The sequence below is a fragment of the Cherax quadricarinatus genome, chromosome 5, assembly GCF_038502225.1.
Source record: "Cherax quadricarinatus isolate ZL_2023a chromosome 5, ASM3850222v1, whole genome shotgun sequence".
Lineage (NCBI taxonomy): Eukaryota > Metazoa > Arthropoda > Malacostraca > Decapoda > Parastacidae > Cherax > Cherax quadricarinatus.
The window spans coordinates 37,870,975-37,943,063 of NC_091296.1; positions in this window are offsets into that span (position 1 = coordinate 37,870,975).

The window sequence follows — 72,089 nt, forward strand, 5'->3', positions numbered from 1 at the left end:
CACTGTGCTTGTCTATACAGGAACTTCAGTTTGGCATTCGCTTTCTTTACTACACTGTTCCCTATCAATTCTCCTGACATGCATGGGTCAAAGGGGATTCCCAAATATTTTACTGATGAAACCAAAGTGATGGGCTCCCCATTACATTGAACATTAAAATTATTTACCCTTCTCAGTTTATGTTTCGTGCCAAAGAGAATGGCTTCAGTTTTCCCTAGGTGTAATGATAGTTTGTTGTCTACTAACCATTTGCTGCAGGACTCCAGTTCCAGTGTTAAAACATTAGCAATATCTTGTGGGTCTTTACCTGACACTAACAGAGCACTGTCATCTGCATACAGTAGGAGTTTGCACTTGACACTGATAGGCATATCATTGACATAACATAAGAATAATAAGGGACCCAGAATACTACCTTGGGGAACTCCACATGTTATCGGCAGGGGTTCTGATTCTGTTTTGTTGATTTATAGTATAGGCACCTTTAGGCACTCTTCTTGAACTGGTTTATGCTATGACTGGCTTTGACATCCTTTATTGCTGTACAATAAAAGGTGTTTGAAGCCTGGCCACTGACTGTGGGTACTATAAAGTCGTGCTCTCTCCCCCTAGTACTATGATTGGTTCGGTTCCCAACCTTGATATAACTGGCAGCAAGATACTCTGGACACTGTTTGAGAGCAATTTTATAAACTTGATTTAGCTTCAGTTGTTTTACTCTGTCTTCAACATTCAGCATATCCAACTGCTGTAATTCATTTTGTTCTGGGTGATTTGTACTCTATCTTCCATTTTTTTTTTTTTTTTTTTTTTGTCAAGGCATAGTGCCAGAGCAAGCGTAATCCATATGACATTGTATAAGGGCTCAAGACAGAGTCCTGCGAGCCTCAGTAGGTAGACACTGTGCTAGTCTGTAGAGGAACTTTAGTCTGGCATTCGCTTTCTTTACTATGCTGTTCCCTATCAATTTTCCTGACATGTGTGGGTATAAGGGGATTCCTGGAGTTTACCTGGAGTTTACCTGGAGAGAGTTCCGGGGGTCAACGCCCCCGCGGCCCGGTCTGTGACCAGGCCTCCTGGTGGATCAGAGCCTGATCAACCAGGCTGTTGCTGCTGGCTGCACGCAAACCAACGTACGAGCCACAGCCCGGCTGATCCGGAACTGACTTTAGGTGCTTGTCCAGTGCCAGCTTGAAGACTGCCAGGGGTCTGTTGGTAATCCCCCTTATGTGTGCTGGGAGGCAGTTGAACAGTCTCGGGCCCCTGACACTTATTGTATGGTCTCTTAACGTGCTAGTGACACCCCTGCTTTTCATTGGGGGGATGGTGCATCGTCTGCCAAGTCTTTTGCTTTCGTAGTGAGTGATTTTCGTGTGCAAGTTCGGTACTAGTCCCTCTAGGATTTTCCAGGTGTATATAATCATGTATCTCTCCCTCCTACGTTCCAGGGAATACAGGTTTAGGAACCTCAAGCGCTCCCAATAATTGAGGTGTTTTATCTCCGTTATGCGCGCCGTGAAAGTTCTCTGTACATTTTCTAGGTCGGCAATTTCACCTGCCTTGAAAGGTGCTGTTAGTGTGCAGCAATATTCCAGCCTAGATAGAACAAGTGACCTGAAGAGTGTCATCATGGGCTTGGCCTCCCTAGTTTTGAAGGTTCTCATTATCCATCCTGTCATTTTTCTAGCAGATGCGATTGATACAATGTTATGGTCCTTGAAGGTGAGATCCTCCGACATGATCACTCCCAGGTCTTTGACGTTGGTGTTTCGCACTATTTTGTGGCCAGAATTTGTTTTGTACTCTGATGAAAATTTAATTTCCTCATGTTTACCATATCTGAGTAATTGAAATTTCTCATCGTTGAACTTCATATTGTTTTCTGCAGCCCACTGAAATATTTGGTTGATGTCCAGGTAAGGTCCACCCCTTTGAGTTTGGCTTGGAAAGGTATAAATAAAATAACCAGGAAAAAGACTGGCAATGTTGCTCATCCCTTTCCTCTTGAAAAAGCAAATGACCTCATAAATGACTGGTCCAAAACATCCAGGCATGAAAGCCTTCCATCTCATATTAGAAAAAATTTAGAGAGTACTTCTGAAGAAATGTTGAAACTGATTAATTTTATGAGCCAAAATATTGATGAGAGTGATTGCCTCTTTACCGAATATGAATTAGATAATGCATTAACCAAAGGTCGATCAACTGCTCCTGGAGAGGATGGTATAACCTATGATATTCTCAGAATTCTAAGGCACGTGCCTGATAACCCTTTGTTGGCACTGTATAATCTCAGTTACATTGAGGGCGTTCTTCCTACTTCCTGGACCAATAGTCTCATTGTGCCTATCCCTAAGCCCCAACAGCCTGATACATTTAGGCCGATCTCCTTAACTAGTTGTCTTTGTAAAACTTTTGAAAGAATGATGCTTAACAGACTGTACTACAGAATCAGACATCAACTTTCCCCCTACCTCTATGGATTCATGAAAGGTAAAAGTGTGCAGAACTGTATTTCCACCTTTCTCACTGCACACACCTCTACTAGTTTTACCACTTTTCTTGATCTAAAATCTGCATTTGATATTGCGAACAGAACCGTTATACTACATGAACTAGCCAAAATGAATATTGGTGGTAGCTTACTCTGCTGGATAATAGGATACCTGTCAAATAGAGTATCCTCTGTCCTTTACCAAGGCTTCAGAAGTGATTCTAAAGAAATGTCTTTAGGTACACCGCAGGGAGGAGTTCTTAGTCCCATGCTATTTAATATTCTGATTAATGCTCTCCTAAATGCTCTACCTGCCTCACCTAAACATATAGCTATAAGCTATGCTGATGATATCATGATCCATACAACAGGGCATAAGAAGATGAATACCATTCTTAATGAAGTTCAAGCAATTTGTAATCGACTAGGCCTCATAATATCTTCCTCTAAAACTAAGATATTAACAAGCAAACGACATCCCCCACCCATCTATTTCCAGGGTGAAATCATTAGCTACGTTAAAACTTACAGATATCTTGGTGTAGATGTACCCTTTAACAAATCCACTATACCACAACTAAACAAGAAATGTAAAGCTAGGCTAAATGCTCTCAAAGCTGTTGCTGGCTACAATCCCAACTATGGTGCAAATGTGAGAATCGTGAGAATGATGTACATAGCCTATGTTAGGTCCTTAATTGATTATGCTGCTCCCATGTTGATATTAGCTAGAGAAAGTTCTCTCCGACCCTTGGAGTTAATGCAAAATGAAGCTCTCAGGATTATTCTTGGCTGTCCCAGATCTACAAAAGTTCTTAACATGAGGAAGGAGCTTGGTATTTCTAGTATCAGTGATAGGATTGTTGAAATTAACACGGTACTCGGTATTAGAATGTTGAGAAACGAACCAGACACTGTCACAGTGAATCTTACCAAGTGTCTAGAGGTAAATACACACAGATCTAAATGGATTGTGAAAACGTGCAATTGCATTAAGTTTTATAACCTGCATGAACTGTATCACTGTAGGCAACAAGAGCATTTCACCCCTCCATGGAAGATGTGTTCATTTAATATCACATACCTACAAGTTCCTCCCAAGAAGCTCATTGCTAGTAATCCCTTCCTTAAATCTCTTGTTAGAGCAACTGCTCAAGAAGAAATTTCTCACCTAGCTGGTAGTAACAAGTTATCACAAGTTATATACACTGATGGATCTAAACAGGAGTCTTCTGGCAGGGCTGCATCTGCTCTTGTTGCCACCTCCCTAGTTAAGAACGATAATAAATTTGTTGAGTTAGGCATAAGAATTAACAACTGGGCGTCTACACTGCAAACTGAATTGTTTGCAATCCTAATGGCGCTAAAGCTAACCTATGACACTGAGCTTGACTCTATCATCATTACTGATTCTATGTCATCATTGAAGGCTCTTGGCTCATATAATGACTCCAACAACATGCTCATTGGGGAAGCCAGGTATAGATACTCAAAAATTAGGGACAAAGGAATTAATGTACAATTGCTATGGATCCCATCACACACTGGATTACTCCTTCATGATAAAGTTGATATGTTAGCCAAGAAGAGTATCGAGAAGGAGAATGTAGAATATAACTTTGGTATAACTGTGTCTAGCATTAGGAATAATATTAGGAGAGAAGTAAATAATGAAAATGATTGTTATAGGAATGCAGTTAGAAGCCTGAGTAGATCTATAACCCACTATGATAACATGAACGTAGATAAGTATGTTTATGGAGCAACTTGCAATGTGAACAGACTGACTGATGTTGTAGTGGCCAGGCTTAGGCTTGCTTACAAGTACTTCTGGCAGTTTGGGAGACACACAGATGATGATCAAACTAAATGTAAATTATGTGATCAGGCATATGGTCATTCTCTTGAACACTATGTGCTTAATTGTCCACTTATTGAGGAATACAGAGACAGACAGTATAATAACCTATGTGACATGTCAAGATATCTTATTAATGAAAATAAGATACCAGATATACTAAGCAAATTTCCTAAATTTGCTTGTAACAGATAAGTGAACTATAGATATGTAGATATAAATCCATATGTATTCCTGTTAACCCTTTGGGGGCCTAGTTCCTAGGCCTTTTGTGTATCCATATGCTCTCGCGCTACCGTCCACAGGATGGATATGGGGTGCACAATAAACTAGCCACTTCGGTGGCAAAATCTAATCTAAATCTTTGGTTGATGTCCGCCTGGAGCTTTGCAGTGTCTGCAATGGAAGACATTGTCATGCAGATTCGGGTGTCATCTGCAAAGGAAGACACGGTGCTGTGGCTGACATCCTTGTCTATGTCGGATATGAGGATGAGGAACAAGATGGGAGCGAGTACTGTGCCTTGTGGAACAGAGCTTTTCACCGTAGCTGCCTCAGACTTTACTCTGTTGATGACTACTCTCTGTGTTCTGTTAGTGAGGAAATTATAGATCCATCGACCGACTTTTCCTGTTATTCCTTTAGCAAGCATTTTGTGCACTATTACGCCATGGTCACACTTGTGGAAGGCTTTTGCAAAGTCTGTATATATTACATCTGCATTCTTTTTGTCTTCTAGTGCATTTAGGACCTTGTCGTAGTGATCCAATAGTTGAGACAGGCAGGAGCGACCTGTTCTAAACCCATGTTGCCCTGGGTTGTGTAACTGATGGGTTTCTAGATGGGTGGTGATCTTGCTTCTTAGGACCCTTTTAAAGATTTTTATGATATGGGATGTTAGTGCTATTGGTCTGTAGTTCTTTGCTGTTGCTTTACTGCCCCCTTTGTGGAGTGGGGCTATGTCTGTTGTTTTTAGTAACTGTGGGACGACCCCCGTGTCCATGCTCCCTCTCCATAGGATGGAAAAGGCTCGTGATAGGGGCTTCTTGCAGTTCTTGATGAACACAGAGTTCCATGAGTCTGGCCCTGGGGCAGAGTGCATGGGCATGTCATTTATCGCCTGTTCGAAGTCATTTGGCGTCAGGATAACATCGGATAGGCTTGTGTTAATCAAATTTTGTGGCTCTCATAAAAAAATCATTTTGATCTTCGACTCTCAGTCTGGTTAGCGGCTTGCTAAAAACTGAGTCATATTGGGACTTGAGTAGCTCACTCATTTCCTTGCTGTCATCTGTGTAGGACCCATCTTGTTAAAGTAGGAGCCCAATACTGGACGTTGTTCTCGATTTTGATTTGGCATAGGAGAAGAAACACCTTGGGTTTCTTTCGATTTCATTTATGGCTTTTAGTTCTTCCCGCGATTCCTGACTCCTAAAGGATTCTTTTAGCTTAAGTTCGATGCTTGCTATTTCTCTGACCAGTGTCTCCCTACGCATTTCAGATATATTGACCTCTTTTAGCCGCTCTGTTATTCTTTTCCGTCGCCTGTAAAGGGAGCGCCTGTCTCTTTCTGTTTTACATGTACTCCTCCTTTTTCTTAGAGGAATAAGCCTTGTGCATACATCGAGTGCCACCGAGTTAATCTGTTCTAGGCATAAGTTGGGGTCTGTGTTGCTTAGTATATCTTCCCAGCTTATATCGGTTAGGACTTGGTTTACTTGGTCCCACTTTATGTTTTTGTTATTGAAGTTGAATTTGGTGAATGCTCCCTCGTGACTAATCTCATTATGTCGGTCTGGGGCTCCGCGCATACATGACTGAACCTCAATTATGTTGTGATCTGAGTATATTGTTTTTGATATGGTGACATTTCTTATCAGATCATCATTGTTAGTGAAGATGAGGTCTAGTGTATTCTTCAGTCTAGTAGGCTCTATTATTTGCTGGTTTAAATTGAATTTTGTGCAGAGATTTAAAAGCTTGTGTGAGTGTGAGTTTTCATCAGAGCTGCCTCCTGGTGTTATTACTGCAACAATATTATTTGCTATATTCCTCCATTTTAGGTGCCTTAAGTTGAAATCCCCCCAGGAGCAAGATGTTGGGTGCAGGAGCTGGAAGGTTTTCCAGACAGTGGTCAATTTTTAACAGCTGTTCCTGGAATTGCTGGGATGTTGCATCCGGAGGCTTGTAGACTACCACAATGACTAGGTTTTGGTTCTCGACCTTTACTGCTAAAACTTCCACTACATCATTTGAGGCATTTAGCAGTTCTGTGCAAACAAGTGACTCTGCAATGTACAGGCCAACCCCCCCTTTTGCCTGTTCACTCTGTCACATCTGTTTAGGTTGTAACCTGGGACCCATATTTCGTTGTCCAAGTGATCCTTTATGTGGGTCTCAGTGAAAGCCGCGAACACTGCCTTTGCCTCTGCAAGCAGTCCACGGATGAAAGGTATTTTGTTGTTTGTTGCTGGCTTTAGACCCTGTATATTTGCAAAGAAGAATGTTATCGGACTGGTGGTATTGTTGGTACTGGGGGGGGATTTTTTTTCCGGCATAAGTATCTGTATCTGTTGGTTTGGAGTGGAGGCCATCGACTGTGGTTCCACTCCAGGAATGACTGGATTTGGTGTACGATTTCTGCCATTTCCTGCCAGTTTTTTTTCCTTCCTGGCACTAAAAAACCTCTCCCTCTTGAGTGGCTGTGACTACCCAGGTTTTCCCATGGCCTGGATGTTTTGTATCTTTTTGTCCCCTTTAGATGGTATGCCTGGCAATTTAAGTTATAGCACAGTCTTTCCTGTACTGAAGAGGTACACAGTTCAGGGTGAAAAAGCTTACAGGAAGGGAGTTTGCATGTTCCTGTTGTCAGATGGGCATGGCATTTTCTAGGGTGGTCATAGTTGCACGTCCCATCTGTTTTTCCAGATTTCCCATGCCAGCAGAAACCGAGTGCATAGTATGTGCACAGGCTTGGTTTCCGTTTGCCTTGGGTTTCTGTGACTGTATTCCCTGTTGGTGCATGTTTCCCTGTCTTACTTCTATCCTCCCTAGCACCAACAATGGAGCTCCCACCAGTTGTTTTTGGTAATATATCCTCACTATTGCTAGTGGAGTTTTCTTGTTTGCTATTTCCTGCGGTATTTCTAGTTTGCAATATTGGTTTTATCTTATCTTCGACTACACTTGTTTCCCTACTATGGCTCCTGTCCCCTATGAGGTCATTTATATGTATTCCTTCCTGCGTATAATTCCCGACTACCTGGACAAAATCTCCAGCTTCACCATTACTGTCTCCCAGGACAGCATCTCCAGCTTCCCCATTACTGTCTCCCAGGACAGCACCTCCAGCTTCACCATTACTGTCTCCCAGGACAGCACTATCAGCCCCCCATTTTCTGACTACCAGGACCTCATCTCCAGCCTTACAGTTTCTGAGTACATGGCCAGTATCAAGGGCAGTACCATTCATCCCAGACTTTTTATGTTCCCATCTGTTGTAGAAAGCTTCCAGGTTTTCTATGAAAGCAGCTTTGATGTTGACCTCTTTTAATACCCTTGTGATTTTAGTCCACAGATTTATCTCATTTGGGCATACCCAAAAACACTTCCCTGTTTTAATACTGCTTGTAGCTAGTTCTTGGATATCTGCACAAGGGGCGTGACACCAATTTCCACAAAAATGACAATTTATGCATGTGGAGGCCCGTTTGTTTGACTGACCACAGACTACATACAGCTTCATAATGATTTGAATGGTTGATTTACTGCAATTCTACTAGCAACCTCTTGAATATTCTATTAATAACCTGCTAGGTAGTGCACAACGAAACCGTTTGAAACCAGTCCAGGGTTCGGACCAGTCAAGGGTTCGGACCAGTCAAGGGTTCGGACCAGTCAAGGGTTCGGACCAGTCTATCTGATCTGATCAGTGGGTCACTTATTTAAACCATACTGGTCGGTGATTCCCAGATATTTTACTGAGGAAACTGAAGTGATGGTTCCACATTACACCAGATATTAAAATTATTTATCCTTCTTACTTTATGTTTCATGCCATAGAGTATGGCTTCCGTTTTCCCGAGGTGTAACGATAGTTTGTCTACTAACCATTTTCTGCAGGACTCCAGTTCCAGTCTTATTACATCAGCTATATCTTGTGGGTCTTTACCTGACACTAACAGAACACTGTCATCCGCATACAGTAGGAGTTTGCATTTGACACTGATAGACATGTCGTTTATATAGCATAGGAATAATAAGGGACCCAGAATATTACCTTGGGGAACTCCACATGCTATCGGCAGGGGTTTTGATTCTGATTTGTTGATTTTGACAATTTGTGTCCTGTTGCTAAGGTAGGACTTAAACCAGTCTATGGTACCTGTGCCGATAGCTTGAAGTTTCTTACACAACATATTGTGGTTAACAGTATGAGGTTCCCTATCGACATTTCAGTTCCTGTGTAATCCATCAGATTAAATAGGGAGGTGTCGGTTGGATAAGAACCTTGGCCTACCAGATGATCAGCCTGTAACTGATTTCATCAACCATATGAACAACACACTTCTCATACCAACAATAACTAAACCAACCAGGCTGACTGAGACAAATGCAACCATAATTCACCATATATGGACCAATATACTAGCCCCTCTTAAATCAGGAATAGGACCCATTATGTACCTCTGCAATCTTTTGACTACCGCCCACAGGATGGGTATGGGGTGCATAATAAACATATTAAACTTACTAACCTTATATTAGGGATAATCACAGACAGCACCACTAACCATTACCTCACCTTCCTCTTAACAAACATTAGTAAACCACCACTGGAATACAACTAAGTTTCATTTAGACTCCAAGACGAGGCCTCAATAAGTAATTTCACAGCAGAGCTAGAGACTGTTGACGGGCCTACATAATTCTCCAAGGCCAATGGTTTTGACGATTGGACAGACATATTTCTGAATAAATTACTTAGACTATACAACAAACATTGTCCTATAAAAACGAAACAGATTATGAATAAACGGCTCGGTTGCCCTTGGCTAACTAGCAGCATACTGAAATCCATTGATAAGAAACACCAATATGGAAAGCGATATAGACAGGGATTAATACACAAAGATATTCTTAAACATTATTTATCAGTTCTCACCATACTAATAAATGTGAACAGACTGACTGATGTTGTAGTGGCCAGGCTTAGGCTTGGTTACAAGTACTTCTGGCAGTTTGGGAGACACACAGATGATGATCAAACTAAATGTAAATTATGTGATCAGGCATATGGTCACTCTCTTGAACACTATGTGCTTAATTGTCCACTTATTGAGGAATACAGAGACAGACAGTATAATAACCTATGTGACATGTCAAGATATCTTATTAATGAAAATAAGATACCAGATATACTAAGCAAATTTCCTAAATTTGCTTGTAACAGATAAGTGAACTATAGATATGTAGATATAAATCCATATGTATTCCTGTTAACCCTTTGGGGCCTAGTTCCTAGGCCTTTTGTGTATCCATATGCTCTCGCGCTACCGTCCACAGGATGGATATGGGGTGCACAATAAACTAGCCACTTCGGTGGCAATATCTAAAATCTAATAAAAAAAAAGCCAAACAATTGTACTACCCCAGCAGAGTCACTGAAACAAGATGAGATATAAAAAAAGACCTGGAAAACACTCTCTCAGATTCTGGGAACCCACAAACTGAAAATAACTAACGATATTGTCCTAATTAAACCTAACGAAACACCACTGCATCCCATTGATACAGTTAACAAGATAAATGACTTCTTCTCAACCATAGGATCAAATCTCGCCAGTAAAATCCCAGGTACCAATGCCCATGCAAGTGATTACTTAGATGGGAATTTCCTAAACTCCTTGTATCTTGCACCTACTGAGCCCACAGATTATTAAGTGACTTAAAAATAATTCAGGGACTCTGTCTCACGTCCCACCATTATTGTACAAGCGAGCGGCTCATGCCCTTTTACCTATTTCATTACTTTTTAACAAATCCCTAGAAACTAGCACCTTCCCGACACTACTCAAGACAGCAATAGTTACACCAATACACAAAGATGGTGACCCCACAGATGTAAACAACTATAGGCCAATATCAAACTTACCGTTGCTATCCAAAATCTTCGAGAAACTCGTGCACAAGAGACTATATTCGTTTATAACAGCACAAAACATACTCAACCCCTTCCAATTTGGCTTCAGAAAAAATAAAAACACAAACGATGCAATTGTAAAAATGCTAGATCTGCTTTACACAGATCTGGAAAATTAGGACTATCCATTAGGACTTTTTACTGATCCAAGAAAAGCTTTTGACACAGTAAACCACGGCATTGTACTCCACAAACTTGACCATTATGGTATAAGAGGCCATGCATTTACATACTTCAAATCCTACCTTACTAACAGTATCAGTATGTCACCATTAAAGACACAACCTCATCATCAAGACCACTTGATACTGGAGTGCCACAGGGAAGTGTCCTTGGTCCCCTGCTTTTCCTCTTATACATCTATGATAATCCCAATGTATTAATCACAACACCTGAAACCCATTCTCTTTGCTGACGACACGACATATGTCTTGTCCCACCCATATCTTGCCACACTCAACACCATTGTTAACGAGGAGCTACTAAAAGTATCTACTTGGATGACAACCAATAAACTTACACTTGACACTGACAAAACCTTCTATATTATTGAAGATGAATGGTTCAGAGAACCGACACGTTGATAAATTAGACACATGTGCAACTCTTGGGTATCTTTATTGAGGAAACGTTTCGCCACACAGTGGCTTCATCAGTCCATACAAAGGAGAATCTTGAAGAACCGGAGGAGAATGAGGTAATCAGTCCCTCAGCTTTGCGTCGATGTGGTCAGTCCATCAATCTTGAATAGAATACGGCATACGTGCGGAGAAGGAGCTTATAAACCGTAGGCAGGAGAGGTGCAGCAGTCGTAGGTGGTGTCACATTTGTTCAATGTGGAAGTAGGTCGTGCTCAAGGGCACGATGAAGCCACTGTGTGGCGAAACGTTTCCTCAATAAAGATACCCAAGAGTTGCACATGTGTCTAATTTATCAACGTGTCGGTTCTCTGAACCATTGATCTACAATCTTGTCAGACACTGCAACTTCTTGGGATCTTAATACTTGGGAATTCTTCGCTTGCCTAACCCTTGAGCACGACCTACTTCCACATTGGACAAATGTGACACCATCTACCACTGCTGCACCTCTCCTGCCTACGGTTTATAAGCTCCTTCTCCGCACTTATGCGGTATTCTATTCAAGATTGATGGACTGACCACATCGACTCAAGGCTGAGGGACTGATTACCTCATTCTTCTCCGGTTCTTCAAGATTCTCCTTTGTATGGGCTGATGAAGCCACTGTGTGGAGAAACGTTTCCTCAATAAAGATACCCAAGAGTTGCACATGTGTCTAATTTATCACCTTCTATATTATGTTTGGTAACAGAGCTGATGCTGCACAACCTAACATTAAGATCGACAACACTCTCATTGCCAAACATAATGAGGGCAAATTCCTAGGCCTGCACCTCTACAGCAACCTGAATTTCAGCACCCATATCCAACATATAACAAAAAAAAGTATCCAAAATGGTTGGGATCCTCTCCAAGATATGTCACTACATATCCCTTGACTAGTTACAAACGGTTTCGTTGGACAATAAAGCAGACTGTAAACGGATGGGGTTGTAGGAGCCCTTATCAAACACAAACAATAAATATAAATCAGGAACGTACACGGTAAGCTGTCCAATATACAAGTACAGTTAGAAATAGAAATACAAATAGCTAGAGCTTCATTTAAGGAGGTTATTAATAGAGTATTCAAGAGGTTGCTAGTAGAATTACAGTAAATCAACCATTCAAATCATTATGAAGCTCTGTGTAGTCTGCAGTCAATCAAACAAACGGGCTTCCACATGGATAAATTGTCATTTTTGTGGAAATTGGTGTCACGCCCCTTGTGCAGATATCCAAGAACTAGCTACAAGCAGTATTAAAACAGGGAAGTGTTTTTGGGTATGCCCAAATGAGATAAATCTGTGGACTAAAATCACAAGGGTATTAAAAGAGGATAACATAAAAACTGCTTTCATAGACAACCTGGAAGCTTTCTACAACAGATGGGAACATAAAAAGTCTGGGCTGAATGGTACTGCCCTTGATACTGGCCATGTAGTCAGAAACTGTAAGGCTGGAGGTGATGTCCTGGTAGTCAGTAAATGTGGGGCTGATAGTGCTGTCCTGGGAGACAATAATGGTGAAGCTGGAGGTGCTGTCCTGGGAGACAGTAATGGTGAAGCTGGAGGTGCTGTCCTGGGAGACAGTAATGGTGAAGCTGGAGGTGCTGTCCTGGGAGACAGTAATGGTGAAGCTGGAGATTTTGTCCAGGTAGTCGGGAATTATACGCAGGAAGGAATACATATAAATGACCTCATAGGGGACAGGAGCCGTAGTGGGGAAACAAGTGTAGTCAAAGATAAGATAAAACCAATATTGCAAACTAGAAATACCACAGGAAATAGCAAACAAGAGGACTCCACTAGCAATAGTGAGGATATATTACCAAAAACAACTGGTGCGAGCTCCATTGTTGGTGCTAGGGAGGATAGGAATAAGACAGGGAAACATGCACCAACATGGAATACAGTCACAGAAACCCAAGGCAAATGGAAACCAAGCCTGTGCACATACTATGCACTTGGTATCTGCAGACATGGGAAATCTGGAAAAACAGACGGGACGTGCAACTATGACCACCCTAGAAAATGCCATGCCCATATGACAGCAGGAAAATGCAAACTCCCTTCCTGTAAGCTTTTTCACCCTGAAATGTATACCTCTTCAGTACAAGAAAGACTGTGCTATAACTTAAATTGCCAGGCACACCATCTAAAGGGGACAAAAAGATAGGCATAGGAATTAACAACTGGGCGTCTACACTGCAAACTGAATTGTTTGCAATCCTAATGGCGCTAAAGCTAACCTATGACACTGAGCTTGACTCTATCATCATTACTGATTCTATGTCATCATTGAAGGCTCTTGGCTCATATAATAACTCCAACAACATGCTCATTGGGGAAGCCAGGTATAGATACTCAAAAATTAGGGACAAAGGAATTAATGTACAATTGCTATGGATCCCATCACACATTGGATTACTCCTTCATGATAAAGTTGATACGTTAGCCAAGAAGAGTATCCAGAAGGAGAACGTAGAATATAACTTTGGTATAACTGTGTCTAGCATTAGGAATAATATTAGGAGAGAAGTAAATAATGAAAATGATTGTTATAGGAATGCAGTTAGAAGCCTGAGTAGATCTATAACCCACTATGATAACATGAACGTAGATAAGTATGTTTATGGAGCAACTTGCAATGTGAACAGACTGACTGATGTTGTAGTGGCCAGGCTTAGGCTTGGTTACAAGTACTTCTGGCAGTTTGGGAGACACACAGATGATGATCAAACTAAATGTAAATTATGTGATCAGGCATATGGTCACTCTCTTGAACACTATGTGCTTAATTGTCCACTTATTGAGGAATACAGAGACAGACAGTATAATAACCTATGTGACATGTCAAGATATCTTATTAATGAAAATAAGATACCAGATATACTAAGCAAATTTCCTAAATTTGCTTGTAACAGATAAGTGAACTATAGATATGTAGATATAAATCCATATGTATTCCTGTTAACCCTTTGGGGCCTAGTTCCTAGGCCTTTTGTGTATCCATATGCTCTCGCGCTACCGTCCACAGGATGGATATGGGGTGCACAATAAACTAGCCACTTCGGTGGCAAAATCTAAATCTAATCTCATGAGGGAGAGGTTTTTTAGTGCCAGGAAGGAAAAAAAAAACTGGCAGGAAATGGCAGAAATCGTACACCAAATCCAGTCATACCTGGAGTGGAACCACAGTCGATGGCCCCCACTCCAAACCAACAGATACAGATACTAATGCCGGAAAAAAAATCCCCCCCCAGAACAAACAATACCACCAGTCCGATGACATTCTTCTTTGCAAATATACAGGGTCTAAAGCCAGCAACAAACAACAAAATACCTTTCATCCGTGGACTGCTTGCAGAGGCAAAGGCAATGTTCGCGGCTTTCACTGAGACCCACATAAAGGATCACTTGGACAACGAAATATGGATCCCAGGTTACAACCTATACAGATGTGACAGAGTGAACAGGCAAAAGGGGGGGGGGTTGGCCTGTACATTGCAGAGTCACTTGTTTGCACAGAACTGCTAAATGCCTCAAATGATGAAGTGGAAGTTTTAGCAGTAAAGGTCGAGAACCAAAACCTAGTCATTGTGGTAGTCTACAAGCCTCCGGATGCAACATCCCAGCAATTCCAGGAACAGCTGTTAAAAATTGACCACTGTCTGGAAAATCTTCCAGCTCCTGCACCCAACATCTTGCTCCTGGGGGATTTCAACTTAAGGCACCTAAAATGGAGGAATACAGCAAATAATATTGTTGCAGTAATAACACCAGGAGGCAGCTCTGATGAAAACTCACACTCACACGAGCTTTTAAATCTCTGCACAAAATTCAATTTAAACCAGCAAATAATAGAGCCTACTAGACTGGAGAATACACTAGACCTCATCTTCACTAATAATGATGATCTGATAAGAAATGTCACCATATCAAACACAATATACTCAGATCACAACATAATTGAGGTTCAGACATGTATGCGTGGAGCCCCAGACCGACATAATGAGGCTAGTCACGAGGGAGCATTCACCAAATTCAACTTCAATAACAAAAACATAAAGTGGGACCAAGTAAACCAAGTCCTAACCGATATAAGCTGGGAAGATATACTAAGCAACACAGACCCCAACTTATGCCTAGAACAGATTAACTTGGTGGCACTCGATGTATGCACAAGGCTTATTCCTCTAAGAAAAAGGAGGAGTAGATGTAAAATAGAAAGAGACAGGCGCTCCCTTTACAGGCGACGGAAAAGAATAACAGAGCGGCTAAAAGAGGTCAATATATCTGAAATGCGTAGGGAGACACTGGTCAGAGAAATAGCAAGCATCGAACTTAAGCTAAAGGAATCTTATAGGAGTCAGGAATTGCGGGAAGAACTAAAAGCCATAAATGAAATCGAAAGAAACCCAAAGTATTTCTTCTCCTATGCCAAATCAAAGTCAAGAACAACGTCCAGTATTGGGTCCCTACTTAAACAAGGTGGGTCCTACACAGATGACAGCAAGGAAATGAGTGAGCTACTCAAGTCCCAATATGACTCAGTTTTTAGCAAGCCGCTAACCAGACTGAGAGTCGAAGATCAAAATGAATTTTTTATGAGAGAGCCACAAAATTTGGTTAACACAAGCCTATCCGATGTTATCCTGACACCAAATGACTTCGAACAGGCGATAAATGACATGCCCATGCACTCTGCCCCAGGGCCAGACTCATGGAACTCCGTGTTCATCAAGAACTGCAAGAAGCCTCTATCACGAGCCTTTTCCATCCTATGGAGAGGGAGCATGGACACGGGGGTCGTCCCACAGATACTAAAAACAACAGACATAGCTCCACTCCACAAAGGGGGCAGTAAAGCAACAGCAAAGAGCTACAGACCGATAGCACTAACATCCCATATCATAAAAATCTTTGAAAGGGTCCTAAGAAGCATGATCACTCAGGTACTCAAGGTACTCAGATATGGTAAACACGAGGAAATTAAATCTTCATCAGAGTACAAAACAAATTCTGGCCACAAAATAGAGCGAAACACCAACGTCAAAGACCTGGGAGTGATCATGTCGGAGGATCTCACCTTCATGGACCATAACATTGTATCAATCGCATCTGATAGAAAAATGACAGGATGGATAATGAGAACCTTCAAAACTAGGGAGGCCAAGCCCATGATGACACTCTTCAGGTCACTTGTTCTATCTAGGCTGGAATATTGCTGCACACTAACAGCACCTTTCAAGGCAGGTGAAATTGCTGACCCAGAAAATGTACAGAGAACCTTCACAGTGTGCATAACGGAGATAAAACACCTCATTTACTGGGAGCGCTTGAGGTTCCTAAAACTGTATTCCCTGGAATGCAGGCTGGAGAGATACATGATTATATACACCTGGAAAATCCTAGAGGGACTAGTACCGAACTTGCACACGAAAATCACTCACTACGAAAGCAAAAGACTTGGCAGACGATGCAACATCCCCCCAATGAAAAGCAGGGGTGTCACTAGCACGTTAAGAGACCATACAATAAGTGTCAGGGGCCTGAGACTGTTCAACTGCCTCCCAGCATACATAAGGGGGATTACCAACAGACCCCTGGCAGTCTTCAAGCTGGCACTGGACAAGCACCTAAAGTCGGTTCCTGACCAGCCGGGCTGTGGCTCGTACGTTGGTTTGCGTGCTGCCAGCAGCAACAGCCTGGTTGATCAGGCTCTGATCCACCAGGAGGCCTGGTCACAGACCGGGCCGCGGGGGCGTTGACCCCCGGAACTCTCTCCAGGTAAACTTCAGGTTCAGGTCACCACCCATCTAGAAACCCATCAGTTACACAACCCAGGGCAACATGGGTTTAGAACAGGTCGCTCCTGTCTGTCTCAACTATTGGATCACTACGACAAGGTTCTAAATGCACTAGAAGACAAAAAGAATGCAGATGTAATATATACAGACTTTACAAAAGCCTTCGACAAATGTGACCATGGCGTAATAGCGCACAAAATGCGTGCTAAAGGAATAACAAGAAATGTCGGCCGATGGATCTATAATTTCCTCACTAACAGAACACAGAGAGTAGTCGTCGACAGAGTAAAGTCCGAGGCAGCTACGGTGAAAAGCTCTGTTCCACAAGGCACAGTACTCGCTCCCATCTTGTTCCTCATCCTCATATCCGACATAGACAAGGATGTCAGCCACAGCACCGTGTCTTCCTTTGCAGATGACACCCGAATCTGCATGACAGTGTCTTCCATTGCAGACACTGCAAGGCTCCAGGCGGACATCAACCAAATCTTTCAGTGGGCTGCAGAAAACAATATGAAGTTCAACGATGAGAAATTTCAATTACTCAGATATGGTAAACACGAGGAAATTAAATCTTCATCAGAGTACAAAACAAATTCTGGCCACAATATAGAGCGAAACACCAACGTCAAAGACCTGGGAGTGATCATGTCGGAGGATCTCACCTTCAAGGACCATAACATTGTATCAGTCGCATCTGCTAGAAAAATGACAGGATGGATAATGAGAACCTTCAAAACTAGGGAGGCCAAGCCCATGATGACACTCTTCAGGTCACTTGTTCTATCTAGGCTGGAATATTGCTGCACACTAACAGCACCTTTCAAGGCAGGTGAAATTGCTGACCTAGAAAATGTACAGAGAACCTTCACGGCACGCATAACGGAGATAAAACACCTCAATTACTGGGAGCGCTTGAGGTTCCTAAAACTGTATTCCCTGGAACGCAGGCGGGAGAGATACATGATTATATACACCTGGAAAATCCTAGAGGGACTAGTACCGAACTTGCACACGAAAATCACTCACTACGAAAGCAAAAGACTTGGCAGACGATGCAACATCCCCCCAATGAAAAGCAGGGGTGTCACTAGCACGTTAAGAGACCATACAATAAGTGTCAGGGGCCCGAGACTGTTCAACTGCCTCCCAGCATACATAAGGGGGATTACCAACAGACCCCTGGCAGTCTTCAAGCTGGCACTGGACAAGCACCTAAAGTCGGTTCCTGACCAGCCGGGCTGTGGCTCGTACGTTGGTTTGCGTGCAGCCAGCAGCAACAGCCTGGTTGATCAGGCTCTGATTCACCAGGAGGCCTGGTCACAGACCGGGCCGCGGGGGCGTTGACCCCCGGAACTCTCTCTGGGTAAACTCCAGGTAAACATGGCACAATCTGCCCTTCTCACACTATACCATTCACTCATCTATCCCTAACTCACCTACGCTATTAGTGCTTGGGGATCAACAGCAGTAACTCACCTAAAGCCAATAATAACCCAACAAAAAGCCACAGTAAGAATAATCACGCAATCCAATCCTAGGTAACACCCCCCTCCACTTTTCATAGATCTAAAATTACTCACTGTTCAGAATATCCACACTTACTACTGTGCAACCTACATTTACAGAACCTTAAATTCCAGTATTAACCCTGAACTAAAACACTTTCTTTATAGTTGTAACATGACCCACTGGCATAACGCCAGGCACATAAATCTCTATGACATTCCTTGTCTCCAGTTAAACCTATACAAAAAAATCAGTGTACATAAAATGACCTAAAATCTGAAACACCGTATCTGAAAACTCTAGAACTGCAGACACATTCATCACTCTCAAAACTACTGTTAGAAAACATCTTATCTCCCTGACACATTTCACCGTCAGCTAACTACATGAAAGCCACCTCTTCTCTTGTATCATACACACATTAAAAAAACAACCTAGACCTCCCCTCGATATCTGTGATTCCCCACAATTCACACTTACACTCACCCAATTGACTATAAGCATTGAAATACATAATAAATCTATTATCTAATGAATCTTAAACTAGTCATAAGTTTGCCTGTGATACTCCAATATAGGAACTTCAATAGAAACTATGTATTGTACCAAAACAAAGCCATTCACATTGCTAAATTTACGAACTGTAATACAGTTACTTAGCCTTAATATCAACATGCCTCATAATCTGTACCAATATAGACTTTTGAATTAATCTTAGTCTGCCCGAAATGCCTAGTCTTGCTAGGTGTGATAGTGGCCTTCTCTGTAATTAGTATTTTATAATATGTAAACCACAGAGTATCCTATAATATGTAAACCCCGCATTGTAATCTTTATAGAGAATAAACTTTATTGATTGATTGATTGATTGATCTCATAAAGCCTGACTGGTAGCTATGAATTATTATTATTATAATCAGAAAGAAGTGCTAAACCACAAGGATTATACAGCACATCAGGGCAAGGAAGGATGCAGGCATAATGGGTAGTAAGAGGGAAACGGGTGATTATTAGGTTATGAAGTGTTGCAGGGCAGTGGATAGTGCAGGGGTAGGGGGTAGCTAGAGATTAAGGTGGAAAGAGCTGAGAAGAGTGCCAGAGACAGACATCATCATCAGAGTTTGTGTAGTAAATTAGATGCTGTCATAAAGGCAATGAGAGAGTCTGGATTAAAGGAGGGTCCGTCACCAAGAAGGGAAGGTAAGGAAAGGGCAGCAGAGTGGAGACGACGCTGAAGGCAAATTCTGTGTGCTGGTTGATAGAGTGGGCAGTCCAACAGAATGTGGCTAACAGATACTGGAACTTGACAATTCTCACAGAGAAGAACAGGATGCCTCTCCATGAGATACCCGTGAGTAAGATGAGTATGGCCGATGCGAAGACGGGAGAGTAGTCTCCCAACCTCGACACTAATGACAGGAAGACGGCCAGAAACCTACACTCTGCTTAACAGAATGAAGTTTGTTATGGAGCAGATCAGACCAACGTTGTTGCCAACGGGTGCAAAGATGGGTAGCAATTACAGCAAAATAGTCCGTGAATGGAAGACCTCTATATGAAACTAGGAGGTCATGTACTGCTGACCTTGCAGCAGTGTCTGCCTGTTCATTGCCCTGTATGTCAACATGACCAGGGACCCAGCAAAAAAACAATATCTCTATGTTTGCTAGAGATACGTCATGACCGAAGTTGGATATGAAGAACTATGGGGTGAGGTGTATCAAATTTCCGTATAGCCTGTAAAGCACTAAACGACTACAAATGGTGACACAGACATTGATGCAATACGGATAAGTGCTACAATAATGTCATACAATTCAGCCATAAAAATACTAGCCGAGGGTAATAAATGCCCTTGCACAACACTGTTCGGAAACACTGTTGCGAATCCAGCGCCATCAGAAGACTTAGAACCATCGGTGTACACTGCAATAGCATAAGAATGAGAGTGGAAGTGTTCAAGAAAAAGAGAGAAGGAAGCCACCATAGGTATATGGGCTTTCGTGTATAGCAGTGGGAAAGAACAGACACGAACAGCCAGAACTTCCTAAGGGGGCAGGGAAAAGTGTGAGGCTACATGAACATAAAGACGTGGTAACTGAAGAGAAGACAAGAGCGAATATAGGCAAAGAGAGAAGGGACGGAGTAAACAGGGGCGACAAATAAATAAAGAACGTTTACTAACATCAGTGACAATCCTATATTCAGAAGGATTGTAGAGGTCATGGGATCGAACATAATAGATTAGATTTTTTTAGATTTTGCCACCGAAGTGGCTAGTTTATTGTGCACCCCATATCCATCCTGTGGACGGTAGCGCGAGAGCATATGGATACACATAAGGCCTAAGAACTAGGCCCCAAAGGGTTAACAGGAATACATATGGATTTATATCTACATATCTATAGTTCACTTATCTGTTACAAGCAAATTTAGGAAATTTGCTTGTAATAGTGGGTTATAGATCTACTCAGGCTTCTAACTGCATTCCTATAACAATCATTTTCATTATTTACTTCTCTCCTATTATTCCTAATGCTAGACACAGTTATACCAAAGTTATATTCTACATTCTCCTTCTGGGTACTCTTCTTGGTTAACATATCAACTTTATCATGAAGGAGTAATCCAATGTGTGATGGGATCCACACATTGTATATCTGGTATCTTATTTTCATTAATAAGATATCTTGACATTGTATATCTGGTATCTTATTTTCATTAATAAGATATCTTGACATGTCACATAGGTTATTATACTGTCTGTCTCTGTATTCCTCAATAAGTGGACAATTAAGCACATAGTGTTCAAGAGAGTGACCATATGCCTGATCACATAATTTACATTTAGTTTGATCATCATCTGTGTCTCCCAAACTGCCAGAAGTACTTGTAACCAAGCCTAAGCCTGGCCACTACAACATCAGTCAGTCTGTTCACATTGCACGTTGCTCCATAAACATACTTATCTATGTTCATGTTATCATAGTGGGTTATAGATCTACTCAGGCTTCTAACTGCATTCATATAACAATCATTTTCATTATTTACTTCTCTCCTAATATTATTCCTAATGCTAGACACAGTTATACCAAAGTTATATTCTACATTCTCCTTCTGGGTACTCTTCTTGGCTAACATATCAACTTTATCATGAAGGAGTAATCCAATGTGTGATGGGATCCATAGCAATTGTACATTAATTCCTTTGTCCCTAATTTTTGAGTATCTATACCTGGCTTCTCCAATGAGCATGTTGTTGGAGTCATTATATGAGTCAAGAGCCTTCAGTGATGACATAGAATCAGTAATGATGATAGAGTCAAGCTCAGTGTCATAGGTTAGCTTTAGCGCCATTAGGATTGCAAACAATTCAGTTTGCAGTGTAGACGCCCAGTTGTTGTTGAACATAATAGTGAAGGCAATGAGCATCACCTTCCATCAGACAAGGATGGAAAATTCGCCTTTGTAGAGGCTCTCAACAGGGGACGAACGAAAGGCACCAAGGCACAAGCAGAGACCTTGGTGATGAATAGGATCTAACTTAGACAGAGTTGCGGGAGAAGCCGCAGAATAGATCTGGTCACCATAATCTAGCGTGGACATGAACGATGTGCAAGAACCTTAAGGAGGTTTATCCGACCATGGCAGGTTGTCTTTAACAAAGAAATGTGAGGTTTCCACGTCAGCCGGCGGTCAAAGAGCAGGCCCAGAAACCTGACCATATCACATGTCGGAATACGTGAACTGTGTAAGAACAAGAGAGTATCCGGTATAAGCGGACGTATAGTGAAGGTAATGAATCGGGTTTTCGTACTGGAAAATTTTAATGCCATGAGAAGTGGTCCAATGGGAGACTCGGTCTATCACTATCTGGAGGGAGGACACTACCAGTCGACAGTCAGCCGTCGAGTAAGCTATAGCGAAGTCATCAACATAAAGTGATGACCAAATATGCAAAGGAAGAAAGAGAGTAGTACTGAGGACACGACTTTGTGGGACTCCTTCGGCTTGTGCAAAGTCTGAGGAAAGCGAGGCGCCAATACAGACCTGAAAATGTCTATTGGACAAGAAAGCAGTGATGAAGGTTGGTAGATTACCGCAGAGGCCTAAGGAATGGGCTTGGGCTAGAATGTTATACTTCCAAGTGGTGTCGTATGCCTTCTCTAGATTGAAAAAGACCGCTAGGACAGAGTGGTTGTTAACAAAGGCATTTCAAATATATGTATCAAAGTGGAGCAGGGGGTCTAAAGTAGAGCAGCCTTTGCGAAAGCCATATTGGGAATGGGAAAGGCTATTGTGTGTCTCTAAGAACCACATCAGATGTCTATTCACCAATCATTCCATCACCTTGCAGACCACACTGGTCAGGGCAATGGGACGATAGTGAGAGGTGTCAAGCCCTGAGGTGCCAGGTTTGCGAAAAGGTAGTACAATAGCTGATTTCCAGTGTTGTGGGAGAACCTCTCGCTCCCAAATTAGATTAAAAAGACGTGAAAGAACAGGAAGGGAAATAGAATGGAGATGGTGTAGCATACTGATGTGGATATCGTCAAGTCCCGGTACCGACGGCCGGCACATGGAAAGCGTGGATTCCAACTCTAGAAGAGTAAAAGATATATTATACGGCTCCAATCCATTGGTGGAGAAATTTAAGGACAATTGCTCTCTGGTAGGTTTAGACGCAAGAAATGAGGGACAGAAGTGAAGCCCTCGGGAGATATAGACAAGATAGTTCCCAATTTCTATGGCAGCCTCTAAGGGTTCTGCAACATCAACTCCAGCAACCCTCAAAACAGGAGCTGGGTCCAGAGCATACTTACCACACAATTTCTGCACCTTTTTCCAAATTGCGCACATAGGGGAAGACGAGGTGATGGAAGACATAGTCTCGCCAACAAGTGCGTTTAGCATATGACCCAGCGAACAGCTGTCCTTGCCTGCTTTAAATCCATCAGACGCTCCCCAGTATGGTTATATCGATAACGGCCCCATGCAGCACGTTTTAAATGCACTGCGCGGGCGCACGTAGAAGACCACCAAGGTACGCATGTCTGAGAATGCCTACCTGAGGTTTGGGGGATAGAGCAAGTCGCTGCATACAAGACTAAGGTCGAAAATTGGTGCATCAGTTCATCAATAGACAATGAAAGGGGGTCCTCGCAACAGGTGGTAAGACGGGAGTATAATTCCCAATCTGCTCGAGCAAATTGCCAACGAAGGTTACGAAACGGTCGGGTATATGTAGCAGAAGTAAGAAGGATAGGAAAGTGATCACTATCATGTAAACCTGGAAGAACAGACCACATGAAATCAAGTGCAATGGGTGAGGAACAGATGGACAGATCAATGCAGGAGAGAGACTGAGTGCAAGAGTCAAAATGTGTAGAAGCACCTGTATTTAAAATATGAAGAGGGTGAGAAGCCAGAAGAGTCTCCAACTGATCACCACGAGAGTCGCAGTGGGACCCTCCCCACAGGTGATGGTGAGCATTAAAGTCACCCAACAGCAAGCTGGGCGGCGGTAGAGAAGAAATTAAAAACGCAATACCAGGGATACAGAAAGCACGGGAGGGAGAAACATAGAGAGAGCAAACTGTAAGCCATCTGTGTAAATAAATCCGAGCTGCAGTATAATGCAGCGGGGAACGAATAAAAACTTGTTGATACGGTATATCAACACACACAAGAAGCACGCTTTCATTAAGAGATTCGTCAGGTAAAGGATCTGAAGAATATAATAGCATGTAGCCCAAAATAGGGCGAATGACAGCAGAACGAATTTTGGGTTCTTGCAACGTAACACATACTGGGGACAACTGGAAGAGCAACACTTGGAGTTTCCCCGATTGTCCCTAATGCCACGAATATTCCATCGTAAAAAGACATTATGTACAGAAATAAAACTGGCAACAATAAGAAATGATAAGACCTATGGGCTATTAGGATCTGTAAAGTCAACGTGTGGGGGTAACGGTAAGAATGTAAGTAAGGAAGAATGTGAATGTTGCGGAGGAATAGATTCTTCCGAGGGTCGTGAAATAGAAAGGGTAGAGGGAGTCCTGGTGTTCATCGGAAGTGTCTCATCTCTGCAATATAGCTGGAAATAGTGTCTAGCGTCTCAGTCGTTAAGGAAGCCGACGATGCCATGATGTCAGAGACAGGAGAGGCGTTGCAAGGAAAGGTTGGAGGAACTACCGAGGTAACCAAAAAGGTCTGAGGGGGGCAGGAAGTATGTACCTGGAGAGATGTGTCGGCTGGGGTAGAAGAGACCTGCAGTGTAACAGGAGAGGAAGGAGGCTGGAGGGTAACTATGGAGGAAGACAGAGGGGGAACAGGAGAAGAGGGGACTACATGAGGGGGAGGGTGAATCTCTACCTTCGTGTGAGAGCTGGAAAGAGGGTGAGAACGAGGCTCCAAGGTAGGAGATACATTTTGTGCAGGTGATGGACGAGAAGAAAGTGCAGGTCTGCAAGGTTTTCTAGATTGTGTAGAATAAGAAGCAAGCGAGTGAGGTGAAGAAGTAGAAGGAGGAAGTGGTGTGGAGGTAGGAGTATAAGAGGATAAAACTGCAAAAGAATTAGAAACTAGGGCAACCCCGGAAGACACGGACACAGAGGGACTGAGAGGCGGGAGAATTGTCTAGGTTGGAGGCCTTCGGGCTACCTGAGCATATGGGACATGAGAGAGTTTACCTTGAAGGCTGAGTTGAGAGACAGCCATAGTGTAAGTGAGGCCCTCATGCTCCTTAAAATGACGGATCTCTCGTTCATTACGATAAACTTTGCAATGGCGTGAAAAGGAAGGATGAGGCTCCTTGCAATTAAGACAAGATGGGGGAATTCTACATGACACATTGGAATGATCTGCTGCACCGCAGACCGGGCATTTCACTGCAGATCTGCAGTGTTTAGCAGGGTGTCCAAAACACCAGCAATTACGACACTGTTGGAGAGTGGGAACAACTTGATGGACCTCTAAACGATGGCACGCAATAAAGACAGAGGACAGAAGCTCAAGGCAGTCGAAGGTTAAACGAGTGATGTTACTAGGAAAGTGCCTCTGCCCACGAGCAGGCAGGATGTATGTATCTACCTTGAGGACAGGGAGGTTCTGAAAGGCTAATTGTTCTAAAATATCCTTGCCGCAAGGCAAAAAATCACTCTGTACTATGGTAAACGGCAAGATCACAGTACCACTGCAAGAATTAAGACTAGCGTGCTTATGAAGGGTGACTGGTATGTTATCTATGGAAGCGATGCGGGAGAGGGCATGAGCTTGCTCTGAATTCTTCACTGTTACGACACGAGCTCCACGTGCCGTAAAGGAGCTTTATCAATTTTGTGGTCAGAAAGATAATCAGTTTGAGATGTTGTTTGTAAAGAAGAGAATTTTGTCCACTGCATACTCGTTAGTCCGGTATTCAAAGGTAGTGAGTGTTATGTAGGTAGTTTTTGAGCAGTCATTGACAAACTGTCGTCAGTAGGCTGTCGTGGATGCTTAGGAGCAGAACCGCGGGTGGTCTGACCCGAGGGAGGTGGGCAATCCAAGAACCGTCACACCGTATTCGAGGAAGCCGGACGCATCGTGAAAGTCATGCTAGAAGCAGCAGCATGAACCAAGCACAAGTGATTTGAAGAGTCATCATGGGCTTGGCATCCCTAGTTTCGAAGGTTCTCATTATCCATCCTACCATTTTCCTAGCAGATGAGATAGATACTCTGTTGTGGTCTTTGAAAGCGAGGTCCTCTGACATTATCACTCCCAGGTCCTTCACATTACTTTTCTGCTCTATTGTACCTGGAGTTTACCTGGAGAGAGTTCCGGGGGTCAACGCCCCCGCGGCCCGGTCTGTGACCAGGCCTCCTGGTGGATCAGAGCCTGATCAACCAGGCTGTTGCCGCTGGCTGCACGCAAACCAACGTACGAGCCACAGCCCGGCTGGTCAGGAACCGACTTTAGGTGCTTGTCCAGTGCCAGCTTGAAGACTGCCAGGGGTCTGTTGGTAATCCCCCATATGTATGCTGGGAGGCAGACCATACTTACTGTATGGTCTTTTAACGTGCTAGTGACACCCCTGCTTTTCATTGGGGGGATGTTGCATCGTCTGCCAAGTCTTTTGCTTTCGTAGTGAGTGATTTTCGTGTGCAAGTTCGGTACTAGTCCCTCTAGAATTTTCCAGGTGTATATAAAAATGTATCTCTCCCGCCTGCGTTCCAGGGAATACAGTTTTAGGAACCTCAAGCGCTCCCAGTAATTGAGGTGTTTTATCTCCGTTATGCGCACTGTGAAGGTTCTCTGTACATTTTCTAGGTCAGCAATTTCACCTGCCATGAAAGGTGCTGTTAGTGTGCAGCAATATTTCAGCCTAGATAGAACAAGTGACCTGAAGAGTGTCATCATGGGCTTGGCCTCCCTAGTTTTGAAGGTTCTCATTATCCATCCTGTCATTTTTCTAGCAGATGCGATTGATACAATGTTATGGTCCTTGAAGGTGAGATCCTCCGACATGATCACTCCCAGGTCTTTGACGTTGGTGTTTCGCTCTATTTTGTGGCCAGAATTTGTTTTGTACTCTAATGAAGATTTAATTTCCTCGTGTTTACCATGTCTGAGTAATTGAAATTTCTTATCGTTGAACTTCATATTGTTTTCTGCAGCCCACTGAAAGATTTGGTTGATGTCCGCCTGGAGCCTTGCAATGTCTGCATTGGAAGACACTGGCATGCAGATTCGGGTGTCATCTGCAAAGGAAGACACGGTGCTGTGGCTGACATCCTTGTCTATGTCGGATATGAGGATGAGGAACAAGATGGGAGCGAGTACTGTGCCTTGTGGAACAGAGTTTTTCACCGTAGCTGCCTCGGACTTTACTCTGTTGACGACTACTCTCTGTGTTCTGTTAGTGAGGAAATTATAGCTCCATCGACTGACTTTTCCTGTTATTCCTTTAGCAAGCATTTTGTGCGCTATTACGCCATGGTCACATTTGTCGAAGGCTTTTGCAAAGTCTGTATATATTACATCTGCATTCTTTTTGTCTTCTAGTGCATTTAGGATCTTGTCGTAGTGATCCAATAGTTGAGACAGACAGGAGCGACCTGTTCTAAACCCATGTTGCCCTGGGTTGTGTAACTGATGGGTTTCAAGATGGGTTGTGATCTTGCTTCTTAGGACTCTTTCAAAGATTTTTATGATATAGGATGTTAGTGCTATCGGTCTGTAGTTCTTTGCTGTTGCTTTACTGCCCCCTTTGTGGAGTGGGGCTATGTCTGTTGTTTTTAGTAACTGTGGGACGACCCCCGTGTCCATGCTCCCTCTCCATAGGATGGAAAAGGCTCGTGATAGGGGCTTCTTGCAGTTCTTGATGAACACGGAGTTCCATGAGTCTGGCCCTGGGGCAGAGTGCATGGGCATGTCATTTATCGCCTGTTCGAAGTCATTTGGTGTCAGGATAACATCGGATAGGTTTGTGCTAACCAAATTTTGTGGCTCTCTCATAAAAAATTAATTTTGATCTTCGACTTTCAGTCTGGTTAGCGGCTTGCTAAAAACTGAGTCATATTGGTACTTGAGTAGCTCACTCATTTCCTTACTGTCATCTGTGTAGGACCCATCTTGTTTAAGTAGGGGCCCAATACTGGACGTTGTTCTCGATTTTGATTTGGCATAGGAGAAGAAATACTTTGGGTTTCTTTCGATTTCATTTATGGCTTTTAGTTCTTCCCGCGATTCCTGACTCCTAAAGGATTCTTTTAGCTTAAGTTCGATGCTTGCTATTTCTCTGACCTGTGTCTCCCTACGCATTTCAGATATATTGACCTCTTTTAGCCGCTCTGTTATTCTTTTCCGTCGCCTGTAAAGGGAGCGCCTGTCTTTATCTATTTTACATCTACTCCTCCTTTTTCTTAGAGGAATAAGCCTTGTGCATACATCGAGTGCCACCGAGTTAATCTGTTCTAGGCATAAGTTGGGGTCTGTGTTGCTTAGTATATCTTCCCAGCTTATATCGGTTAGGACTTGGTTTACTTGGTCCCACTTTATGTTTTTGTTATTGAAGTTGAATTTGGTGAATGCTCCCTCGTGACTAGTATCATTATGTCGGTCTGGGGCTCCACGCATACATGTCTGAACCTCAATTATGTTGTGATCTGAGTATATTGTTTTTGATATGGTGACATTTCTTATCAGATCATCATTGTTAGTGAAGATGAGGTCTAGTGTATTCTCCAGTCTAGTAGGATCTATTATTTGCTGGTTTAAATTGAATTTTGTGCAGAGATTTAAAAGCTCGTGTGAGTGTGAGTTTTCATCAGAGCTGCCTCCTGGTGTTATTACTGCAACAATATTATTTGCTATATTCCTCCATTTTAGGTGCCTTAAGTTGAAATCCCCCAGGAGCAAGATGTTGGGTGCAGGAGCTGGAAGATTTTCCAGACAGTGGTCAATTTTTAACAGCTGTTCCTGGAATTGCTGGGATGTTGCATCCGGAGGCTTGTAGACTACCACAATGACTAGGTTTTGGTTCTCGACCTTTACTGCTAAAACTTCCACTACATCATTTGAGGCATTAAGCAGTTCTGTGCAAACAAGTGACTCTGCAATGTACAGGCCAACCCCCCCCCCTTTTGCCTGTTCACTCTGTCACATCTGTATAGGTTGTATCCTGGGATCCATATTTCGTTGTCCAAGTGATCCTTTATGTGAGTCTCAGTGAAAGCCGCGAACATTGCCTTTGCCTCTGCAAGCAGTCCACGGATGAAAGGTATTTTGTTGTTTGTTGCTGGCTTTAGACCCTGTATATTTGCAAAGAAGAATGTTATCGGACTGGTGGTATTGTTGGTACTGTTGGGGGGATTTTTTTTCCGGCATTAGTATCTGTATCTGTTGGTTTGGAGTGGAGGCCATCGACTGTGGTTCCACTCCAGGAATGACTGGATTTGGTGTACAATTTCTGCCATTTCCTGCCAGGTTTTTTTTCCTTCCTGGCACTAAAAAACCTCTCCCTCTTGAGTGGCTGTGGCTACCCAGGTTTTCCCATGGCCTGGATGTTTTGTATCTTTTTGTCCCCTTTAGATGGTATGCCTGGCAATTTAAGGTATAGCACAGTCTTTCCTGTACTGAAGAGGTACACAGTTCAGGGTGAAAAAGCTTACAGGAAGGGAGTTTGCATTTTCCTTTTGTCATATGGGCATGGCATTTTCTAGGGTGGTCATAGTTGCACGTCCCATCTGTTTTTTCAGATTTCCCATGCCAGCAGATACCAAGTGCATATTATGTGCACAGGCTTGGTTTCCGTTTGCCTTGGGTTTCTGTGACTGTATTCCCTGTTGGTGCATGTTTCCCTGTCTTACTTCTATCCTCCCTAGCACGAACAATGGAGCTCCCACCAGTTGTTTTTGGTAATATATCCTCACTAATGCTAGTGGAGTCCTCTTGTTTGCTATTTCCTGCCGTATTTCTAGTTTGCAATATTGGTTTTATCTTATCTTTGACTACACTTGTTTCCCTATTATGGCTCCTGTCCCCTATGAAGTCATTTATGTGTATTCCTTTCTGCGTATAATTCCCGACTACCTGGACAGCATCTCCAGCTTCACCATTACTGTCTCCCAGGACAGCACCTCCAGCTTCACCACTACTGTCTCCCAGGACAGCACTATCAGCCCCACATTTACTGACTACCAGGACTTCATCTCCAGCCTTACAGTTTCTGACTACATGGCCAGTATCAAGGGCAGTAAAATTCAGCCCAGACTTTTTATGTTCCCATCTGTTGTAGAAAGCTTCCAGGTTTTCTATGAAAGCAGCTTTGATGTTGTCCTCTTTTAATACCCTTGTGATTTTAGTCCACAGATTTATCTCATTTGGGCATACCCAAAAACACTTCCCTGTTTTAACACTGCTTGTAGCTAGTTCTTGGATATCTGCACAAGGGGCGTGACACCAATTTCCACAAAAATGACAATTTACCCATGTGGAAGCCCGTTTGTTTGACTGACCACAGACTACACACAGCTTCATAATGATTTGAATGGTTGATTTACTGCAATTCTACTAGCAACCTCTTGAATATTCTATTAATAACCTCCTTAAATGAAGCTCTATCTATTTGTATTTCTGTTTCTAACTGTTTTTGAATATTGGACAGCTTACCGTTCACGTTCCTGATTTATATTTAATGTTTGTGTTTATAAGGGCGCCTACAACCCCATCCGTTTACAGTCAGCTTTATTGTCCAACGAAACCGTTTGAAACCAGTCAAGGGTTCGGACCAGTCAAGGGTTCGGACCAGTCGATCTGATCTGATCAGTGGGTCACTTATTTAAAACATACTGGTCGGTGATTTGAGCTAACACATGAAGGATCTACTGGAAATTATCTACCCGAGTAATATGTGATTTGACTGATACAAAAGTATAACTTGCGTGTTGAAGAAACCGGTGACTGCTGGCAACTCCTACAATGACGAACGGTCGACCTCAACCCTTGTTTATCAAACGCTGTATCTAGCTTTTCTATTTTTTGTCCGTCTCCACCACAATAAATGCTATATTATCACTATAGTTGACTGGTGGAAATTTTGGAGGAAGGACGCTTTTTCTGTAGTAATAATTGCTTCTCGTTGTGTATATTGCGACCGCTGGTAACTACAGGTTATATGAAATTCACAGTATACGTCTGGTATATCAAGAAAAAAGAAACTAATGAAAGTCACTCCACTCCACTAAGTACCATTATGATACTGGTTAGTTGCTACTACAACACTGTATTCTGCTATTCACTGGTATCACTAGATTATATGAGAGTACACTAGCAAGCCAGGAAGATTATTAAAAACAGCTGACCTGTGGTAAGTTTCTGGCGACTTCTGGCACCTGCCTCTATAGGCTTATCACTTCATTTACAAATTCACCTGTTTTCAAATGACACTTTAGCCTTTATCATCAATATACCCTGGAGCAACTGTAGTATACACTATACACTATGTATACTCAATGTTATCAGGGAGACTTTCTTTCCTCTGACACGAAAAGTTCAATTATTATTATTTTTTTCACACGGGACACAGGCCTGATTCCCCTCTGGCAGTAAACTCTGCTAGGTAGTGCACACTAATTCTCCTTTTTTGACTCAGTATATAATGTTTTCCGCCCAAGATTGGTTCCAGGCGCTAAAGGGATGTATCGTATAGGATTGATGACACAAATTAAAGTTCTAGCACGTAAGAGCGACCGTGAAAACACAAGAAAACCCGGAGCACAACGAGGCATGCTGACACGCTGACAGCCTAGATAGAACAAGTGACCTGAGGAGTGTCATCATGGGCTTGGCCTCCCTAGTTTTGAAGGTTCTCATTATCCATCCTGTCATTTTTCTAGCAGATGCGATTGATACAATGTTATGGTCCTTGAAGGTGAGATCCTCAGACATGATCACTCCCAGGTCTTTGACGTTGGTGTTTCGCTCTATTTTGTGGCCAGAATTTGTTTTGTACTCTGATGAAGATTTAATTTCCTCGTGTTTACCATATCTGAGTAATTGAAATTTCTCATCGTTGAACTTCATATTGTTTTCTGCAGCCCACTGAAAGATTTGGTTGATGTCCGCCTGGAGCCTTGCAGTGTCTGCAATGGAAGGCACTGTCATGCAGATTCGGGTGTCATCTGCGAAGGAAGAGACGGTGCTGTGGCTGACATCCTTGTCTATGCCGGATATGAGGATGAGGAACAAGATGGGAGCGAGTACTGTGCCTTGTGGAACAGAGCTTTTCACCATAGCTGCCTAGGACTTTACTCTGTTAACGACTACTCTCTGTGTTCTATTAGTGAGGAAATTATAGATCCATCGACCGACTTTTCCTGTTATTCCTTTAGCACGCATTTTGTGCGCTATTACGCCATGGTCACACTTGTCGAAGGCTTTTGCAAAGTCTGTATATATTACATCTGCATTCTTTTTGTCTTCTAGTGCATTTAGGACCTTGTCGTAGTGATCCAATAGTTGAGACAGACAGGAGCGACCTGTTCTAAACCCATGTTGCCCTGGGTTGTGTAACTGATGGGTTCCTAGATGGGTGGTGATCTTGCTTCTTAGGACCGTTTCAAAGATTTTTATGATATGGGATGTTAGTGCTATTGGTCTGTAGTTCTTTGCTGTAAACAAATCTAAAATATATTTAGTTGGGTTAGGCTAAAATAAATTGTTCTTGTTATAACAAGGTTATGTAAGTTTTCTAAGTTTCTTTTGGTGCAAAATTAAAAAAATTACATTAACATTAATGAGTTCTTGCTAAATGACCAGTTTACATATTCAGGACGACATATATATATATATATATATATATATATATATATATATATATATATATATATATATATATATATATATATATATATATATATATATATATATATATATATATATATATATATATATATATATATATATATATATATATATATATATATATATATATATATATATATATATAACAAACCTCTTACATATACATCATAACACAATTTGCTGTTATATAACACTGCAATCATTAGTACGTTGATAAGAATATATATCCAATAACTTTCCATGTTTCTATATATCATACTGCATAGATATATTCAAACTTGTACTGAAACCATATCATCTCATATCCACACATATAGTATTCTCCTATATACTATACCCTATCAACTTCCCTTAAATATTTATCACTGCACACGACACACTTTCCCCATACCGTATATCTTCCTGTTATTAAGATGCCCTAAAATAAGTATGCACAAATACTTTCATGTTGCCTACCACTTGATGTTAATTTATATTTACAATTCTTAGAACACTGACATGAAATTTTATACACAAATTATTGACAAGTTTATAGCACCTTAAAGGGCGTGGTAAGCCCCCTCTCGCACCATAGTGAAGATGCACTAATCCACTTACATTAAGGTCAATTTCTAATAAACGTGAGATTCCCGCATTCCACAGTACTATTTCTTGCAAGCTCTCTTCCCTCCCTTCCCCCGCACCCCTGTTAGAGACCAGGCCACCCAACCCTTACTAGACTAATTCTCGTAGCCCTCTCACAGTCATTCCCCTATACGTTACAGAAAAATCTAATGCCCACCTATTCTCAGACACTACCTCATTACTATACCTCGTTCTATAGAAGCGTCCCGCTAACGCCTGTATTCTTTCCGCCCCCCACTTCCCTCATCGCCCACGATACATAAACATAAACTGCGACTAAATACGAGACAGCTCTCCTCACACAATCCCCCTGTGGAAAATTTTTAATTTTCCGAAGCTATAGTGCCTAATAGGTGTTTAATGTGTCGATATGGGTCAAAAATGTATTTGAAAATGGAATAGAACCAAGAGTTCCCTCTGCGCCTGCGCGGATGTGCGGGGGAAGAAGTCGAGTCGGGCACGGGGAAGCGGGAGTGTTTTGAATGTAGTGAAGAGGCTGTGAAAACATGGGACCAGGAAATTGGCGTTCAAGGCGGTCTAAGGATTAATATAGGCCTCACTTCATAATAGGAAGTGTCGTAACTGTTCCTGGTGAAGAGTGAGGGAACGTGATTTACGGGACCACCGTAATAAAGTGGTAAATTGAGTGAATAATGGTAGGACTGGTGGTGACTGGTGCGTTGCCATGGAGTGTGTCCCGTGTTAAAATACCCGTGGTTTAATCATCACTCATCGGTCTCAGATCTTAATGGAGCGGCCTCCAATGTGTATAATAATTAGGAGACATTAAACCGTATGGTGGGCTAAGAAGTAATCAGTGATAATAACACCAAGTTAAGAGAATGTGTGAAGTGAAATGAGTCACCATTCTCAGAGTGAGCATCTGTTTATCTCGTGTTCCTGTCTCGAGGATAGTGAAGATTTTATGGAGTTACGACTTCTAAACCGGGACAAACCAACGGATACCTCGTCCTGCTGGAATAAGAACCGTGTTGGTGTAACAGGACATCGAAATGAGATGGTGAATGGAGTAAATAAGGAGCATCAGTCACCCACAGTTAAGTAACCTTTCTAGTTACATCAGACTGATACTGGCCAGTTAGGTATGTTGTTATTGGAAAGGTTATGGGTGATCCAGCTACATCAAGTGACCACCAGAGAATATCTGGTAAGTGGTGGGATTATGTACAAGTGTTTTTCCTTGATGGATATATCCATGCATAACCCCACCCCCCCTCCCTTCATTCAGTTAAACTAATATAATCTATACATGGAACTCCGTGTTCATCAAGAACTGCAAGAAGCCCCTATCACGAGCCTTTTCCATCCTATGGAGAGGGAGCATGGACAAGGGGGTCGTCCCACAGTTACTAAAAACAGCAGACATAGCCCCACTCCACAAAGGGGGCAGTAAAGCAACAGCAAAGAACTACAGACCAATAGCACTAACATCCCATATCATAAAAATCTTTGAAAGGGTCCTAAGAAGCAAGATCACCACCCATCTAGAAACCCATCAGTTACACAACCCAGGGCAACATGGGTTTAGAACAGGTCGCTCCTGTCTGTCTCAACTATTGGATCACTATGACAAGGTCCTAGATGCACTAGAAGACAAAAAGAATGCAGATGTAATATATACAGACTTTGCAAAAGCCTTCGACAAGTGTGACCATGGCGTAATAGCGCACAAAATGCGTGCTAAAGGAATAACAGGAAAAGTCGGTCGATGGATCTATAATTTTCTCACTAACAGAACACAGAAAGTAGTCGTCAACAGAGTAAAGTCCGAGGCAGCTACGGTGAAAAGCTCTGTTCCACAAGGCACAGTACTCGCTCCCATCTTGTTCCTCATCCTCATTTCCGACATAGACAAGGATGTCAGCCACAGCACCGTGTCTTCCTTTGCAGATGACACCCGAATCTGCATGACAGTGTCCTCCATTGCAGACACTGCAAGGCTCCAGGCGGACATCAACCAAATCTTTCAGTGGGCTGCAGAAAACAATATGAAGTTCAACGATGAGAAATTTCAATTACTCAGATATGGTAAACACGAGGAAATTAAATCTTCATCAGAGTACAAAACAAATTCTGGCCACAAAATAGAGCGAAACACCAACGTCAAAGACCTGGGAGTGATCATGTCGGAGGATCTCACCTTCAAGGACCATAACATTGTATCAATCGCATCTGCTAGAAAAATGACAGGATGGATAATGAGAACCTTCAAAACTAGGGAGGCCAAGCCCATGATGACACTCTTCAGGTCACTTGTTCTATCTAAGCTGGAATATTGCTGCACACTAACAGCACCTTTCAAGGCAGGTGAAATTGCTGACCTAGAAAATGTACAGAGAACCTTCACGGCACGCATAACAGAGATAAAACACCTCAATTACTGGGAGCGCTTGAGGTTCCTAAACCTGTATTCGCTGGAATGCAGGCGGGAGAGTTACATGATTATATACACCTGGAAAATCCTAGAGGGACTAGTACCGAACTTACACACGAAAATCACTCACTACGAAAGCAAAAGACTTGGCAGACGATGCAACATCCCCCCAATGAAAAGCAGGGGTGTCACTAGCACGTTAAGAGACCATACAATAAGTGTCAGGGGCCCGAGACTGTTCAACTGCCTCCCAGCATACATAAGGGGGATTACCAACAGACCCCTGGCAGTCTTCAAGCTGGCACTGGACAAGCACCTAAAGTCGGTTCCTGACCAGCCGGGCTGTGGTTTGTACGTTGGTTTGCGTGCAGCCAGCAGTAACAGCCTGGTTGATCAGGCTCTGATCCACCAGGAGGCCTGGTCACAGACCGGGCCGCGGGGGCGTTGACCCCCGGAACTCTCTCCAGGTAAACTCCAGGTAAACAGTCCACAATTAATTAGTAGCACCGTACTTGTGGATGCTATCCAATTTATACTGGTCTCGGATAGATATGGATAAGATTATGAGGTCGAAGGGACCACCTGCAGTGACCAGAGGTGGTTAAATTTTCTCACATGCCTACATGGGGTGACTACGGTAAACAATATAGTTGTTGTCTCCCAATGAGATTACTTGTATGCATATAATGTTGAGGTACATACAGGTAACCCCCTATAAAAGTTTCCATATCTGCCCGCTGGTCCTTCCTGAATTACTTAATAATTAAGTGATTGATTGAAGGAAGTGGGTATAGAGTACACAAATTTAATCGGTCGTGTGGTGGATGATAATTAGCCCAGTTAATTGCTAGCACATGTGGCTAGGATTTATACAAGAGTAAAGTGCGAGAATTACTCTTATAAGGCGCCTACTTAAGTTGTATAATCAGTGATTAATAATTCTCTAACCATGACTGGATCTGATGGAGTTAATGTGGCTGACAAGTCCATGGATTTTAGAGTAATGAAAGCATCATTACAAGCTATTAAACCATGTGACGAAGGCATACAAGTGCTTGGACTTAATGAATCAAAGAACCGTGAACCCTAATGAATTAAAGTTATATTTAGATGCTTTAGAGAGTCAGTCTCGGCTGAGTGGTTGAGGGGAGTAGACGTGTGCTGGGGATCTGGACCTACTAATTAGCAGGCCTACCCATTTCTCCCGACTGATAAGTCATCATTAAAACTCCTACTGTTGGAAGACAGCTTCAGTGTTGTGAGAACTCTTATGTGCGAGCTGTGACTAAGGATATACCTAGTGAAACACTGGAAATAGTTTTCCTTTTTGCAAAGGCCCTCAAAGGCCTCTGCTTCCCCTCTGCCTTTCATTTGACCTCAGCCTATCGCGTCTATCAACATACAGTGTAGAGGCGAATTTTGCTAGTCCACTGCTACTCATGCCTCTCAAATGCTCACAACTCATCGCTTTACCAACCTGAGGAATAACGACGAGTGTGCAGTCCTACGTGAGTTGGTAACCCAGGTGTCCACACACTGAAAATTCGTCTTTCACTCCAAGACACGTGTGCTAGAAGTTCTGCAAGTTTGGAGTGAGTAACAATCTGTACGAGTATTGCAGTGTTTGGTAACTCTTGAGAAGTCTGCCTCAGCCTGTGACCTTGAGCGAGGCACTGCATCACCTGCCTGAGACTTTCGCCCATATTGACTATGTGAAGAAAGGCGAATGTGCGTGCTCAGTTACCCCTGCTGTTCTCCTGTATCCCCAATTCTCCGCCTTTAAACTCAGCCGTTCACCTCTATCAACGACGTGCAGTGTAGAGGTGTATTTTGCTGCCCCGCTGGTACTCGAATATGTGAGTTCCGCAAGTGCTGCAGATTTGTTGTAACTATTTGCATGAGTGGATTACGCTGACTTAGGACATTGTGCTACCATCAGTACCTATGTAGGCTTAAAATGAGTGAGGAATGTCTGGCCTGCTGGATGACCTTGAAAATGGCACTATAAGACCCGCATGCCACTTACACCCATACTGCGTGTGTCTAGTGAGGTGAATGTCCCTTCCTTGACTTTCCTATTCACCGGTATCCCTTAACTCGTCGCCATTATCTACATATGGGATAAGGGCGAGTTTAGCTGATCCAGGCCAAACAGCGCTCCAAGCCAGCCAGTGAAGGCCAAGGCTACATCTGTTCTGAATCCCAGAATGCCTTTGTGAATGTTCTACAGTGTTCCGGCCGCACCTTCGGTGTTGTGAGAACTAGTTCTTATGTAGTGAAAATTTGTCTGTCATTCCAAGACACGTGTGCTAGATGTGTTAAGTGCTGCGGGTTTGGAGTAATTAACAAGTAGTACAGGGTTGGTAACTCTCGAGACGACTGTGGGCCCAGTGAATGACCTTGAAAATTGCACTGCGACCTGCAGGCCACTACACCCATATTGCCTGTGTCTAGCGAGGTGAATATCCCTTCCTTGTCCCTTCTCCTTCCTCGATTTGGAACTCAGCCGTTTGCCTCTATTTGCATGTGGTCTAGAGGCGTTTTTTTGCCAGACCACATGGGTGCTTGAGTGCCCGTGTCCTCTGTGCCATACTCCGCTCATCTTGCGAGTGTCTCCTGTGTGCCTGCCTGCCTGCTGCAAGCAGGTGACTGGGTGGTTGGCGCATGCTTGGCGAGCACAGTCAAGCAAGCTTGAGGGCAGCACTAAAAGCTAGCCAGAACAAGCTAAGGCAGCCTGCAGTTATAGCTGTCCTAGGGCCCAGCATGTCTGTGTATACGTTCTGCAGTGCTGCTGGCATACCAGTGTTTCCTGTAGTGGCTTGAGAACAATTTGACGAGCATTGCAGTGCTGACATTTTAAGTGGGACATGCCAGAGGTTCACTTATAAACATAGTAAGTTTGTGGTGATTGGCTTGTACACAGTGAACATTCTTCTGTCATACTTGTGCTAGAAGTGTTAAGTGCTGCTTTCCCCAACAGTTAATTGTCATTTGTAAGCCTGTATTAAGACTTCAAAAGGCTCAGAGTGTGCTTCAGTGTAGCCACTCCTTACATTTGATAAATCAGTGTAATACATGCTCTGCTCAGTGTAACTGAACTATTAAATACGGTTACATAATTAAATTGCTTGTCCTAGTGTCATTGTTGTGTTTCCTAATACATTTTCTCGTTCAGACTGAAACTTTACTGCTTACTGCTGCATTATGCAGCTTACTGCTGCATAATGTTCAGTTTCATGAATACTTTCTCTCTTGAGTAATTCGGTTACCTTTAAACTGTGTTAAGCAAGAGTCAGCCTGTTAACATCTATGTTCCTTGCTATCGCATCTAGTGGGTCTAGCGCCTAGTTAAAATTGTAATAGTAACAATTTGCAATCATTATACTTCTAGTTATACATTGTGTAAATTGTTTTAGACTATTTGATCAACTGGATTGTAGTGTTTAACTTCTGATACACCAATTTAATGACTGCAGACACGCACTGACACATAATAAACACATTAAAACGCTGGTACCTCTCCAGAAGCTGGGCCTAGTGTGTGACCTTGAGAATTGAGTGTGTTTATTACGGCCAGTGGTGTACCACTCTCACCTATATTTACATCAACACAAGTGTATTCTAAGTGATAAAGTGTACACTTGGTGTACTTGGTAACACTTGTCATACATAGTAACGCGTGTGTAAGTGAGATTGTTTAGGTACTGGTTCATCTATCTACAGCTGCACACTTATGCTTGCATACATGTATAACATAGTAACGTGTGAGTTACCCAGGATGGACCAAGGAAGTCGACCAGAGTGATTTATCTCATTGTCATTGTAACATTACCTAGTTTTTTTTTTTTTTTTTTTTTTTTTTTTTTTTTTTTTTTTAGTAATACTGTTTACAATCTATGGTTGGGGTAAGAGGTTGTCTTCAGCGTTCATTGTGATGTCTGCTATATTATTATTTCAGTGAGGTACACTAGGTGGCAATAGCCTGAACTATCTCAAGTGGAAGTTATCATTGAATTTGAACCTCTTGTTTAATGTGATGTATGTCAGAATTCTAATTTTATGCTCAATATTACCTACTTTGTCTCTCTCTCTCTCTCTTTTCATCTTTGTAATTTGTGATAAGGTGTAAGACCTCGCCTGTACCATCCATTATATCATTATATGTATCATATTATTAACACACATACAAGAGGTCTCTGAGTGTGTTTTTGGTGGGGTGTGTGTCGTATTGAGTGGTGGTGGTCTGGGTTGAGTATGGTTGGAGGTGTTCATTGAACTTGAGCACTTGTGTTTTGTGATCTATTTTGGACTTCTGATTTTGTAGTGAATATTTGCTCTTGCATAAGCTATAAGGGAAAGATAAGCGAGGAATTCTTGTGTTGTGAGTCTTACACCAGATATCATCACTGGCAAACATGGCAACTGTTATAGAGGAACCTATTTCTGCAGGTGATGGAAATGATGATAGCTTCCAGACCTTTAAAAGTAAACAAAAGAGAAAAAGTGAGAAAGGGCTAGAGCGTCGACGTAGTCAGACTCACTTGACTCGTACACAATGTGACACTAAACGTCCTTGGTGCACAGAGGCTGCAAGAAGTCTTTCTTCGAAGGAAGAATGTGTTAAGCTGAACTTCCCTGACAACACCCCGCTGCCTGCTAAGTGTGCATGGCTAATGGAAGCTGTAAACAAGCATCCTAACTCAAGGATCCAATTTAGGAAAAACACACACAACTTTGTGTTTGTGGAACAAAATGCAGAACTGATCAATGATCTACTTAGTACACCTTATGGGGATATTAAGCTGCTCCGACCTCCATCAGACACTCACCACTTTAAAAAATGGGTCAGTATCATAATCTTTGGATACCCTCACTGCATGGGCCCATCCCATTTGACTCTCAGTGAGCATATCATCAAGCCTAAAAGACTTAAAGGAAAATCCCAAATTATTGCCAGTTGGGTGGGTCCTGTGCCCCTCCCCCGGAATATCTGGGTGCATGGTTTACGTTTCCTAAACATCGAAGTGTACCTACCCCCTAAACGTAGGTGTTACAAATGCCAGCACTATGGCCATGTTGCAGTAGACTGTGGAATACTACATTCTTGGTGTGGTAAGTGTGCTGGGAAACATTCCACTAGAGAATGCACAGTAGGCCCTGACAGCCAAAAATTTAAGTGTATTAACTGTAAAGAAGTTGGGGTTACAGTTTCCCACAAGGACTGCAGTCAGAACCCAAACAACCTTCTATGTAAACCTGATAACAACCCTTTAATGGTAACTGAGGATGAGGCCATCCAGTCTACCACAGCCAGATCTGAGACTGAACCTCTGCAAAGTGTGCAAGAACCCCACCTCACTGCAAATGATTCTGGTGATACCAGAATGCCATCACACACACCAGCTGTGGAGGAGCTAGCCATCCCTGCTAGCACATATGGAACTACTGGTCTGCCACTACAGATACCTATGGCTACACCTGAATATGGGGATGAGTTTGTCATTTCTCCCAATACACACAACTACAACAGTGAGACGGACACCACACAGGTAACCTCCCTGGAAATTGGAGATGAGTCAGATGCACAGGACCTACCTGCAATGAATGATGAAACAGAGAACACTAATGTAGCCATGGTACCTGTTAAGGTGATAGGTGTTAAAGAAAGCACTAACCCAGAAGTGCCATCCTCCGGAGAGGCATTGGATTCGCCTGACCTTCCTCATATTATAACAAATTTCCAGAAAAAAATTGAGCATCTTGAACAGATCCTGACAAGTTTAATAAATATGTGTAATCAGGATGATGCTCTTGAGCATGGTGATGATGTCAAAAGTGCAGCAATCTCCGTTCAGCTTCCAGCAATTTGTGAGAAAGAAGCCCATGACTCTTGCCTTCAAGACTTACCTTTTAACTGGCTGCCAAGATGCCGAAAAATGCTTAAAAATAAAGGTCCTGAAGATAAAGACGTACAAACTATGCTATTTGCTCTTAAGTGTCTGCACACTGTAGCCAAAGCATAATAGTTTTACCATCTTATGAGCAAGAGATTGTAATAACTCACTACAATGGATACATTACAAATCTTTTCATGGAACATTGCTTCCATCAGGAAGCGGTTGCCTGACTTACATCATATTAGTGCAACCAAGAATATTGATGTCATCTGTTTGCAGGAATGTAGATTGAAAGATGGAGCACCTCCACCAAACTTGCCTGGATATGCAGCTTATAACCTAAGGTCAACCAACTGTTGTGTGATGTATGTCAGAAAGAACTTGCCACATTCACTCCTTTCCTTGCAGAGTCGAGTTAACATGCAGTATCATGGTGTCAAGGTATATGCAGGCGATTTTTCCATAAACATTTTTAATCTCTATGCCCCAGCGAACCAGCTTCAACCTGATGCTTTACCAGATCGCATCAATAGTGAACCTACCATCATTCTTGGAGATTTTAATGCCAGACATAAGAATATTGGTGGGTCTATAACAAACACCAATGGAACTAAACTAGTGAGATTGCTAAATGAGCATGATAATGTTCGAATTGTGGGCACTACTGAGCCTACTCACATATATGGTGGCATACTAGATCTATGTCTTGGATTTAATACATCATATACGATGCATGACTCTGTCATAGTTGATGATCTTCTATCTGATCACTTCCCAAGACTAACAACTGTCAATCTTGATCACATCTTCAGCAATCAAGGAGCTAAATACAGAAGGAGGAAACTTATTCTCAAACCAGAACACAGAGACAACTTTATTAACCACTTGGATCAATGGTATAAGAATTACGAGCCCATTGGCACACAAAAATTTAATGATGATTTAATTACCACTATTGAGAGTGTTCTCACAGATCAAGTGGGCAGGAATAGGAAACAAAGACCCTCCACTATAAATAACAATAAAAACCAATGTAAATACTATAATGATCCACAGTTACGCAATCTAACACATGCAGCTAGGAGGATTGGTAAAGCATACCGTGAATGTAGAACCCCAGACCTGCTCAGAACGTTCCAAGCTGCACTAACAAATGCAAGGAATAGAAAGGAAGAACTTAGGCAACAGGAATGGGAACAGTTTGTTAGTGGATTAAATAGGTCCACCCCTTTGAGTTTGGCTTGGAAAGGTATAAATAAAATAACCAGGAAAAAGACTGGCAATGTTGCTCATCCCTTTCCTCTTGAAAAAGCAAATGACCTCATAAATGACTGGTCCAAAACATCCAGGCATGAAAGCCTTCCATCTCATATTAGAAAAAATTTAGAGAGTACTTCTGAAGAAATGTTGAAACTGATTAATTTTATGAGCCAAAATATTGATGAGAGTGATTGCCTCTTTACCGAGTATGAATTAGATAATGCATTAACCAAAGGTCGATCAACTGCTCCTGGAGAGGATGGTATAACCTATGATATTCTCAGAACTCTAAGGCACGTGCCTGATAACCCTTTGTTGGCACTGTATAATCTCAGTTACATTGAGGGCGTTCTTCCTACTTCCTGGACCAATAGTCTCATTGTGCCTATCCCTAAGCCCCAACAGCCTGATACATTTAGGCCGATCTCCTTAACTAGTTGTCTTTGTAAAACTTTTGAAAGAATAATGCTTAACAGACTGTACTACAGAATCAGGCACCAACTTTCCCCCTACCTCTATGGGTTCATGAAAGGTAAAAGTGTGCAGAACTGTATTTCCACCTTTCTCACTGTACACACCTCTACTAGTTTTACCACTTTTCTTGATCTAAAATCTGCATTTGATATTGCGAACAGAACCGCTATACTACATGAACTAGCCAAAATGAATATTGGTGGTAGCTTACTCTGCTGGATAATAGGATACCTGTAAAATAGAGTATCCTCTGTCCTTTACCAAGGCTTCAGAAGTGATTCTAAAGAAATGTCTTTAGGTACACCGCAGGGAGGAGTTCTTAGTCCCATGCTATTTAATATTCTGATTAATGCTCTCCTAAATGCTCTACCTGCCTCACCTAAACATATAGCTATAAGCTATGCTGATGATATCATGATCCATACAACAGGGCATAAGAAGATTAATACCATTCTTAATGAAGTTCAAGCAATTTGTAATCGACTAGGCATCATAATATCTTCCTCTAAAACAAAGATCTTAACAAGCAAACGACATCCCCCACCCATCTATTTGCAGGGTGAAATCATTAGCTACGTTAAAACTTACAGATATCTTGGTGTAGATGTACCCTTTAACAAATCCACTATACCACAGCTAAACAAGAAATGCAAAGCTAGGCTAAATGCTCTCAAAGCTGTTGCTGGCTACAATCCCAACTATAGTGCTAATGTGAGAATCGTGAGAATGATGTACATAGCCTATGTTAGGTCCTTAATTGATTATGCTGCTCCCATGTTGATATTAGCTAGAGAAAGTTCTCTCTGACCCTTGGAATTAATGCAAAATGAAGCTCTCAGGATTATTCTTGGCTGTCCCAGATCTACAAAAGTTCTTAACATGAGGAAGGAGCTTGGTATTTCTAGTATCAGTGATAGGATTGTTGAAATTAACACTGTACTCGGTATTAGAATGTTGAGAAACGAACCAGACACTGTCACAGTGAATCTTACCAAGTGTCTAGAGGTAAATACACACAGATCTAAATGGATTGTGAAAACGTGCAATTGCATTAAGTTTTATAACCTACATGAACTGTATCACTGTAGGCAACAAGAGCATTTCACCCCTCCATGGAAGATGTGTTCATTTAATATCACATACCTACAAGTCCCTCCCAAGAAGCTCATTGCTAGTAATCCCTTCCTTAAATCTCTTGTTAGAGCAACTGCTCAAGAAGAAATTTCTCACCTAGCCGGTAGTAATAAGTTATCACAAGTTATATACACTGATGGATCTAAACAGGAGTCTTCTGGCAGGGCTGCATCTGCTCTTGTTGCCACCTCCCTAGTTAAGAACGATAATAAATTTGTTGAGTTAGGCATAAGAATTAACAACTGGGCGTCTACACTGCAAACTGAATTGTTTGCAATCCTAATGGCGCTAAAGCTAACCTATGACACTGAGCTTGACTCTATCATCATTACTGATTCTATGTCATCATTGAAGGCTCTTGACTCATATAATGACTCCTACAACATGCTCATTGGGGAAGCCAGGTATAGATACTCAAAAATTAGGGACAAAGGAATTAATGTACAATTGCTATGGATCCTATCACACATTGGATTACTCCTTCATGATAAAGTTGATATGTTAGCCAAGAAGAGTACCCAGAAGGAGAATGTAGAATATAACTTTGGTATAACTGTGTCTAGCATTAGGAATAATATTAGGAGAGAAGTAAATAATGAAAATGATTGTTATAGGAATGCAGTTAGAAGCCTGAGTAGATCTACAACAAAGTCTCATTTAGACTCCATGACGAGGCCTCAGTAAGGAAGTTCACAGCTGACTTAGAGACTGTTGATTGGCCTACAGAATTCTCCAAGGCCAATGGTATTGATGACTGGACAGACATTTTTCTTAACAAATTACTTAGACTATACAACAAACATTGTCCTTTAAAAACGAAACAGATCACAAACAAACGGCTTGGTTGCCCATGGCTAACCAGCACCATTCTGAAATCCATTGACAAGAAACACCAATATGAAAAGCAATATAGACAGGGCTTAATACACAAAGATACTCTTAAACACTATTCATCAGCTCTCTCCAAAGTAATAAAGAAAGCCAAACAACTATACTACTCCAGTAGATTCACAGACACTAGAGGAGATATAAAAAAGACCTGGAAAACACTCTCTCAGATTCTAGGGACCCACAAACTGAGAAAAACCTAATGAAACACCACTACATCCCACTGACACAGCTAACAAGATAAACGACTTCTTCTCAAACATAGGATCTAATCTCGCCAGTAAAATCCCACATACCAATGCCCATGCCGAGGACTACCTAGATGGGAATTTCCCTAATTCCTTCTATCTTGCACCAACTGAGCCCACGGAAGTCATTAAGATTATAAAGTCACTTAAAAATAACTCGGGGAATCTGTCTCATGTCCCACCATTACTGTACAAGCGAGCGGCCCATGTCCTTTCGTATGCTATTTCATTACTTTTTAATAAGTCACAAGAGACTAGCACCTTCCCGAAACTACTCAAGATGGCAAGGGTTACACCAATACATAAAGGTGGTGACCCTACAGACTTAAACAACTATAGGCCAATATCTAACTTACCATTGCTATCCAAAATTTTTGAGAAACTCGTGCACAGGAGACTGTATTCATTTATAATGGCTCAAAACATACTCAACCCCTGCCAAATTGGATTCAGGAAAAATAAAAGCACTAATGATGCAATCATAAAAATGCCAGATCTGCTTTACACAGCATTGGAAAATAAGGAATATCCACTAGGAATTTTTATTGACCTAAGAAAAGCTTTTGGCACAGTAGACCACGACATCCTACTCCACAAACTTGATCATTACGGTATAAGAGGCCATGCGCTTGCTTATTTCAAATCTTACATTACTAATAGGTATCAGTACGTCACCATTAAAGACACAGCATCAGCACCACGGCCACTTGATACTGGAGTTCCGCAGGGAAGTGTCCTTGGTCCCCTGCTCTTCCTCATATACATCAATGACCTTCCAAACGTATCCCAACACCTGAAACCCATTCTCTTTGCTGATGACACGACTTATGTCATCTCTCACCCTAATCTTGCCACCCTCAACACCATTGTGAATGAGGAGCTGATTAAAATATCGACTTGGATGACAGCCAATAAACTTACGCTTAACACTGACAAAACCTACTATATTATGTTTGGTAGCAGAGCAGGAGATGCACAAATTAACATTAAGATTGACAACACTCTAATTACCAGAAATAATGAGGGAAAATTCCTAGGCTTATACCTTGACAACAACCTGAATTTCAGCACCCATATCCAGCATATAACCAAAAAAGTATCCCAAACGGTTGGGATCCTCTCCAAGATACTATACTACGTGCCGCAAAATGCCCTTCTCACACTACACCACTCACTTATTTATCCATACCTCACCTATTTGTGCTTGGGGATCAACTGCAGCAACACACCTAAAGCCAATAATAACCCAACAAAAAGCTGCAGTAAGAATAATCACTAAATCCCATCCCTGGCAACACACCCCCCCCACTCTTCATAGACCTAAACTTACTCCCAGTTCAGTACATCCACACTTACTACTGTGCAATCTACATCTACAGGGCCTTAAACTCTAATATCAACCTCGACCTAAAACGCTTTCTTGATAGTTGTGACAGAACCCACAGGCATAACACCAGACTCAAACATCTCTACGACATTCCCCGTGTCCGACTAAACCTTTACAAAAATTCAATGTATGTCAAAGGCCCTAAAATCTGGAATACCCTACCTGAGAACTCTAGAACTGCAGACACATTCATCACCTTCAAAACTACCATTAGAAAACATCTTATCTCCCTGATACACCCCGTCAACTAACTACACGAATACCACCTGGTGGTTCACACTTACACTCACTCACTCATTTGACCATAAACAGAAATATTAATCTCAATCTTAAAATAATGAATCCTGTGATACTCCAATACTGAAACTATGTACTGTGCCAAAACAAAAGCATTCACATTGCTAAACTCACAAATTAGTATTTAGTCACTTAGCCATAATACCAACTTACCTCATAATGTGTAATATTTTACAATTAAGAATAAAACTAAGTATGCCCGAAATGCCTAGCCATGCTAAGCGTTCTAGTGGTACACTCTGTAATCACAATTTTACTACATGTAAACCACACATTAACCAAATTTCTGTAAACTCAGCATTGTAATCCTTATAGAGAATAAACTTTGAATTTGAATTTGAATTTGAATCTATAACCCACTATGATAACATGAACGTAGATAAGTATGTTTATGGAGCAACTTGCAATGTGAACAGACTGACTGATGTTGTAGTGGCCAGGCTTAGGCTTGGTTACAAGTACTTCTGGCAGTTTGGGAGACACACAGATGATGATCAAACTAAATGTAAATTATGTGATCAGGCATATGGTCACTCTCTTGAACACTATGTGCTTAATTGTCCACTTATTGAGGAATACAGAGACAGACAGCATAATAACCTATGTGACATGTCAAGATATCTTATTAATGAAAATAAGATACCAGATATACTAAGCGAATTTCCTAAATTTGCTTGTAACAGATAAGTGAACTATAGATATGTAGATATAAATCCATATGTATTCCTGTTAACCCTTTGGGGCCTAGTTCCTAGGCCTTTTGTGTATCCATATGCTCTCGCGCTACCGTCCACAGGATGGATATGGGGTGCACAATAAACTAGCCACTTCGGTGGCAAAATCTAATCTAAAATCTTTAGAGAGTAGATCTGAGCGGTACAAATTGTGGTTTAAAGGCTGTGAAAGAGATCTGATGGAGAATTGTGCAGATGGAATGGAAATGAAAGTTTTAATTAATCAACATTACGAATTGGAAGAAAAACTGTCTTGTAAAAGTAAGGCTTTGAATAAATTAAAGGGTGTAAGCCAGGCAGTTGATCAACCTATTAATAGAAAGGATGTGTTTGCCAAAACCTCCAGAGTACGGTCTGGAGGAAATCAGACTAGGTCGGCAAGAATTAATTGTTCAGTTGCAGACCAGTCAGCCAAACAGTTCTAAGGGTTTAACACATAATGACTCTGAAGTATCTGTCAAGTCTCAAAAGGGAAAAATAATCCCAGTGGTAATAATCATAATTAAGAGTTAAATAGGCACATATCAAGTGACAGGAATCAGTAATAGTGGTTCCTCACATCAAGGTAAGAGGAATAAGTACCTCAGTAAGGGTAACCCAGTTAATAAGAGGTCAGGCAAGGAAAAGAGAGACTGTCTCTTCTGCCAGGGTACTCATTTCACTAAAAATTGTAATGCCTATAATTCATGGGATATTAAAGTGGAAAGAATGAAAGAACTTGACAGATTTATCAGACATCTAGACAATCATAATGTATTATTATTATTATAATAAAAAAGAAGCGCTAAGCCACAAGGGCTATACAGCGCTGCAGGGTAGGGAAAATCATAATGTAAAGGATTGTCATACCAAATTGAACAGTTGCTATCAATGCAGCAAGGGAAGGCACCATACAGTTATGTGCAGGGTTGTATGTAATTCTTATAATAATGGTGACAATAATGATAATGTTAATAACCCTGACACTACAGTGACTGATGTTAAGGTTGCAGCTAATGGCAATAATGATGGCCTAGCTGAGGTAGCCTTTTCGGTGTTGGATGTAATAATTCAGGATAAAGGGCATAAATCCAAAACCATGCGGCATCACTCTCCTCAACATGGCTTGATAAAGCTCCTGGAGAGCGAAACGTTGCCACAATAAATGTCACATTAGTTGCACTTGTGTCCTTTTACTTAACTTATCCTAGTGTTTGCCTACATTATCGGCCTATTACTACCTATCTTAAGATCTTAGGTCTACATTTTTGTGGAAATTGGTGTCACGCCCCTTGTGCAGATATCCCAGAACTAGCTACAAGCAGTATTAAAACAGAGAAGTGTTTCTGGGTATGCCCAAATGAGGAAAATCTGTGGACTAAAATCACAAGGGTATTAAAAGAGGACAACATCAAAGCTGCTTTCATAGAAAACCTGGAAGCTTTCTACAACAGATGGGAACATAAAAAGTCTGGGCTGAATGGTACTGCCCTTGATACTGGCCATGTAGTCACAAACTGTAAGGCTGGAGGTGATGTCCTGGGAGACAGTAATAGTAAAGCTGGAGGTGCTGTCCTGGGAGACAGTAATGGTGAAGCTGGAGGTGCTGTCCTGGGAGACAGAAATGGTGAAGCTGGAGATACTGTCCTGGGAGACAGTAATGGTGAAGCTGGAGATTTTGTCCAGGTAGTCGGGAATTATACGCAGGAAGGAATACATATAAATGACCTCATAGGGGACAGGAGCCATAGTAGGGAAACAAGTGTAGTCAAAGATAAGATAAAACCAATATTGCAAACTAGAAATACCGCAGGAAATAGCAAACAAGAGGACTCCAATAGCAATAGTGAGGATAAATTACCAAAAACAACTGGTGGGAGCTCCATTGTTGGTGCTAGGGAGGATAGAAGTAAGACAGGGAAACATGCACCAACAGGGAATACAGTCACAGAAACCCAAGGCAAGCGGAAACCAAGCCTGTGCACATACTATGCACTTGGTATCTGCTGGCATGGGAAATCTGGAAAAACAGATGGGACGTGCAACTATGACCACCCTAGAAAATGCCATGCCCATATGACAACAGGAAAATGCAAACTCCCTTCCTGTAAGCTTTTTCACCCTGAAATGTGTACCTCTTCAGTACAGGAAAGACTGTGCTATAACTTAAATTGCCAGGCATACCATCTAAAGGGGACAAAAAGATACAAAACATCCAGGCCATGGGAAAACCTGGGTAGCCACAGCCACTCAAGAGGGAGAGGTTTTTTAGTGCCAGGAAGAAAAAAAAACTGGCAGGAAATGGCAGAAATCGTACACCAAATCCAGTCATTCCTGGAGTGGAACCACAGTCGATGGCCTCCACTCCAAACCAACAGATACAGATACTAATGCCGGAAAAAAAATCCCCCCCCAGTACCAACAATACCACCAGTCCGATAACATTCTTCTTTGCAAATATACAGGGTCTAAAGCCAGCAACAAACAACAAAATACCTTTCATCCGTGGACTGCTTGCAGAGGCAAAGGCAATGTTCGCGGCTTTCACTGAGACCCACATAAAGGATCACTTGGACAATGAAATATGGATCCCAGGTTACAACCTATACAGATGTGACAGAGTGAACAGGCAAAAGGAGGGGGGGTTGGCCTGTACATTGCAGAGTCACTTGTTTGCACAGAACTGCTTAATGCCTCAAATGACGTAGTGGAAGTTTTAGCAGTAAAGGTCGAGAACCAAAACCTAGTCATTGTGGTAGTCTACAAGCCTCCGGATGCAACATCCCAGCAATTCCAGGAACAGCTGTTAAAAATTGACCACTGTCTGGAAAATCTTCCAGCTCCTGCACCCAACATCTTGCTCCTGGGGGATTTCAACTTAAGGCACCTAAAATGGAGGAATATAGCAAATAATATTGTTGCAGTAATAACACCAGGAGGCAGCTCTGATGAAAACTCACACTCATACGAGCTTTTAAATCTCTGCACAAAATTCAATTTAAACCAGCAAATAATAGATCCTACTAGACTGGAGAATACACTAGACCTCATATTCACTAACAATGATGATCTGATAAGAAATGTCACCATATCAAAAACAATATACTCAGATCACAACATAATTGAGGTTCAGACATGTATGCGAGGAGCCCCAGACCGACAAAATGAGACTAGTCACGAGGGAGCATTCACCAAATTCAACTTCAATAACAAAAACATAAAGTGGGACCAAGTAAACCAAGTCCTAACCGATATAAGCTGGGAAGATATACTAAGCAACACAGACCCAAACTTATGCCTAGAACAGATTAACTCGGTGGCACTCGATGTATGCACAAGGCTTATTCCTCTAAGAAAAAGGAGGAGTAGATGTAAAATAGAAAGAGACAGGCGCTCCCTTTACAGGCGACGGAAAAGAATAACAGAGCGGCTAAAAGAGGTCAATATATCTGAAATGCGCAGGGAGACACTGGTCAGAGAAATAGCAAGCATCGAACTTAAGCTAAAAGAATCCTTTAGGAGTCAGGAATCGCGGGAAGAACTAAAAGCTATAAATGAAATCGAAAGAAACCCAAAGTATTTCTTCTCCTATGCCAAATCAAAATCGAGAACAACGCCCAGTATTGGGCTTCTACTTAAACAAGATGGGTCCTACACAGATGACAGCAAGGAAATGAGTGAGCTACTCAAGTCCCAATATGACTCAGTTTTTAGCAAGCCGCTAACCAGACTGAGAGTCGAAGATCAAAATGAATTTTTTATGAGAGAGCCACAAAATTTGATTAACACAAGCCTATCCGATGTTATCCTGACGCCAAATGACTTCGAACAGGCGATAAATGACATGCCCATGCACTCTGCCCCAGGGCCAGACTCATGGAACTCTGTGTTCATCAAGAACTGCAAGAAGCCCCTATCACGAGCCTTTTCCATCCTATGGAGAGGGAGCATGGACACGGGGGTCGTCCCTCAGTTACTAAAAACAACAGACATAGCCCCACTCCACAAAGGGGGCAGTAAAGCAACAGCAAAGAACTACAGACCAATAGCACTAACATCCCATATCATAAAAATCTTTGAAAGGGTCCTAAGAAGCAAGATCACCACCCATCTAGAAACCCATCAGTTACACAACCCAGGGCAACATGGGTTTAGAACAGGTCGCTCCTGTCTGTCTCAACTACTGGATCACTACGACAAGGTCCTAAATGCACTAGAAGACAAAAAGAATGCAGATGTAATATATACAGACTTTGCAAAAGCCTTCGACAAGTGTGACCATGGTGTAATAGCGCACAAAATGCGCGCTAAAGGAATAACAGGAAAAGTCGGTCGATGGATCTATAATTTCCTCACTAACAGAACACAGAGAGTAGTCGTCAACAGAGTAAAGTCCGAGGCAGCTACGGTGAAAAACTCTGTTCCACAAGGCACAGTACTAGCTCCCATCTTGTTCCTCATCCTCATATCCGACATAGACAAGGATGTCAGCCACAGCACCGTGTCTTCCTTTGCAGATGACACCCGAATCTGCATGACAGTGTCTTCCATTGCAGACACTGCAAGGCTCCAGGCGGACATCAACCAAATCTTTCAGTGGGCTGCAGAAAACAATATGAAGTTCAACGATGAGAAATTTCAATTACTCAGATATGGTAAACATGAGGAAATTAAATCTTCATCAGAGTACAAAACAAATTCTGGCCACGAAATAGAGCGAAACACCAACGTCAAAGACCTGGGAGTGATTATGTCGGAGGATCTCACCTTCAAGGACCATAACATTGTATCAATCGCATCTGCTAGAAAAATGACAGGATGGATAATGAGAACCTTCAAAACTAGGGAGGCCAAGCCCATGATGACACTCTTCAGGTCACTTGTTCTATCTAGGCTGGAATATTGCTGCACTCTAACAGCACCTTTCAAGGCAGGTGAAATTGCCGACCTAGAAAATGTACAGAGAACTTTCACGGCACGCATAACGGAGATAAAACACCTCAATTACTGGGAGCGCTTGAGGTTCCTAAACCTGTATTCCCTGGAACGCAGGCGGGAGAGATACATGATTATATACACCTGGAAAATCCTAGAGGGACTAGTACCGAACTTGCACACGAAAATCACTCACTACGAAAGCAAAAGACTTGGCAGACGATGCACCATCCCCCCAATGAAAAGCAGGGGTGTCACTAGCACGATAAGAGACCATACAATAAGTGTCAGGGGCCCGAGACTGTTCAACTGCCTCCCAGCACACATAAGGGGGATTACCAACAGACCCCTGGCAGTCTTCAAGCTGGCATTGGACAAGCACCTAAAGTCAGTTCCTGATCAGCCGGGCTGTGGCTCGTACGTTGGTTTGCGTGCAGCCAGCAGCAACAGCCTGGTTGATCAGGCGCTGATCCACCAGGAGGCCTGGTCACAGACCGGGCCGCGGGGGCGTTGACCCCCGAAACTCTCTCCAGGTAAACTCCAGGTAAACATTATTATTATCTACAGTTGCCTTAGTAAACCTAATATTAATATACTAACAGTAAAACTACCTACTCCTTCCCTGAAGGGTAAATCTGTAAATAAATAAGTGCCTACCATCAATCGCCAACCCGGGGAGAGAAATGTGTTTATGTTCGGGGAGAACACTTTTTGTTTGGGTGAGTTTAAGGGCCACCCAGCTCAGCCGTTCCATTACGGCCATGCCGGATCTGTCCTGTGGAACTTTAGGGACCAAATAAATTTCCACAGATATATCCATGTGTAACCCCCCCCCTTCATTCAGTTAAACTAATATAATCTATACAGTCCACAATTAATTAGTAGCGCCATACTTGTGGGTGCTATCCAATTTATACTGGTCTCGGATAGATATGGACAAGATTGTGAGGTCGAAGGGACCACCTGCAGTGACCAGAGGTGGCTAAGTTTTCTCACATGTCTACACGGGGTGACTACGGTAAACAATATAGTTGTTGTCTCCCAATGAGATTACTTGTATGCATATAATGTTGAGGTACATACAGGTAACCCCCCTTGTAAAATTTTCCATATCCCCATTCCCTCTGTATCTAAACTCAATGCCCTTTGCCCCACTGGCCTACTCCCACCTACCATACCCAAGACTCTGTAAAACGAGATACAGACTTCCTCTATATTCACACAGAAATACATCACATGGTAAGCTGTTTCCTCCCCCCCCCCCAAATGCACAACTTTGGGACTGCAAAATTTGCATCTTATACAATCTAACTTTAGTAGGCAAAATCCCATGTAGAAAACAATACGATGTTTCATTCACCCTCTACTACAACCTTAATTTAGGGAATGCCCCCCCATATACATTTCCAATCATACATCAGAAACACTCTCCCCTTCCACCACCTCATTACTCATTCCAAACCTTCCCAACACACATGCCTGCACATTTCCCAGAACCCTAACCTGTAATAAGTACCTCAACATATCCATGCACTCCTGTAAATTCCAACCCCCTCACCACCACCACCCCACACCAGCCATCACGACCACCACCCCACACCAGCCATCACGACCACCACCCCACATCAGCCATCACAACCACCACCCCACTTCAGCCATCACGACCACCATCCCACATCAGCCATCACAACCACTACCCCACATCAGCCATCATGACCACCACCCCACATCAGCCATCATGACCACCACCCCACATCAGCCATCACAACCACCACCCCACATCAGCCATCATGACCACCACCCCACATCAGCCATCACGACCCCCACCCTAACGCCTAGTTTCCCACCCAACCTAAGATAGCAATGCTTCACATACATACTCTTCAGCTTCCTCTCCAAATGAATTAACCCCAAATCTCCTATCACTATCGAATTCATCACAACAGTCTGTCATAACCAATGACAACCATATTCCCAAACAAACCTCAGGACTTTCCTACGCAATCTTCCGGCAGCAAAGGATACACCGCCACATTCCACAGCTTAGTATATATGAGTGTGTTAACCACAATGACCCTCTGATGTAACGTCAAACCACTTGATCTTATTCATCTCAACCTATGTAACACCCCTTGCACTACCCTTTCAGAATTAGCCTCTCTAGCCCCCTTTGCATCCCCCCTATATATCACTCCACAAATTTTCACCTATTCTACCACCTTCCAGCCATACCTATTCCCCATTCCCCCCCCCCACTCAAATACCCACCTCAAGTAATTTCGACTTTACACCATTAACACATAAACCTGTCGTTCCACTAAATATATCTATGATTCTGCCAACACTCTTTAACCCCTCCTCTCCTCCCACTAAGACTATCATATCATCAACATATCCTACTATACCCATCAAACCTCTATTCCATACCCCCTCACCCACCCCTACATTTATCATCCTATATAAAGGATCTTGCAGACATGCAAACAGGATCTAGGACATAGTGCATCGCTGCCTAAATCCTGATCCATACTTCCATACTAACTATCATCCCCACCCTACCATTTATTTGCTCTCGGATACTCGCATCTCTGTATAATGTTTCTGCCCACTTCACAACCTCCTCTCAAAAACCCCTTCTCCTTATAATCATCCATAAGGACTCTCTCTCTACACAGTCATAGGCTGCCTTCCAATCCAAAGTAAGTACACCTCCTCTACCCATCCTATGTCCCTCTATATAATCCTTTATCTTCCCATGTCCACTATGCATTGCTCGGCCTGGCACACCCTTTTGCCCCTCATCAATAACCTCCCCTATAACACTATGCAACCTATTACCTAAAACTTTAGCAAACAATTTATAATCCCTGCACATTAATGACAATACTCTATAATCCTGTATGCTACTCTGTACCTCCCCTTCAGTACCAGGACAATGACCCCTGTTCTTTGCGTTATACTCATACATCCCGTAACCTTCATCTCGTTCAACAATTGCACCAAGAATTCCTTCATGACATCCCATTTTTTCAAATAAATATCATTTGGTATTTCATCGATCCCTGGTGTTTTTCCTACACTCATTCCCTTTAATACCATCCACACTTCCTCTTCATCTATGGACTCCTCTATTACTGCCCTATCTTCCGACCACAAGGTTCTCTGCATACCTTCCTCTAATATCGTCTGATCCTCCATCTTGCTTTCTCCCCATCTCATATAAATATCAAACCACTTATCAACAAAACCACTCATACCGTATGTTGTAACTAACCTTTGTCCCATCTTATACCCTCCCACATTTTTATGTACATCCAACTTCATCATGGTCATTATCCTTTGCCATTGCCTTAAGCAGTTCAATACACATGCCAATGGTTTATCCCCCCATGAAACATCCTCCAATCCCCCTCTCACCCTCTCATCATTAAACCTTGCATTCTGCATTTCCAACAATTACGCTTTTATTCCTTCAATCACGTCCACCGGATATACCTCTCCAACACCCTCATAACACTTAAACAACTGCCTTTCCAAATACCTCTGCAACCCATATTTCCATCGACTTACCTCCCTTCCCTTCCTCATATAAAAACCACGTATTCCAGGCTTAGCATACTCCTCCCACCATCAGAGTATATCACCCCCCCTTCCTCCCATGAGCCAACTCATTCGTCCACCACTCAACAAAACTATCACCTCCACTGACCCCTCTAACAAGCTCACACTAAGTTTCCAATAACTTGGATAATGCCTTGGTAAACCATCCCACCCCACATCCGCCACCACCCCTCTATGATCTGAAAACACGACATCCATAACCTTGGTTTTAGCAATCGATATCCCTGGAGAGGCATAAATATGATCTAATCATCCCGCATATCCCCTACGCACATAGGTATGCTCCATTGTCCACCTCTTCCCCATCACTACACCACCAATCCAGCACTCCCTAAAACATCCGGGGAAACCCTTAACACACACACCCTGCACCCATCGGCTCCACATCTTTCCTATGAATCACACTATTCCAATCTCCTCCTAACAAAGAATAAACAGACAACCCCTTCATAAGATATATTAAGTCAGATACAATAAGGTGCCCCGAGCAAAATCCTCTTTTACACGTCTATTACTATCCACTGGCATATATACACTCACGAAACACACTCATACCCCACCCTATATCCCATCCACGCTCACTACTCTCCCATCTCCCCCTTCTTCCCAATGTAACATTCAAAAGGGACTGACCTTCGCCATTAATGCAGATGCACCTCCCTTCATCTTCCCCATATACCCAGCATATACATGACACCCATCAACCAACAAATCTCATCCATACTTAAAATTATGCTCCTGTAGGAGTACTACCTCTATACTATATCTCCTCAAAAATTCACTAAACCATCTGTTCTTTACATCGGCCCTTAGGCCATTCACAATGGCCTAAGGGCCTATTATCCTGTGTCCTTGTGTTTCTTTATGCTTCGCCCACTATTCTTATCACTATTCCCTTTCCTAGCCTCACCTTTCCCATGCTCCCCCCCCCCGATACTTTTCTTCACACTTCTACCAAGGGTTTCTTATCAGGTCTCTCTGTTGGTGTAAGGACATCATTACTATCAGAAGCACCAGCCTCTCTCTTACATGATGCACCAACTACTTGCATGTCCTCATCACCTTCCTCTCTGTGTACCTCAACCTCAGCCTCACAAGCCCTTGGAGGTTGCTCTTCCCTGCTACCCTCATTACCCACCCCATGAACCCTGCCCTCCATGGATTCCCCATTCTTTACCATACTCAGAGACCTTCCTCATTATGATCAGCCAGTAGCCTTGTAACACAGAGTGTAATGCTGCTGACACTCCATTACCCAAATCCTCTTAACTCACCTCGTCCTCCATTCTCACTGTCTCAATAACCTGAGACACCTCCAGCAACGTTACACACAAGTCGATCACCCTTGGTGGAGGTCGGACGTCAGCAACAGCACTCGCACCAGTTGGTAGCTCTAAGTGATTTTCCCAAGATGGCGCAAGCCACAAGGAGGAGAATCAACACTGTGTGCATTGAGATCTTGAAAAGTGCAGTGTAGAACTCGAACACATCGATTCTGTTGCCTGCCATCTTGCACGACGCCTATGGCATCAACAATGAAGACCTGCATGGCATTGCATTAAACAGCTCGTCGAAAATTTTTGTGAAGTTTGTGGCGGTGGAGATCTACGACAAGAAGGTGGAGTACCAGGAAGTGTGCAAGATTATTAATCCAGGTTTGGAGGCACGGATGTGGGATGTATTCAAGTACTACACTTGGGTAAAGTTAAGGAATGTGCCTTTTGAGGTTGATGAGGAGGATATACGAGCGGCGTTTGATGTGCATGGTGTTATACATCTAGCAACAATGGGACGATGGAATGAGGGTATGTATGCTGGTGTACACGAGGGCACTTTTACCTTTAAGATGACTCTGCGAAGATCCATACTGTCTTATGTGGTGTTGAGTGATTTCAGGACGCAGATATGTGTTACATATGCGGGACAGAGACTTACATGTAGACTGTGTGGGGCCTATGAACATATGGCTGCACAGTGCCCTAAACGATCAGTACCTGAGAATCACGGTGCAGGGAAGGGAGTGGAGAGGGATAGTGAGGTGATGCATCAGACTCCAGAATGGAATTCTGAGGATTGAAAGATATGGAGTGATATGGTGGAGGGTCATTTAGAGGAGTGTGTAACTTTACCGGAGGTTACACAGGTCATTGAAGTCATGAGAATGGAGGACGAGGGGGGTCCAGAGGAACTGGGTAATGGTGTGTTGGATGCAATAAACTTTGTGTTACAAGGATTCCAGGATGATCATAATGAGCAAGGAAGTCGGCATAATGTAAAGGATGGAGAACCTGTGGAAGAGGGCAGAATATGTGAAGCAGGTAATGAGGGTAGCAGACGAGATGTCACTGAGGGTATGTGAGATGGAGGTTGAGGTGCACAGAGAGGAGGGTCTCGATGAGGATGTGCAAATAACAGGTGAATCTCGTAAGAAAGGCTGGTACATCTGACAGTGATGATGTTCTAACACCGGCCCAGAGACCGGGTAAAAAAACATTGGTGATAGTGTCAAGAAAAGTCATGGGGAGGGGAAGGGCAGGGGAAAGGTGAGGCTAGAAAAAGGGATAGTGATAAGTATAGCGAGCAAAGGCATAAGGAAAATCAAGGTCTAAGGCCGAAAAGCCCCCAATAGCATTTTTAAGCGTTTAACATTAAATGTGAATTGCTTAAGGGCGGATGTATACCGCAAATGGTTTAATGAATTTTTCAGGAGATACAACATTGAGGTTATATTTCTACAGGAGCATAATTATAAGTATGGACGAGAATTGCTAGTGGATGGGTATCATGTATTTGCAGGGTATACAGAGAAGCATTAGGGAGGTGCAGTTGTTTTAATATCGATGGCCAGTCCTTTTGGAATTTACATTGGAAAGAAGGGGGAAGACGGGTGAGTAGTGAGGGTGGACGGGACATGGGGTGGAGAGAGGGTGCGTTTTGTGATTGTATATATGCCTGCAGATAGTAATAGGCACGTAAAAGAGGAGTTTGTTAGGGGTACCTTAATATATCATATGCGGGGGTTGCATGTGCATGCTTTGTTAGGAGGGGATTGGAATAGTGTGATTCATAGAAAAGATGTTGAACCGAGGGGTGCTGGGTGTGTTTTAGGGGTTTTGAGGGAAGTTTTAGGGGGAGCAGGATTGGTGGATGTAGTGGGGGGAGGGGTGGAAGGTGGAGAGCACATATGTTAGTGTGGGTTATGCGGCACGATTGGACCGTATATATGTCTCACCGGGGATAATGGTTGCTAAAACGGAAGTTATGGATGTCATGATTTCATATCATAGGGGGTTGGTGGTGGATGTGGGGTTGGGTGGATTACCGAGGCGTTACCCAGGTTACGGGAAACTTAATGTGAGTTTGTTAGGGGGAAGGGAGGAAGGTGATAGTTTTGTCCAGTGGTGGACGCAAACGTGGTCTAATGGGAGAAGGGGAGGCGATATCCTAGGATGGTGGGAGGAGTATGCTAAGCCTGGAATATGTGACTTTTATGTGAAGAAGGATAGGGAGGTAAGTCAATGGAAATATAGGTTGCAGAGGTATCTGGAAGGGCATCTGAAAAGTGTTATGAGGGCATTGGTGAGATATATCCTGTGGATGAGATAGGAGGAATAAAAACGAGATTGCTGCATTTGCAGAATGAAAGGTTTGATGGTGAGAGAGTGATGGGTGGCTTGGAGGATGTTTTATGGGGGGGATGAGCCATCGGCATATGTGTTAAGGAGACTAAGACAATGGCAGAGGATAATGGCCATGATGTAGTTGGATGTACATATGGATGTGGGAGGGTATATAATGGAGCAAGGTTGGATACAATGGGCGGAATGAGTAGTTTTGCTGATACGTGGTTTGAGAATTTTTTTATATTTAAAAGATTATATTACAACATAATGAATAAAGATAGAAAAAAACACAATCCCTAATCAAGGAGGTATACAATAAAGAGTTCATAATCATAGTATGTGTAAACTGTACGGCCGTCTCACAGTCGCTATATACACTCCAAGCCGCCTCGCATGTTTATAATTCATACAAAAGTAAACACCAAGTAAGGGTTTTTGGCCCAATATGTCATCTTACCACAAAAATACACAAAAAGACATGTTATATTAAATCGTATACCTCTACCTCCCCCACCACAATAGATCCTAAATAATCATGTAGCTCAACCTAGAGCATATATGTGTAGGATCAGAAACAAGGCTTTCTAGCCATAACATTGGTATTCAATACAAACATGGAGATGTAACAAAATGCCTGTACCTCTTAGTGCCTGGACACACATTTGACTGTGCCCTGACCCATTCATTACTCATGCCACACTCTATTGTGTCGAATCCATACCCTAGCTATAATCCATATACACCAAACACGCTTTATGTACTTATTGCCAGCACCCACACAAAATAATGTACAAAAGACAATGCAGACACCATCGTCACCAACACCAACACCTGGTCCACCCTTGGGGAGAACCAACCATGGGACCCCCTCCCCCCCATCCATAATGATATACCGTACTCCACAAATGCCTGGAGTGCACACCTACATAAAACAGTAATTATGACAACGTCACTCAATAAACTAATCATGGGGTAAATGCTTACCCTCGTGACAAAAATATAGTCACAATACATTTGTAATTCCATCTTAGAAGTATAGTGACTTGTACAGCCTACTACAAGGTACAATACACTAACATGCTACCACATAAGAGGCTAACGTTTGTATAAAAATACAAGAAAACATACATATTTAAAAGGGAGCCCTATTCATCAATTACCCACAACCAGGTCTACACTTCCATTCCCAATTAACACATTATGTGAAATGATCCTTTACACCAGAGACACTCACTTCACACCTCCTCACATTACACCTTCTTGCTCCAAACGCACCACTCATGCCCACTCACTTCTCAAGAATCCAGTTCCATTATTGCCCCTTAAGACTGTAATGCCCATAAGTCCCTGACACTAAAGCTACGATATCCCTCCGAAAATCTAGAATACCATCTTTCCCCAGTGATGTTCTTATTCCGCCATTGCGTCCCATAAAATATCACTGCCAACTCCCTGATGAGCTCCCTTACCGATGCACGTCTTAAAATCCACGAAGTATACACAAAATCTGTGACAAGATAACCCACTGCATTCTGCACCGTCACCCCTCCAATCTAAGCTTAAGGCCCTTAAAACACTAATCCCATCCCCACCTACCATACGTAAAACCCTGCCAAACCACTCCCTCGCCGATTCCAACCTCACACAAAAATATACTGCTTGATAAACGGTATCGATATACCCACACACACACAACACTCCCTACCCTCCTGCACACACCTATTACCCAACACTTCCCCAGATGGCAACATATTGTGGAGAAATTTGACCATTACATCCCTCACCTCAGCCTTCAGTTGTAACCCTTTCAAGCGCCCCCATATGTCACTCCATGCATACATAGGATATATACCTTCAACCCTAGTAACCACCTCCCCACCACCCACTTGAGCCAGTCTTCCTATCTTGACCCTGTGTGGGTCCTTTGCAAGTATCAATAACCTCAACATTCCCTCACACACCTGAGGATCCCTACCCCTCACCCAACGCCCAAAATCCCGCCTCACCCATGCCAAGCCTGTGCCTGTAGCCCTCCTCTCCCTCAAATAACTGTTTAACGTACATACCCAACAACCTTTGATGCAACGCCATTAACCCCAGCCCTCCCTGGCCTACCGGTAGGCACACAACATCTCTCGACAACCAGTCACAGCCCGAACCCCAAATATATCGATACACATGCTTCAACAGACGCTTCTCATCACATGTTTCCAAGGCATATATACCGGCCATATGCCATAGCTTACCATGCAATATCACAATCACTACAATGGCACGCTGGTGTAGCATCAAATCCCCTGCATGTAATCCCGCCAATGTATCCAAAACCATATCCACAGCCCCTTTCGAATTCACCTCCCATGCCTCCTGAAGATTTCCCATGTGAACAATCCCACACATCGTAATTTGACTCACTAGGGGCCAACCTTCCCCCTGCTCAAAAGCCCCACCCACTCTGTTCCCCACCCTCATAAGCATAAAGCATAGACTTCTCCCTATTAATTTTCATCCCCGTTGCAACTCCAAATCTCTCCACCAACTCACCCACCTTACTTAAGTCCTCAGACCTCTTGAATAGGACCATGGTATCATCTACGTAACCCACGATCCCCGGTTCTACAGACACCCCATCCCTCATCATGCCATCCCTTATACCCCATCGCACAGTCCTATAAAATGGGTCCTGGAGCAACGCAAATAGAAACTGCGACACAGGGCATCCCTGCCGCAAGCCTCGTTCCTTAGCCCAACTGACAATTTCCCTCCTGAACCCCTGCCATTGCATAAACTTCCGCAACGCCTCACACTCCACACAGTCATACGCCACATGCCAATCTAATGCTAATACCCCACCCTCGACTACCCCCTCACTTTCATCTATAAACCTGTGTATGATCCCTTGCCCCACACACATTGAATGCCCGGGCGCTCCATATTGACCCTCATCCAACACTCTGTCAAGAACTCTTTTCATCCTATTTCCTAACACTTTAGCAAAGATCTTGTAATCACCACACATTAAGGTAATCAATGGGTAATCGTGCACATATTCACAAGACTCCTTTTAAGGGATCATGACCACCACACCCTTTCTCTGCTGTTCCCCCAACCTGCCCATGGTTTTCATGGCATTAAATAAAACCACTAAAAATTCATGCAAACAGTCCCAATTTTCCATATGAAAATCACGAGGGATATCGTCAATACCCGGCGATTTTCCCATACTCATTCCCTCCACTGTCCTCTTAATCTCCTCCTCGCTTATAGGTCCATTCAAATTCAACCAATCCTTGTGCACTAGATTACAACATACCCATTCACCCATTTCTCCTAGCACCTCACAATTAACCCCTACACTCTTACCATGCCTCTCATACCACATATCCACATAGCAACCCATACCCTCCGTTGACGTAAACACCTGCCCCTGACAATACACCACCATTTGCTCCTGAACCTGCAAGCTCATCATTTCCGTCGCCCTGCAACGTTTCCCCTGCTCTCACAATAAGCAAGCTGAAGGTCAGTCATCCCATAAGACCTCTTTAAGTCCTCCTGCAATACGCACCACATCAAAATTACGATTCTGAATGTCCCTAATCAGCTGTTTCAGACACTCGATCTCACCCACCGGATACACTCCCCCCCTCCATGATAGCATTCCTGTAATTGGCCTTGAAGATAATGTAAAACCCCATATTGAAAAAGCCGCTCTTCCCTTCCCCGTTTCTGATAAAAATCCTTCACCTTCCCTTTACCAACCCTGTCCCACCATTTAAGGACATCAACCTCCCCCCTGCCTTCAGCCCACCACCCTTTCCAAGCACTCGCAAAAGATTCTCTTCCACCCCCTTTGTGTAATAATCCAACATTCATTTTCCAATAACTCCTGAAAAGCTTTGGCAACCCCTCCCAAATTAATTCCACCATAACCCCTCTATGAACAGAGAAACTCACATTCAATGCATATGGACTGCCCACCTCACCCTTCGAGATACGTATATTCGATCAAGCCTTGCCGCATAATCACACTTAATAAAATATATGCATCACCCCACCTACCTCCTCCCCTCCCACATCCACTACATTCACACCTTAGAACAAAAAAAACCCTCCCTCTAGGTTCCACATCTTTACGTCTGGCTACTCAGTTCCAATCATCTCCTATAATTGCAACGATTAGCATCAATCTTAAATGGTAGACAAGAACGTCCCTAAAGAACCTATTCTTAACGCCCATGTCCTCTTCTACAGGCCCATACACCCCTACGAATCCCACCTGAACCCCACCCCTCATACCATCCACCCGCACCACCCTCCCCTCCTCCCCTACCTCACATCTCTGCATAATAAATGGGTTGGATTCTTTAATTAACAATGCCACACCACCTTTCAGTCGTATGGAACAACTCATATACACCTCATATACATATACAGTGATCAACAACTCACCTAATGAATTACAATTATGTTCCTGCAAGAACACAATGTCTGGCATATATCTTCTCAAAAAAGCTTCAAAAACCTTACACTTACATGCTGATGTCAACCCATTAACATTTAAAGTAAGACACTTGAAGGGTATAGTGGGAGTTTGCCTTTGGGCCCTTTAACACTTTTAGAACCCAGGCGAGAACCCCCCACCCCCCCCACACCCCCTTTGCCTTCCCTCGCACATGCTCAATACTCTTCGAGCCACCTTTACCTCTATGAGTCATATCATGCCATGCTTTCTTCCCAGACCTTTGTCCAGGAGTCAAAACATCCTCACTATCTGATATTATAGCTTCTCTCTTACGAGAGCTACGTTCCTCACACATGGCCTCCTCCTGGGCGTCGGCCCTGTGGACCTCCACTACCACATCCTTAACCAGCCCCTCACCACACACTACCTCCTCGTTGAGGCCTCCCACCTCTGCCTCCACACGCACATTCAAACCAGCGTTAATCATACTAGACGCCGATACTTCCAACAATTCTTGTTACATCATTCACTGAAACGCCATAAAGATCTTCGTTTGCGATGCCATAAGTGTCCCTCAGTATCTCCATCAGCAACAGATGGGTATTCTGCCCATTGAGTGTGCCCTTCACCAGTTCCACACAGTGTTGACATGCCTGCATCCACTTTTAGCCATTATGAAGGTACTGTCACCTGCCACCAGGGGTCAAGAGTGCAGCTCCATGGACGTCCTCTCTACCCGAGGGTTGAGAGACGAATGCATTTGAGAATTATGTGAGATGGGGAGTTATAGTGAGGGAGATTCTGCTGATTCTAGAGGAGGGGATACAGAGGAATCTGGGGCCGAAAGATAGAGCAGTTATTGAGGGACCCACTGATGAAGAGGAAGTGTGGATGGCTTTAAAAGGAATGAGTGTAGGGAAAACACCTGGGCTAGAGGGGATACCGAATGATTTTTATTTGAAAAAACTGGGAGTTTATGAAGGAATTCTTAGTGAAATTACAGAATGTGATAAAGGAAATGGGGTGTATGAGTGTGACGCAGAGAACATAGGTTGTCGTCCTGGTACTAAAGGTGGAGGTACAAAGTAGAATACAGGATTATAGGGTATTGTCTTTAATGTGAGGGGATTGTAAGTTGTTTGCTAAGGTTTTAAGTAAAAGGTTGCATAGGGTTATAGGGAAGGTTATTGATGAGGGTTAATTATTATTATAATAAAAAAGAAGCGCTAAGCCACAAGGAATGAGGGTTAAGAGTGTGTGCCAGGCAGGTCAATGCATAGTGGACGTGGGAGGGTCAAGGATTATATAGAGGAACGTAGGATGGGAAGGCACCCCATGACTCTGTAGAGAGTTACTTTATGGATGATTATGTGGAAATGGGTTTTGGGGAGGAGGTTGTGAAGTGGACGGAATTACTATACAGAGGTGCTAAGGTATGAATACAGATAAATGGTATGTTGGGGTCGATGGTTAGTATGGACCGGGGTCTGAGGCAGGGTTGCCCATTGTTGCAGATACTGTTTGTATGCCTGCAAGATCCATTATACAGGATGATAAATGTAGGGGTGAGTGAAGGGGTGGTAAGAAATAGGCGTGTGACAGGTGTAGTAGGTTATGTATATGATAAGACTGTCCTAGTGGGAGGAGAGGAGAGGTTACGGAGTGTTAGCAGGATCAGATATTTTTATTGGAGTGACAGGTATACGTGTTATTACAACCCAGGAGTCCCAAAGGCCTGTTATCCTGGGTGTAAAGGGAGCAAAATAAACACAGCAGAAAACTTTTGACTTGTATTATCCTTCACCAATTTAGAACAAAAGTATGTACACTATATACACTATGTACAACAATAGGTATTAGTGCACTCCACGGTAAGCAAGGCAGAATAGAAGTCACTAGAGAGCAGACCGTGCTTCAACCAGCTCTAGAATGGGAATGACAAGGGCAGACAGGTGAGTGGTACTCACAACACCTCTGCAATTTCTAAAACCATCTTCTCATTGGCTGGAACCTGGGAACTGATTGAACAATGGGGCCCCATCATCAACCCTTAGTACCTGGTTCGCTGGTTGGGGGAGATAGTCTTTCAATGAGGGTGTGTACATGCGCCGAATGAAGGTTACGTACTCTTTGCATGCCACACGTGTTAATGGTGTAAAGTCGAAATTCCTGGAGGTAGGAGAATGGGTGGAGGGAGTGGATAGGGACTAGGTATTGTTGGAAGGTGCTGGAGCAGGTAAACATTTGTTGAGTGGTATATAAGGGGGATGAAAAGGGGGCTAGGGAAGCTAATTCTGATAGGGTCGTGCAAGGGGCGATACGTAGATTGGGTGGTATGAGTGAGAGGTTTGACTTTACTACAGAAGGTCATTGTGGTAAACACAATTGTTGCATGTGACGGTGGCATACCATTTGATGCCGAGAGATTTAAGGAGATTGCAACAGAAAGCAATGAGGTTTGTCTGGGGATATGGTTGCCAGTGGTTGCGGCAAACCGTTGTGACGAATTCGATAATGATGGGAGGTTTAAGGTTAATACCGTTGGAGAACAGGTTGATGGGTATGTATGTGAAGCAATGTTATCTAAGGTTTGGGGGGAATGAGGAGCTAGAATAGGGGCAGTGATGGCTGATGTGAAGCGGTGGGGGGGGGGATTTGCAGGTGTGCATGGGTATGTTGAGGTACATATTATAGGTTAGAGATCCGAGTAGTGTGAAGGTGTATGTTTTTGGGAGCTTGGACAGGAGAAATGATATGGTGGAAGGAGAGAGTTTTTCCTATGTATGATTGGAAACGTATTTGGGGGGAATTATGTAAGTTAAGGTTGCAGTTTTTATGTAATTAATATGTATAGAGGTAACCCAGTCAGCTGTATTTGTGTGTGTTATGAATAGTAAAATGTATCAGTGCAGGTGTTTGTCCAACACTGAGTTGTGATGGTTCATTTTCTTAATTTAAGTTTAGTATTACAGCGATAAAAAATGACACATCTGCGGATTACCAGTGCTCATTGTAGGGATAAAATTTAAGGTCATAAATGTTTATTTCATTTTTCTGTGTAAAAGTAAATTGTACCAAGACAGTGCTTGATTCAGCTTTATTATTTATGGTGAATTTTGTGTTTCCCAAGACCTTATTCCCGCGAGTAGCTGCAGCCGAGTGGCTACAGCTGGCTGAATGAGACCAGTGGTCTAGGAGAGGGGTTATTACGCAGAGTATTATAGAAAAAAGGTGTTTAAAAATGTTGTATATATAGTCAATTCACGGGATTTGCTCTGAAATCAGACGCTTATTAGTCGTGAAGAGCAGCCATGACAGGACAGGAGGAGGTGAAGTGTGTTTTTGAGTCAGTGCGGGGAGAGCGACGGCTGAAACAACACATCGTGTAGTTTGGTGTTTGTGTAAGTAAGGGAGGGACGATTTTGGGTAAGTTTATGCTATAGGTTGCTTTAATATTTAGTGTATACTCTCATGATGTTTATTATAAGCCCCAAATATGAGGAATAGTCTGTTTAAGTTTTGGGGAGAGTACTGGCGTAGTGTTCTGCCTGCAGGCTAAGAGGCCGGCAGAAGGTGGGGGAAGGGGGGTTATGGAGGCTTCTTGTTTGAAAAAAATATGCTTTTTAACTACTAGTGAGCTAATGTGAGTACTTGGTATAAGTGTACTGGTGTTTGGTGATTTTTGCATGTAGTGGGTAGATTATATGTTGTATATGTTAGTTTACTATTAGTAAATTTATATATTTTATAGAAGTGCCTTTAATTGCCCTTCCTAATAATAATATACAGGTGAATTAATTATTCTTGATAAATTTTTGAACAGGTAAAGTTTCATAAAGGAACAACGTGGCCCCTGGTTGGTTTATGTGGTATAATAGTTTACATGACCCTAGACAGGCTGTTCACTCCTAGGTGCCAGTATTTATTTTTATGTAATGTAGTTAATGCGTTACACTGCGTTAAAGGTAGTATGATGTCCAGACAATTATAATGATAGGTGAAACAATATGATGTCTGGACAAACGTAATGAGATATGAGGCAGTATGATGTCCAGACAAACATAATGAAAAGTGAGAAAGTATGATGACTGGACAAACATTATGACTGGTGAGAGAGTATGATGCCTGGACAAACATAATGACTAATGAGAGTGCATGATGCTTGTATTGTGAAGGGTTTCTAGGAGATAAGGTGGTGAAAGGAAACACACAGGGGTGGTCGATAACACGTATATTGGTCGAGTCTTGAGGAGAATATAGCCCAGCTTACCTGTTCTTGTCTGTGCCTATACTGGAACTGAGAGGGAGGCTTACGGGCGTCCGCTCACATGCGTCACTGCGTGATGTCACACATGCTAGCCACTGAGCCTAACTAGATGGGGAGCTTATATATAATGTGGATGATACACGTACGATATACTACACAAGTATATCACAAGGGAATTCAACACTACTGAACAGAATTTATGGCACACTAACCATCAGGTATGACTTCATCCCAAGTTTCACTATTGGGGTTGATTGTGGCTATCAAGACATCAAGTATTTTCTTATTTGTTCGTTCAGCCAAACCATTACTTGCAGGATGATGAGGAGCAATGGTTGATTTAGAGATCTTGTACAAAGTACACAACTTTTCAAGAATCTCATTACAGAATTCACCTCCATTATCTGTTACTAGGGATTTAGGGGTGGTATGTCTGTAGATTATACGCTCTTTAAACACTTTGGCTACAGTCTCGGCAGTCTTATCTGCAATAGGCACTAACAGTACCTGGTGAAATGGTCTACCATGACGCACAGATGTTTATTGCCCTGAAGAGAGCAATAAAAATTAGTTAACAAGTCTAGGGCAACTCTTTCCCACGGTTCACTAGTGGTGGGATACACCTGGATAGGATTAGGGCCATTAACATTGCCTTTATGCTGCATACATACACTACATCTCTTGACATACTCGGTGATGTCAGTTGCCATATGTGGCCAAAAATATTTCAGTCTGGCTTGTTTAACAGAACGATCCATATTAGGGTGAGCAACATCTGGTGCACCATGAACTAGCTATAGGGCTACATTCACTAGTGACTGTGGAATTACTAATTGGTATACCCTTCAGCTTGGAGTACCCAACTCGGCTGTTCGATGCAGTAATTCTTGGTTCATAACAAAGTCATTGATGGGTGCTGGTGGCTTCACAGTCAGAATAAGATCTTCCTGGAGCAGGAATCGGATCACACCAGATCACATGGGATCTGTTCTTTGAGCATTCTTTACGTCCTCGGCAGTAAATGGGGGATCAGCTGTTACTACGCTATGTTGCAATAGAGCATCTGCAGCTACATTTGATCTGCAAGGCAAGTATTCAAAGGTGGGGTTGAGCTCTTGGATGGTCAAGAACCACCTGGCTAATCTTCCAGTAGGGTGTTTGTTCTGGAATAAGAGTATCCGTGCAGCATGATCTGTCAAGACACGGATAGGGTACTGGTATACGATATCTTGGAAGTGCTTCAAAGACCACACTATGGCTAAGGCTTCTTGCTCAGTTACTATATAATTTCTTTCAGCCTCCATGAGGACACGACTAGCAAATGTAACTGTGTTGTACTTGCCATCAGTCTTCTGAGGTAGTACAGCACCTATACCATGAACTAGCATCAGTTGTCAGATAGAAGGGCTTAGAAAAATCTGGGAATTTCAAGGCTGGAGTGGAAGTTAGCTTTTCTTTTAGAGTTTGAAATGTTTTTTCTTGACAGAGGGTCCAAACGAAAAAAGCGTCTTTCTTAAGCAACTCAGAGGAGCTGCTATGGAAGAAAAATTGGCTATGAAAGATCTATAATAACCTGCTAAGCCCACAAAGGATCTTACAGCATCAGCAGTTTTGGGAGATGGAAAATTTTACACAGCAGTAGCTTTACTATGGTCAGTCATAATAACCCCTCTAGGAGTGACAACATAACCAAGAAACTTGATCTCTGATCTGAAAAATTGGCACTTTGATAGTTTGATCTTCAAATTAGTTTCTTCAAGCTTACTTAGCACCACAACCAGTCTTTCCACATGCTTGTCCACGTCCTCGGACATGACGATTACATCATCTAGGTGCACCATAAGCGCGTTGACTATGAGGCCTCTAGCGAATGTGATAGGTGAAGAGCATAATCCATATGCCATACGGAGGAAGTGATAATGACCAGTAAGAGTGGATAATGCTGTTAGCTCTTGGCTGTCCTTGTGGAGAGGGACTTGTCAAAACCCTTGTATCAAGCCTAGGGTCGAAAAACTTTGTTATCTCCGATGTTGCATAAAAGGTCACCAAGTACAGGAAGCAGGAAGCGATCTGGAATTGTTTTTGTATTTAACTTCCTAAAGTCAATCACTGGGCACCAACTACCATCCATTTTAGGTACTAAGATCAAGGGCGCATTCCAGGGTGAATTGCTAGGTGCAATAACACCTTCATCAGGCACCTGATTGATCAACTCTTCTGTGACAGCACCCTGTGAATGCAACATTCTGTACGCAGGTATATGAATAGGTCTGGTACCAGGTTCAAGTAGGATATGATGGGACAATAAGTTCGTCATACCCATCTTCTCACATGGAAAGGCGATGGCTTTGTGATGTTTGTTCATCAGACTCAACAAGCGCCCGACCTCATCTAGGAAGTCAGTGGGAGCTAAGTCTTTCTCCTCAATTGATGGGGTAGACTGATCCGGTGGAGTGGATGGGCTTTCCCCGGCTGAAATAGCACCAACCCACTGGTCAGGTGTCAAATCATCTTCTGCATGCACAAGGTAAGGGTAATGAACAAGTTCTGCAATATTGGTATTCGCTTTGAGTTGAACACTGTGACCAGAAGTGTTAGCAAGGAAGAGATGTATCTTACTATCCTGTACAACATGTAAGGATGGCTCGACGCAAAAAAACCTTTACTTTACAAGAATCACCGTTGTGGCATGCAAAGAGTACGTAACCTTTATTCGGCGCATGTACACACCCTCATTTACAGGCTATCTCCCCCAACCAGCGAACCAGGAAACTATGGATTGACGATGGGGCCCCATCGTTAAACCAGTATCCAGGTTCCAGCCAATGAGAAGATGGTTTTGGCAATCGCAGAGGTTATATGGGTACCACTCTTCTGTCTGCAGTTGTCATTCCATTCTAGAGCTGGTTGAAGCACGGTCTGCTCTCTAGTGGCTTCTATTTTGCCTTGCTTACCGTGGAGTGCACTAATACCTATTGCTGTACATAGTGTATATAGTGTACATACTTCTGTTCTAA